We start from the raw sequence: 57,218 nt of genomic DNA, 5'->3' as shown, positions 1-57,218 counted from the left end.
AGGAATTTTTACTTAGCTGACCCGCAGTCGCTGCCAGAATCCCATGTATAGATATTAAAATATAGTTTTTCTTGAAAATTGTCAGAACTTTCCATTTGGCACAATACCATTTCCAGACGAAAAGCTGGGCAGGCAATGTCCTCCCTCACCATAGTGACTGCTGTGAACAAGCTGGTAGGATTATGCAAGTATGGTCGAGGGCAGTTAGGTTTAAACTAATCATTTTACTAATTCTGTTACTTATGCAACTAACAGGTTTAATTAATAGTCATCAATTATTTGCCAAAGTATAAAGTCTGAGCAGAAGCAGATAATCAGCACAAAGCATTGACAGTTGTATACTCCAGACAGCTATCCACCACGCATCTCAACGTTTCTACAACTATAAAGTAAGTACCCGTACTCGAGTATTCAAGTTAGCAAAATGCAAAGAACAGATATATGAAACCATTGCATTAGAAATATTGATGCTGGTATCAGTTGTTAGAAATGTATAAAGAACTGATTGTTAAAGGAGTGTTTTCTAAATAAATTGCTTAGGAAACTATGATAAGCAGTCTCAAGGTTTAACAAAAATTAAATACATTTAAATATAGTGACAGATAGCATATTTAATTTTCCTTGTGATGTGTTTAACGTCTCTCAAGATGACCATGTTATTGATCATGCAACACATTGTTACAATCTTGTATCAAATTGTAAAATGTTATAAAGCTTCTGCATAGGGCCTTGGGGGCCTTTGCCTGCATTAAAGGTGCCATACAAGTGAAGGTTGTTGTTGTAAAGTGCATTCTGAATGATTCACCGGTCACGGTAGCATAATGATTATGTTACTGGACTACTAACCCAGAGACCTGGGCCATTGTTCCCTCGAAACAACACAGGCTGTGCACAAGTTGGTCTCTTTAGGTTACCGTGGGTGCACAGGCCCGCAAAAAACTTTAGAAGGCCTGTGCATTTAATTAAATCATCTATGCACTGCAAAAAAACAATAGCATGTACATTGTCCTGGACTAATAATCCCGAGAAATGACTTCAAATCACACTTTGGCAGCTGGAGGATTTAAATTTAGTTAATTAGATAAATCTAGAATAAATAAGGTGGGAAATTTGCCATCCTTACTAGTCTGGCCAAAAGTGATTCCAGATCCTCAGCAATATGGTTGACTCTTAACTGCCCTCTGAAATGGCCTAGCAAGCCACCAGTTGTTGAGATGGTGATTCACCACCATCTTCACAAGAGCAATTAGGGATGGGCAATAAATGCTGCCCTTGCCAAGGATGCCCACATCACCCGAATGAATTAAAAAAAAATAAATTCAGGTAACAAATTCTGCTTTAACAGACCAAAGTGCACAGACATTTGCCCACTTTTATTTGTAATCTACTTACATGTGCTGATTACAGACCTATGTTTACAGCAATTTTTTTTTGAAGCTATAATCTATGTGCCCCAAAAATGAGCTTTACAGTCACAATTGTTCAAATATAGCCATGAAAAAATGGCTAAGAATTAATACTTGCATGGATTTTGCACTCATGAAGGATCTTTTTCCTGATCACAAGTCACCTAAACATTGCTATAATTGAATACTTTCCAGCTGAGGTAAGCCACGTGAACAGTATAGGGCATTGATGACCCTTGGGAAGGCAGAAATAGATCAGAAATGTGGCATCTGTCTAGCCGCATCTTGATAAAAATGTATTAGGATGCTTTCTGTCTAAAACAGTAGTTCAGTGCCTCTCTTATACAGATGGATTCCCAGCAACTAATTAGAGGCAATTGCAAAAATTAAAGACTAGAGTAACATTGACAATCATGTGCATTGAAGCCACAGTTACTGGAGAGATTCTAAAATCAGTAGCTAACATGTCACAATTCTCAATCATTGCCTTCTTAGAAAGCCTCAACCTTCTCAGGCACTACGTTTGCTATAGGAATGTGCATCCTCTCCCTAGGATAATGTGTTCTGAGGCTTTGGTCGCTGTGTACACATATCACTTATTCATCCCATTTCTCATATAACTGAAAGATAACAGCTGCAATAGCTGACACAAGGCGTAGTTCACTGGTTCATGCAGCGTTTCATGAATGCTTTGTCCTTTGAGCAATAGCTTACAACGAGCTGTTTGTATGCCAGTTGTACATGAGGAAGTTAGTTCATAGACTTCTTTAATTGGGTCCAATTGCACTAGTTAGTGGCCTTAATTGGAGTTTTGCCAATTGCTTCTTAAAAACATTTCCAGCAGCTGAAACACATAAAAAACTTTAAACCTTGGTGACCTGTCGACAGCAAACAACTGTTTGAATGCATGTGCCATTGCATTTTCCAAGTATCTTTAGGTCATCAGAAATATTTACAATAACAGAATTTCCTCCTCCCAACACCAACCACTTCCCAAATCAAAGTGTGTGTGAAAGTCACAGAGTAAAATCATAACAAAGCAGGAAAATAAATTACAAACAAATTGAAGAAAAAAAATGAAATGTTAAGAACTTAAGAACATAAGAAATAGGAGCAGGAGTAGGCCATTCAGACCCTCAAGCCTGCCCCACCATTCAATAATATCAAGGCTGATCTGCCCCAGGCCTCAACTCCTTTTTCATGCCAGTTCCTCATAGCCCTCAGCTCCTCGATATTTCAAAAATCTATCTGCCTCCTCTTTAAATACTCTCAGTGATCTAGCCTCCACAACTGTCTGGGGTAGAGAATTCCAGACATTCACTACCCTTTGAGAGAAGAAATTCCTTTGCAACTCAATTTTAAATGAGTGACTCCTTATCCTGCAACAATGTCCCCTAGTTCAAGATTCATTCCCCCACTAGTGGAAACATCTTCTCAACATCTACCCTCTAAAGCCCCTTCGGAATCTTGATGTTTCTGATAATTTGATTCACTTCAGGTTGCTAAATTTACCTTTCTCATTCCCAACCATTATTTCAGTCATTGACTGTATCTTCCATCTTGCCAGTCTCCCAGCTAAATTAGAAAATACTCAAGCTTTTCTGGTTAAGTGTAACACAAACCATAAAGTTATCCACCTGGGAAATGAGAAAATGGCCACCAAGAATAATGATGGTTTTAGAAATTTTCAGCAGTCCTTTTATGAGTTTCCAACCTGGCTGGCTACATCTTTGCTCAGCACCCGTCAACTCAACCATGACAAATGGCAGAACAAAGTCCTGCAGTGTTTGACATTTTATATCCTTTGTCAGCTAATTCCTGCGAGAAACAAGAATGCTGGTATATATGAGAGCATTGCCAGCTCCAGTACTTGAGCATGTAATCCTGGCTGACACTCCAAGGCAGTGCACATAGTGTGTAGTTAAGTGGTGCGTTTTTTCAGATGTCACGTAAACTGAAACCCTGCCTGCTTCTTCCAGTAATTCATGTGGATGTGCAAGGACTTGTGGTGTAATTTAAAGAAAAGCAAGCCATTGTGTTGTCCAATTTTCCAGGCTCAGTCAACAATAACAAAAGTACTCTTAACTGGTCACTCATTCCATATGGAATCTTATGGCTGTCATTCTTGTCTATTTAAAATTCTCGGGCTTGCTTTCAAATCCCTTGTCCCTCCCAATCTATTTAACCTTCTCCAGCCCTACAATCTTTAACAGTCTTTGTGCTCTTTCAGTTCTGATCTCTTGTGCATCCCTGTTTTTCTTCACCTCACTGTTGGCAACTGTAAGCTCTGGAATTCCTTCCCTAAACCTCCCCCACCCATCCTCACCACCCCCACCTGTCTCTCCTCCTTTGGGACATTTTGGCTATCTGTCCTAACATCTCTTTATGTGACTCAGTGCCAAATTTTTTGTTTGATAATGTTCATGAGAAGTACCTTGAGATGTTTTAATACATTAAAAATGCAGTGTAATTGCAAATTGTTGTTCGTGTTAACAGTCACTACATTTCAAGGGAATCAATTCGATACAAAAGGCTTTGAGATGTTTGATATGATAATCTACTATATAAATGAAAACCTACCTTTACATCTAATAATCCTTTAGCTATTTTGTTAATTTATGACCTTTGAGTTACCTTGATGTGAATCAATAACTTTAACCATCCAGAAAAAATCTTATTGGTTACTCAAAATTATTCTTCAACCAAGTGTAAAAATGCAAGCATTCCATCTTAGTTCCAAAGTACAGATTGGGTTAATTGCCACAAAACACAAAGATCACTATGGAAACTGGGCCTTCTGTTCCCAGAAAATGCATTTCAACATTACATTATGAGTTTCACCAGAATATTGAGCAGTAAATATCGGTAACAGCAAATAAGAAATGTGTACTCACAGTACAACAGGAGGTGAAAAGACAAATAAGTTTTTATTTAAATCATTGAGTAGGCAAGTATAACAGCCATTTTGCACTGATCAACGCAACTGATTCATTAATGTCCTTTAGGGAAGGAAACCCACTGTCTTCACCCGGTTTGGCCAGTTCCACACTGTTCATTCCACAAATGTTGATTGATTCTTAACTGCCTTAGCAAACTATTCAGTTGAATCTGTTGAAGAATGATATCAATCACCACCTTCTTGCAGTAATTAGGGAAGGCAATAAATGGCAACCACATCCCAAAAATGATTGAAGGAAAAAGTTATATGTTTTCATATCCTCCCTTTATTTTTCCCACTTTTCTTTCCTGTTGCTGTTTGGTTACTCCTTTCCTGCCTTTACCCCCCCACCCCACCCCATGTGTCCTATCTCTCACCACGCATGTCGTGAATCAATCCTCAGCTTGAAGGACAGAAAGATGGCCCTTTTCACATCTCCTCTGATAGCATTGTAAAGACAACAGTTAACGCAGGAATGATCTGGGAGAACTAGCCCCCTTTTTGTCCTTCCTCTTTTTCTGGAATGTATTTCACCTCCAATTAGTACTTGTCCTTAATTCGCATTCAGCAACTCGCTGTGGAAATTTACAATTGTGAATCTATTTTTTTTCAAATCTATGGCAGAGCACATTAAATAACTGCTATTAATTTATTGGGCAAATTCAGCAAACCCAGCCAATTGAGAACTGCATTCAAAGGAAAGCAGCCAGAGAATCAAAAATGCAAAGCTGTAATTCTCTCTGATCTGCAGTACTTTCAAGCACAGCTTCTCTGCTGAGAGTATGGGAGCACTGAATCTGTCCTTCATAATTAAGAACATTTGAAGGAAGGCCATTAACTTGGTGTGACAAATGTTGCATTATGAAGTGGTGGGATGCTGGTTTGAACCAATGTCAGCAAAAAGAGTTGTTTTATATCTCAACCATTGGGGAAGAAAGGAACACAGGCTAAATAATTCCCTTTGATGATGCGGGAGGTGGTGGGGGGGGGGAGAAGGAGGCAGGTATTGCTGTTGACAAAATCAATTCAGATACTTCTCAAAGCCCGATAGAGAGAATGGCTTCGCTCTTTGTATGTTTGTCAAGAGTTTCACATCATTCTGTATTTACAGGTGTGTTTTTGTGGCTTTACACAGGTTATATTCCTATAATACTTCACAACTGTACAACAGAATTTAAAAATGAGTGGTGAATATGTTACACTTGCCACAGGGCAAAAAATGCCATTAGTTGGATTGGGAACATGGAACAGTTCAGCTGGCCAGGTAGGAGCCTTAAAGTTGTTGCACACTTACTGGTCAATTGTTTGTTATTTAATACATTTAACTATTACAGTTTCCTTTTCAGTGGTTTATTTTCTTTTATACTTATCAAGTTGAAAGATATTCGCAATAAAACCAGTAACAGCACTCAAATCTGCAAAGTCAACTAAAGGATAGCTTAGATTCTAAGTAAAGTTCCCTCTGAGCCAATCTCAGACAAATATCTTCAGTGTAATGTTTTCCACATCCCAAAATAGCCCATCAGGTAGCTTTTCTGAGTGAGACTAATGCTAATTTGTGCATTTTGAGCAATTTTGCCACTAAGAACTGAAACCCATTTTATTTGGAATCCCTTTAGTCAACAAAAAGTAACTTCCCATCGGCCTAGGTTAGATTCAAACATTGTACCCAGAAGTGTCCAAACCTATTATACTGAACAGCCTAAATATTTTACAATAAAATATTACAATACACCAGAAATTAGATCTATTTGTTAATATAGACATTGTACCTTACAAACATTTGAAACTGTGTTATTTTGATTTCTGCAGGTGAAATCAGCAGTCAGTTATGCCCTTGGAATAGGATACCAGCACATAGACTGTGCTTTTGTCTACGGCAATGAACGTGAAATTGGGGAAGCTCTTCATGAAAAATTACAAGCCAGTAAAGTAAGGAAACTGGAATGTTTGCAGTCTTTTTGAAGTTATTAATAATGATGCCAACCCCTCCATATCATAAATCAGTAGACAAACTCTAAAAAATTAAGAGATTTGGTATAGAAGTCATGAATTACATTTTTTTCAGATATAAACCAATATAGATTGACAATTTATAAATATTATTAGGGGCTTGTTTAATCTCTAAAAGGTCATATGAAGCTACAGTTGGTCCTTCAGTTTATCTATGGTGTTAAAAACAGATCCAGGGGATGATACTCGAAGATTCTTGATTTCCATACACCCGTCTCTCTATTTAATTTTCGTCCTGCTTCTATTCCAAAACAAAGCTGCTTAACATTCACAAAAGGAAGGAAATAGAGTTTCATGCTTCTATTGGTTCAGGAGTTTTGATCATCTAGTAGTAAACTCCGCTTTGTTTCCCTAGAGTAATATTGCTCAAAGTCTCTCCCTTATCCTGTCAGCTGGTTTGTAGACTCAGATTTTCATGGACCCACGATTCTATTGCTGGGATGAAATAGTCAATTTTACAATGTAAACACAGGAAGCCAGATACAGATGTCACTCTCTTGGGAAAAGAACTGTAAAAATGGCAAATATAAAAGAACTTTTAGCTGTAAATCCCTACCTGATAAAATTGTGCATGTCTGTATCAGGTGGGATTGATTTAGGCCTTTTGACAATAGTTAAGAACAAACTGTGTTTTCTACTGTAGTCGTGGCCCTTGGCCATGGACGTTATTCACCTATTATCTAGAGTAAATGGATGCATCACTGGGTGTGCCAGTTAGCTATCTGCAGAAAGAAGTGCTCATGCTAAAATATATTTACTTCATAACATATTAGTAATCAACAGTAATCTTGTGTTCAGCAATAAATCACTGTTTATTACAAATATTCCAGATTTTTTTCATCATTAGTCATGAAAATTTCTTGTCACATCTTTACACTGTTTGTTCTCTAAATAGTAAACATAGGATTAAAAGAATTTTTCTTCTGTACATTGTACAGTGCACTATAGCAACAGTTTTCATGATAACAGCATATTCATTTTGGTAAGAAAATGTACTTCTACCTGGTGTGGCGCTAACCATACATACCAGATGCCATTTTAAACTTTGCTGACCTAGCAGCAATGGCAGTTGAAATTCTCTATTTTGCCTAATTGAACTTGGTAAGGGGAAATTCAGCCAGGGTTTTTACTCCTAGTCATCTGGTCCTGCTGGATGTTAGCTGAGGTTTGATTTGACCTTGGCTGTAATGGTGTCCCTGATCAAATAGTTTACTGAACCTCCAGCTTAGATTTCTCTCTTGGCTTATCACCGTTTTCAGGCAAATAGTCAGTAACTGGAAGGGGAAATTGGATCAGGGAGGCCAAGTACTGAATTATTATCTAAAAGACCTTTCAAATGCAATGCTGATCATAGTCAAAAGTCATTGCATGCAAGTTTTATTTAAATGGCTCTTTCATACTTTGTATGTCCTTCCCTTGCTCCATGTGGCTCATCTCTCTAACTGAATACTGGTGTAAGAAGCAGCCAGATTTCTTTGGTAAAAGCAAAATACTGCGGATGCTGGAAATCTGAATGAAAACAGAAAATGCTGGAAAAGCTCAGCAGGTCTGACAGCATCTGTGGAGATAGAAACAGAGTTAATGTTTCGAGTCTGTTATGACCGTTCTCAGAGCTCTGAAGATAGGTCATACAGACTCAAAACGTTAACTATGTTTCTCTCTCCACAGATGCTGTCAGACCTGCTGAGTTTTTCCAGCATTTTCCGATTTCTTTGGTGGTTGCTAAGAGCCAGAAGTGGATTTCAAGCTTGAAAATTCTGTTTTAGATTTTACTTTGCTGCTGGATACTTCTTAAAGATTTTCCCATTTCATTCTTCCTTAGCAGGTTGCTTCTAGTACTATGATGCTTTATTCGCCTTTAGACAAATTAGTACTGCACAGATTTCCCTTAAATATTCCACTTCACCTCTACTACAATGAGGAGGATGTGAAGGAGGATTGCAAGTTTTTAAAAAATATTTCAGTAGTTGTCTTATACCTTTCATGTTAAAATTTAATTCTTAGTACCAATTATGTGAAAAAGTTTGTACAGTGAAGTCACAAAGATGCCTTGGGTAGCATGGTTGTGAATTGACCTGCTGGTTTAATGTGCTACGTCACAGAGTGGTAAGATAAAGGCACACGTACAATCTCTACTCGTTTCTAATCTTCAACTTGTTAGTGGGGAGGGCACTAACCAGAGGACAGTTACTTCTGCAAAAGGAAAACAGTGTTTGGATATTTGTGTGTACTTCCTAGTGGTCTCAGGCACTGAAAAACAGTCATCAGCAAGGAGAAACTTAAAGACCTGGGTTGGAAAGGGAAGTTAAAAATGCCATGAACACAGAGGAGGAAAAGACACTGTCTATAGTACCGTTTGACACCAGCCTTAAATTTGAACCTGAATTCGAATGCCACATTGATAAAACAACTTATTTCATTTTTTTTCTTAAGAGGCTGTCGTTAAAAAGCAGGTTTCACCATTTTGCTCACAGTTCCTCTATGTTTTAACATTTGTCATGAATGTAAGGTTGAATGTTTTGAATGTAGATATTAAAAGAAGAAAATATCTCCCTGCGGTATAGAAAACATATCTGCTATTCGTATATCATGTAACTGGATCCTTCAGACAGCATGCTTCATACATTGCTGGACTGCTGGTCTGAGCCAGGTCTGGATCCACTTCTGGAGAAACCATATGACAGGCAATGCACTCATGACTGTTTTGACCTCGGTATGCAATGACGTTGGGCAGTGTCAGCTCTCAGGGTACTCGTATTGCTATGCAGTTTAATATTGCTGAGTGTGCATTGGAGTAACAGTTCATTTTCCACACTTTGAACGAACCTTCTTCCACTCCTTGCAGTTCAATGCAATTTGAAAGTGATTTATCTTCAGCAATTAGTCCTTTTAATTCTTGTTACTGTTAACATATTTAGGTTTATGAGGTACTAACCAGTGCATTGGAGTTTACTTTCATAATGCACTAGTCAATACCCAATCAGTACACAGCCTGGATCACTGCTCAGATCAATAGACACATGTGGTATCTGCTATAGTCTCAATTATATTTGTCTATAGCAATATAAAAACACTGCTGTATAAAGGTACTGCATCTTTAGTTTTGCAGTGAATATAATTGTCTGCTGCCTTTCCTTTAAACATGATGTGATTTGCCATATTTCACCTAGATTCTTGTGTGCACTGGTCACAAACCTCAATAGCATATGTATTTTTAAAACAGAGGAGGATAGAACACAAAAGAAAATGAAAATAAATATAGTTTGGTCTCCATTGCCTCAATGCTCTCAGCTATTATGTTGGCCTATATCTTGTTCAGAATGGGATGAACCACAGCCTATCTCCACATTCCTGATCTGAATCACTTCATGAGACTTTGACACTGGTTGATGCCACAATTCCCACTGTTCAGTATTGACCAGTCCCATTACAAAAGTCTGAACTCAACACCCAATAGAGTCTGACTGTTAAGCACTCCCCAGTACCAGGGATCCATTTATTAACAGTCAAATTTTTGAACACCTTTACATACCTTAATACGTTCCATCCCATGATCAATTTCACTTTTGAGATGGAGCAGTCCTTTCCTCAATGTGCTTGTTGAAAAATCCACAAATGGGTTCTTCACAACTGTCTACCTCAAGCCTCCTTCACCAGTCAATGTAAGATTGGCCTTTTCAGCAATCTCGGGCCTTAGCCATTTGCTCACTTGCAAACTTGATGCAGAAATAGAGCACACCAAAGCCATCCTGCAGCACAGTGGCTGTCCTGATCACATCATTGTTTGCTGCGTATCATGCAAACTCACAAATGGGCCAAATGTTGCCACTTTCTTACCTGAAAAGTGCCCAATCTAGGTGCCAGGCAAGGCAATGTATCTCAAAAATTTGAACAGCCAGTTTAAGGAAAACATTTTATGTTGCTACTATGCAGCAGCAATGCAAGTGGTATTTTCCACTAACAGGATGCTGCCATCAGTCCAAAAAGACATTCTGCCTACTTGTCAGAAAGATATTGGAAAATAGTTGTGTGTGTGTGTGTGACTTAATTGGATTAAAGACAGCTGGTCTGAAGGCTTTGATTTTACAAAAGATAAGCTAGGTTTGAAATTTTAAGTAGGTAAACATGGGAGAAGTTTGGTATGTAAGGTGTAAGAGGACTTTTGCATTTTTAAATAAAGCAGACTAGATTGTTTTCAAAAAAGGGGTGAAATGTGTCATCTAGTCAGGTGAAGTTCAGAAACTGTGTGTTTATTTTTCCCAAAGAAAATTGGTACTATGATAAATTTTTATGACCAGGGAGGTAAAGTCCAAAGACACAGTGAAACAATGGGAACTTGCATTCAAAGGGGAAAATATGTATAAAGGAGAGAGAGAGCTGTGTGTAAATGCAGGTATTTTTTGGTCTAACAAGTGTGAAATGCCTTCAGCATCTAAGCCTCAAGCTGCTATCTACAATGAACTAAAGTTAAGAAAACTCACAATAAGGTTCGGTGGTCTTATTACCACAGAATTCAAAGCACCAATCTCGAAACATACAAATTGCAAAAATAGTTTTGGCAGTTGTCTCAAGTTTCCCTTTGGGATTTGAACAACTCAGCATTTACCATCAGCTGTGCCATAACATTACCACACGATTGAGCAACATTGTGTCTGAATTTCAGTGCCAATGCGAAGCCAGTTACATAGGCTGTACATCCCAGTGATTGGCTAATTGAATCAAACAGCATGTTCCTTCAGTGGCTTGTAATAGGCAGAGTTCAGACCGCATTTTACCAGCCCCCACTTACAAAACCCAAAACAAAATGTTTACTGTTGGATGTGATTCCACGATTAGACAGCAATTGCTGAACAATTCTGAGTGCTAATAGCTACACTAACAGCCAGTTTAAAGTAATCAGTTGAGCTCATAATGTGGCTCATTTATGCTTGCAAGAAGTGACATACATTCATACACAGGGCCCTGTTTCCTGCAAGTAGAGGAATATGTTCAAGCCTTGTACCTTTTTTAAATTACCCAGGAGCTTGAGGAGCCTATGGTTCCCCGTTGCTTTAGCCATGGCAATGGCTTGGCCAATCAGGATCCACGTATCTTGCTCAGCTATTATGGATGATTTTAGTCACAGCCCTTCTGTGTTCTAAAGTTTCTGTTTAATTATTTAGACATGAGGACAAAAACAAAGCTGTGTAATTTTTTTCTAATGATGCCAAAAAGGGTTCTGCAAAAACAGAACAAACGAACAAAATATGGAGGGACTGGATAGCCAGGGAAATTCATCCTTTCCATAGCTGCACTTTGGGCCTGAAGCAGATATTTATTTCAAAATATTTACAAAGCCATTACATTAAGCAATCCTCGTTAAATATTAATCAGTTTATTGACTGTCAATGATACCCATTTATCCAATCTGTTCTGATAGTTGAGTCTCTTTTCCCCTCCATCGCACTATTCCCCCATTATTATGACCCCTTTCTTTTTGACTACCACTGAAAATGCTGTGCAAAGAAGATTACCGATCTGGTACTGTCTTCCTTCTTACTCATTGATGTATTCTAATCCTACTGAACCATTTCCTCAAGCCTTGCACATAGTAAACATATTTCATTGCACATTGCCAAAGCAAACTGCTGCTCTGCATACGCAATGAAGTATGTTTACCCATGTGTCAACATGACCCGGTATCACATTGATTGCATGCTTCTGATCAAAGTCACATTAAGGGCATCACTAGTCAGCTTCCCCCTGTATGTGGATTCATGCCTGACAAAAGTGCAAACAAACCGAATAAGGGTGATTATTTTTATTATTATCTCATTGTCCTTCTCTAGTCGATCAAGCGGAAGGATGTTTTCATTACATCCAAACTTTGGAACACAAAGCATCACCCAGATGATGTGGAACCAGCCTGCTGTAAGACGTTGGAGGACCTACAGCTGGACTACCTAGATTTGTATTTGATGCACTGGCCAGTGGCATTTGAGTATGTATTAATGCACCTATCTAACATTTTTCTTTTGCTCCAATTTATTAGGCCACTTCCATATGTTGTGTTGCTAAATTATAATAATTCAAACTACAATTGTCTTATCTTTTCTTAAGTAAGATAACAAAGCCTATTGGAAAAAACAAACCTCTGGGCAGTAACAATCCATATGGTTTGAGATTAGCAATTCATGGGAATATATGGAAATGATGCAATAATTAAGTCACAGGAGATGTTATAACATTTAGTGAATGTCACATCCCTGAAGCCTTCCAACACCCTGACAATGGTGAGTATCACCATTTTAGATTAAACATTAGACAAAACAGGGGTATAATGATCATCTATATATGGAAATAATTGAAATGGATAACATTGACAGCATTCTGGAAAGTGTAACCAAAATGCAGCAAAGATTAAGGCCTGAATTTTCATCACCAAGGGAGGTAGTGAGAGTCATGAAAATTTCCGACTCAACCCACCCGCCTCACAAGAAAGTGCCCGCAAGGCGGGATCTTCTTTGCCAGAGGGGAGAGGTGGGGTGTCCAAGGATGGGCTGGTGTTGGGCCAGTCAAGCCGGAAAGAGGTCAGAGGCAACCACAGGTGCTGCTGGGTGCCGAGCTGGGCTATTTAAAAGGCCTGTCTTGGTGCTCATAAAGGCCCTTGAACCCCCAGCCCCCTCAACCCCTCACCTTACAAACACTCCCCATGCTCCATCCATGCCACCTCATGACTCCCCATCTTTCCAGCATAAGGTCAAAAGTTGGGATGTTCGCTGATGATTGCACGATGTTCAGCACCATTCATGACTCCTCAAATACTGAAGCAGTCCATGTACAAATGCAGCAAGACCTGGACAATATCCAGACTTGGGCTGACAAGTGGCAAATAACATTTTCACCACACAAGTGCCGGGCAATGACCATCTTCAACAAGAGAGAATCTAACCATCGCCCTCTGATGTTCAATGGCATTACCATCAATGAATCCCCCAAAATCAACACCCTGGGGATTACCATTGGCCAAAACTAAACTGGACCAGCTATATAAATCCTGTGATGAGTAACTCACCTCCTGACTCCCTTAAGCCTATCCATCATCTACAAGGCAGAAGTCAGGAATGTGATGGAATACTCCCCAATTGCTTGGATGAGTGCGGCTCCCACAACACTCAAGAAACTTGACACCGTCCAGGAAAAAGCAGCCCGTTTAATGGCACCACATCCAGAAACATTCACTCCCTCCACCACCGCAGCATTGCAGCAGCAGTGTGTACCCTCTACTGGATGCACCAATGCTCCTTTGACAGCACCTTACAAACCCATGACTACTACCATCTGGAAGGACAAAGGCAGCAGATAGATGGGAATGCCACCACCTGGAAGTTCCCCTCCAAGTCACTCACCATCATGACTTGAAAATATATTGCTGTTCCTTCACATGTTGCTGTAATGTCTTCTAACTCCCTTTCTAACAGCACTGTGGGTGTATCTGCACCACATGGACTGCAGTGGTTCAAGGAGGCAGCTCACCACCACCTTCTCAAAGGGAACTAGGGATGGGCAATAAATGCTGGTCCAGCCAGCGAAGCCCACATCCTGTGAACGAATGAAAAAAATCCACTGCCTATAGCCCCTCATGCCCCTATGCCAAGCCCTGCCCTTCCACTCACCCCCTAACTTCCTTAATTCCCTCTATGCCTAGTTCTGCTGTTCCACCCACTCCCTATGGCCCTTCATACCCCCAATGCCAAGCTGTTCTCCCTGCTCACCACTTATGGCCCCTCATACCACAGTGCCAAACATACATAATGAGGCTTGGCTGGGAGCCCAGACAAAAGTAATGGATGTCTGGGCTGTCAGCCAAGCCTCATTATGTGTGTTTGCTGAGATCCCAGACACCCATTATTCTTGTCGAAACAGCTGTGCTCTAGGAAAAACATTGCTTGTTTGACAGCTCTGGCTCTGTGATTTCTGCAGTCGATTTACACAAAATTAAGTGGTTTCAGGGTCTGGATGGTTGACACTTTTATTGCCTTGTAGTGAAATGACTTTTTTTTTACATAGTGGAAAGTAATGAATTAATTACTTTTTGTAAAGCTTTTTTTTTTAACACACCCTACTGTCACTATAGGGTTCATTGGCATGGAAGTGCCTTAGTTTGACATGGGAGCGTGAGGGGCTGGGGTGGGTGGGTAGCGGCATAGCTTGGCACTGGGGGTATGAGATGCCATGGGGGTTGGTGGGAGCCTTATCTTAGCAGAGGTGACATGAGGAGGACCTTTTGAACTCACCTTTTAAAAGGTCCCCTCAAGCAGACTAGGGTTCATGACTCCTCTGAAGGGCCGTGAATCACAATTCTTTAAAAACCTGGTCCAGCTCCATGAAACTTGTGGAGAAGTAGGACATGCCTATCTCTGCAATGGAGCCTGCCAGGTTGGGAGTGCTGGGTGAAGGTTTTTGACAGGAACCAGCCTGCATCCTTTCAAGGCACTCCTGAGAATCAGACAGCCCATGGGACACACCTACTATTTTTAAAGAACTCCCAAATCATCCTAACTCAATGGAAATTCAACCCTAAGATTCTGTTTTATTTTCTCTCTTGCATTTTGAAACTAAGATATATGTTATATAATCATAGAATGGTTACAGCACAGAAGAAGACCATGCGGCCTATTGTGTCTGTGCAGACCCTCTGTAAGGGCTACTCAGCTATTCCAATTCCCCTGCCTTTCCCTCCAAATATTATCCAATTCCTTCAATTCCTTCCAAAGCTGCAATTGAACCTGCTTCCCAAAAGCTTGTCCACTGTATATACAAAAAGGCAGATTAATTTATCGGAATAAAATGCTACCTGCTTTCAAGGAGATTATTATTAGTCCCATGGAGACATACCTTGTCTGAGTGATCTCATTAAACTTCTCACAAAATCACAAAATAAAAGAGAAATACTGCAAATGCTGGAAATCTGAACTGAAAACAGGAAGTACTGGCTGCATCTGTGGAGAGAGAATCGGAGTTAACATTTCAAGTCCAATACGACTCTTCTTCTGTACTGTCTACCACACCCCCTTCCCCCACCTGACCCTTCTAATCTCCTCTGACTCCATCCTCCATTTCAATCTGGCCTCCGATCCCCTACTGTCTTCAGTTTCCTACCTGCCTTTGATGGTCCCCAGCGCCAATTTCCCCAATGTGCTTCTGGCCTCTGACCCCTGACCCCAGACTCCTCAATGTCACCTGGCCAGTTATCCCGATCCTCTACAATTCAGGACTCCAGTCTTTCTCCCTCAACCTCCCCAATCTGCTTAGTTCTAGACTCTGATCTACCGCTCCCTTTCCATTCTCCCCCACCACCACTGCAGGTTTTAGTTCTTAAGAGACTCAAAATTAGATCAGTCTTCCTTTAAAACTTGATTTGACCAATTTACTTTATATGGAATAATGCTGTGATGATCTGCCAACAACAACTTACATTTGTAAAGCACCTTAAATCTAATAAAATGATCCAAGATGCTTCACAGGAATGTGACAAAGCAAAATTTGACACCGACTTACATAAGGAAATATTTGGACCAGTCTTAGTCCAAAAGAGAGAGGTTTTAAGAAGCATATGCTATCAGATATCTGCAACACTGGCATCTCCCTGACAATGTGAACAATTGTTCATGTATGTCCTGTTCACAAAAAGCAGGACAAATCCAATCCGGCTAATTAACGCCCCATCAGTCTATTTTCACTCATCAGCAAAGTGCTGGAAAGTGTCATCGACAGTGCTATAATGTGGTATTTACTCAGAAATAACCTACGCACCAATGTTCAGTTTGGATTCTCTCAGAACCACTTGGCCCTAGACATCATTACAGCCTTGCTCCAAACATGGAGTACTGTGCACAGTGTTGGTCACCTCATTTAAGGAAGGACGTAAACGTGTTGGAAGCAGTTCAGAGAAGGTTTACCAAACTAATATGGAATGTGAGGCTTGTCTTCTGAGAAAAGGTTGGACAGACTAGGCTTGTATCCACTGGAGTTCAGAAGAGTAAGAGGCAACTTGATTGAAACATATAAGATCCTGAAGGGTCTTGACAGGGTTGATGTGGAGAGGATGTTTCCTCTTGTGGGAGAATCTAGGGGTCACTGTTTAAAAATAAGGAGACACCATTTAAAACAGAGATGAGGTGCAATTTTTTCTCTCAGACGATCATGGGTCTTTGGAACTTTCTTCCTGAAAAGGTATGGAAGCAGAGTCTTTGAATATTTTTAAGACAGTGGTGGATAGATTCTTGGTAAGCAAGTGGGTGATAGATTATTGGGGGTAGGTGGGATGCAGATTTGAGGTTATTATCATATCAGCCATGATCTTTTTAAATGGTGGACAGGCTTGAGGGGCCGTATGGCCTAACCTGCTCCTTGTTCATATGTCTGTGTGGACAAAAGAGCTGGATTCTAGAGGTAGGGTGAGAGTTTGCCTTTGCCATCAAGGTAGCATTTGACATCAAGGAGCCCTAGCAAAACTGAAGTCAATTTGAATCACAGAGAAAACTCTCCAATGGCTGGAATCAAACCTGGTGCAAAGGAAAACAGTTGTGGTTGTTGAAGACTAATCATCTCAGCTCCAGGACATCACTTCAGGAATTCCTCAGGGTAATGCCCTAGGCCCAACCATCTTCTGCTGCTCCATCAATGATCTTCCCTCCATCACATGGTCAGAAGTAGGGATGTTGGTTGATAATTGCAGTGTTCAGTCCCCTTAATAACTCTTCAAACGCTGAATTAGTCCATGCCCACATGCAGCAAGATCTGTAAAATGTTCAGGATTGAGCTGATAAGTGGTCAGCAATATTCATGCCACACAAGTGCTGGGCAATGACCACCTCCAACAAGAGAAAATCTAACCAGCTCTCTTGATAATCAATGGCACTACCATTGCTGAATCTCCCACCATCAAAATCCTGGAAGTTACCATTGACTAGAAACTTAATGGGCTTAACCGTGTAAAAGCTGTGGCTTCAAGAAGCAGTCAGTGGCTGGGAATTCCGCAGTGAGCAACTCCCAAAACCTATCTAAAAGGCACAAGTCAGGAGTGTGATGGAATACTCTCCACTTGGCTGCATGTAACCCCAACAACATTCAAGTAGCTCAACACCATCCAGGACAAAGTAGTCCGCATGATCAGCAACCCTTACACCACAGTAAACATTCACTCCCTCCACCACCAATGCAGTGTGCACCATTTACAAGATGCACCGCTGCAATTCATCAAGGCTCCTACCAAACCTGTGACCTCTACCACCTAGAAGAACAAGTTCAGCATGTGCATGAGAACACCACCACCTGATCGTTCCCCTAGTAAGGTAAGATGTCACGAGACATAGATTGCCCACATTCATAAGAAATTTTAAAGTAGTTTATTAAGAAACAATAAGCTCAATTGACAGAAAAAACACACTGACTGATGAGAGCGGTTTTGATGGCAGCCTTCCCTATTGTTCTCTGTCTTCTCCAGCTGACCGAGGGGGTTAGAAGTTTGGAGGGCTTCTTCTGCTGACAAGGACTGTCCCCTCAGCCCTTCCACCCCCGAGCACCTGTTAATATACTTTATTTCTAGGAGCTTGTAGTTTACCCTAAGTCAATCACTTGTTCAAGCCCATCTGGCCTATGACCAAAGGACAGGTATTCAAGGTGTCACCACCCCGCTGTTCATCACTTAGGTTCAAGGTCATCTTTCAGCTTATCTCATGCAGGATGCCATTTGTTAGCTCCTGTTAGACAACTTGTATTAGATAAGAGGCTTCTCCCTGGATTGCCACCTTGACATGATGGGAAGACCTGTGCGCTCCAACAACCCTTGAGCAATGCCATCAGGAATTACTTGCTCCTGGTAGGGCCATCCATGGCAGCAAAGTCGCGTTCAGGTGCCAGATAAAGACCAATCCATAAAGTCCTTAACAGCAGAAATAAGCAAAAGAAGATTATCTCTTGTATCTCACCAGCTACAAAGGCAGAAGAAGGCTGCAGCAGAAAGGTGGTCCTAGTCATCGTGGTTATTTACGTCACCAAAATCTGATCTCCAAAACATTAAGGTTGTGTGGACAATGATGGTGCCCCAAGGCCCCCGCATTAAACAAAGTCATATGCAGGCTTGTACCTGATAATGCAGAGCAGCAGCAGGGAAGGGTGCAGAGGAGATTTACCAGGATGCTGCCTGGACTGGAGGGTCTGAGCTATGAGAAAAGATTGGATAGGCTGGGGTTATTTTCCTTGGAACAGCAAAAGTTGAGAGGGCACCTGACAGAGGTGTATAAGATTATGAGGGACATGGATAGCATGGATGGGAAGGCACTTTATCCTTTAGTAGAGGGGTCAATATCCAGGGGACATAGATTTAAGGTAAGAGGTAGAGAGCTAAGAGAGGAGTTGAGGAGAAGTTTTTTCATCCAGAGGGTGATGGCAATCTGGAACTCACTGCCTGAAAGAGTGGTTGAGTCAGAAACTCCTGTAACATTTAAGAACATCTGGATATTCACTTGCATTGCCATAGCCTCCAGGGCTATGGACTAAACGCTGGAAAATGGGATTAGCGTAGTCAGATCTTTGTTGACTGGTGTGGACACGATGGGCTGAATGGCCTCCTTCTGTGCTGTAAATGTCTATGAGAATGAAAGAAGAGTATGCAAATCCTGCACTCCAGATCCCATTACCTTGTGGGATGTCTTGCCCATGTGCCCAAAGATCTGCGGGTCGAGAATTGGCCTGTTCAGTCACATGAAGACCAATGGCAGAAACGTGTGATCCTGAGTAGACATCATCCTCAAATCGAGGGAGAGCAGACAATGATAGATACAAAGGTACACAACATGCCACAATCCCTGCTATCAGTTAAACAATGTCTATAGTGTGTCGGTGCAGACTTGATTAGCTGAAGGGCCTCTTCTGCACTATGTGATTCTGTGATTCCGTAGTGGCCTCTATATGGCCTTCTTGGGAACATCGTTCTGCTTGGCCATTGTAGTAATTGAAGATATAGTCTTTCCTACTGCCTATCAGGGGTCACATGATTGCATTTGGAGACGCCGACCAATGAGCTCTAAGCGTGGGTAATCCAGGGGTATGGCTTTTCTAGTTGAGGTTCAAGCATGTAGCTTCTGAAAAGTTCTCTATAATAAAGTTGTTTGTTCCAAGTAGAAACCTGTCCGGTACACCAATCATTACATTATCTTTGTTTCACCTCAGTCTGTGGCTGCTGGGAGCTGTTTATGTGTCTTTTCCTGAGAGAGAGAAGAGAAACAGCTTTCTGTTAAGTGGGCTCATACTATTCCTACTAATTTTATAAGAATTCTATAATATTCTGAAATGTACCATTTCTTACAGCTCCCCGCTTTGAGAAGGATTTTTAAAAATTCATCCATGGGATGTGGGCATCACTGGCCAGGCCAGCATTTATTGCCAACCCCACATTGCCCTTGAAAAGGTGGTGGTGAGCTGCCTTCTTGAACAGCTGCAGTCTACGTGGTGTAGGTACACCCACGGTGCTGTTAGGGAAGGAGTTCGAGGATTTTAACCAAGCAACACTGAAGAAACGGTCATATATTCCCAAGTTAGGATGGTCTGCTGCCCTTGTCCTTCTTGATGGTGTTGAACTTGAGTGTTGTGGGAGCTGCACTAATCCAGGCAAGTGGAGAGCATTCCATCACACTCCTGACTTGTGCCTTGTGGATGATGGACAGGCTTTGGAGAGTCAGGAGGTGAGTTACTTGCCACAGGATTCCTAGCTTTTGACCTGCTCTTGTAGCCACAGTATTTATGTGGCTAGTCCAGTTCAATTTCTGGTCAGTGATAAACCCCAGTTTGTTGACAGTGAGGGATTCAGCGATAGTAATGACATTCAATGTCAAGGGGTGATGGTTTAATTCTTTTTTGTTGGAGATTGTCATTGCCTGGCATTTTTGTGGCCCGAATGTTACTTGCCACTTGTCAGCCCAAGCCTGGATATTGTCCAGGTCTTGCTATATTTGGGCATGGACTGCTTCAGTATCTGAGGAGTCACGAATGGTGCTGAACATTGTGCAATCATCTGTGAACATCCCCACTTCTGACCTTATGCTGAAAGGAAGGTCATTGATGAAGCAGCTGAAGATGGTTGGGCTGAGGACACTACCCTGAGGAACTCCTGCAGTGATGTCCTGGAAGTGAGATGATTGACCTCCAAAGACTACAACTATCTTCCTTTGTGCTAAGTATGACTCCAACCAATGGAGAGTTTCCCCCCTGATTCCCATTGATTCCAGTTTTGCTTGGGCTCCTTGATGCTACACTCAGTCAAATGCTGCCTTTATGTCAAGGGCAGTCACTCTCACCTCACCTCAGAGTTCAGCTCTTTTGTCCATGTTTGAACCAAGGCTGTAATGAGATCAGGAACTGAATGATCCTGGCGGAACCCAAATGTCAGTGAGCAGGTTATTTCTGAGCAAGTGCCGCTTGATAGCACTGTTGATGTCCCCTTCCATCACTTTACTGATGATTGAGAGTAGACTGACAGGGTTGTAATTGGTCAGGTTGGATTTGTCCTGCTTTTTGTGTGCAGGATATACCTGAGCAATTTTTCACATAGCCGGCGAGATGCCAGTGTCGTAGCTGTACTGGAACAGCTTGGCTAGGAGCATGGTAAGTCCTGGAGCACAAGTCTTCAGTACTATTGCCGGAATGTTGTCAGGTCCTATAGCTTTTGCACTATCCAGTGCCTTCAAACATTTCTTAATATCATGTGGAGTGAATCAAATTGATGGAAGACTGGCATCTGTGATGCTGGGGACCTCCAGAGGAGGCCGAGATGGATCATCCACTTGGCACTTCTGGCTGGAGATTGTAACAAATGCTTCAGCCTTATCTTTTGCACTGACGTGCTGGGTTCCTCCATGATTGACGATGGGGATATTTGTGCAGTGTCCTCCTCCTGTGAGTTGTTTAATTGTCCACCACCATTCACAACTGGAGGTGGCAGGACTGCAGAGCACAGATCTGATCAATTGGTTGTGGGATCGCTTAGCTCTGTCTATCACATGCTGCTTATGCTGTTTGGCGTGCAAGTAGTCCTGAATTGTACCTTGTTTTTTAGGTATGCTTGGTGCTGCTCCTGGCACGCCCTCCTGCACTCTTCATTGAACCAGGAGTGATCCCCTGGCTTGATGGGGGATATGACAGGCCATGAGGTTACAGATTGTGGTTGTGTACAATTCTACTGCTGGTGAAGGTCCACAGCGCCTCATGGATGCCCAGTCTTGAGTTGCTAAATCTGTTCAAAATCTATCCCATTTAGCACAGTTGTGGTGCCACACAACACAACAGAGGATATCTTCAATGTGAAGACAGTACTCTGTCTCCACAAGGTATGTGCTGTGGTCATCCTATTGATTATGTCATGGACAGATGAATCTGTAGCAGGCAGGTTGGTGAGGATGAGGTCAAGTATGGTTTTTCCCTCTTGTTGTTTCCCTTACCACCTGCCACAGACCCAGTCTAGCAGCTATGTCATTTAGGACTCAGCCAGCTCAGTCAGTAGTGGTGCTACCGAGCTGCTCCTTGTGATGGACATTGAAGTACCCCACCCAAAGTACATTCTGTGCCTTTGCCACCCTCAGTGTTTCCCCCACGTGGTGTTCAACATGGAGGAGTACTGACTCATCAGCTGAGGGGAGGTGGGATACATAGTAATCAACAGGAGGTTTCCCTGTCTATGTTTGACCTGATGTCAATGTTATAGATTCCCAAGGCAACTCATTCCTGACTGTATACCACTGTGCCGCCACCTCTGCTGGGTATGTCCTGCCCATAGGACCATGGGACCATGCACCATGACAATGGTGGTAAAAGCAAAATACTGCAGATGCTGGAAATCTGAAATAAAAACAGAGAATGTTGGAAAAACTCAGCAGTTCAGGCAGCATCTGTGGAGAGAGAAACAGAGTTAACATTTTGAGTCTGTATGACTCTTCTTCAGAATATGCCAGGCTGTTGCTTGACCAATCTGTGAGACAGCTCTTCCAATTTCAGCACTAGCCCCTAGATATTAGTCAGAAGCACTTTGCAAGGTGAGCAGGGCTGCGTTTGCCATTGTTGTTTCCAGTGCCTAAGTCGATGCCAAGTGGTCCGTCCAGTTTCATTCCTTCTAGGCTTCGTAGCAGTTTAATACAACTGAGTAACTTGCTAGGCCATTTCAGAGGACATTTAAGAGTCAACCACATTGCTGTGGGTCTGGAGTCATGTGTAGGCCAGACCAGGTGAGGGCAGCAGATTTCCTTCCCTAAAAGGCAATATGACAATGATTTCCTGGTCATCATTAGTCTTTTAATTCCAGATTTTTACTGAATTCAAATTCCAACATCTGCCATGTGGGATTCAAACCCGGGTCCCCATTACCCTGGGTCTCTGGATTACTAGTCCAGTGACAATACCACTACCCCACCATCTCTTCCAACATCCTTATTGACTTCTCTTAACTGATTTCTGGCTAACCTAGCTATTTCTAAGCTACAAGCTTGCTTCCCCAATTTCTTAATTGCATACCATAGATAACATACTGAAGCTCCTAGATCACTATTGATTTGGATTTGCACTCTCACCACCAACACCCCCCCTCCTTATCTTTTTGCAGGAGTGCTGCTAAACTACTAGAATATAAGTACATAACAAGTAAAGCAACAGACTATGCGGTGGACTTATAAGATTCTCCAGCTCTCTCTTCATCTGTATCCATCTTGTGGATAATTCTTATTCAGTATTATTTCTCCATAACCTTCAATTGTCCCAACCCAAATCCATTTTACTTTAATTTTACTTCTTCTGATCACTACCATCTTGATTGTCTTAAAGTCAGTTTCTCTATGCAGTGTGTATCAGTGCCTTGATCATTTAAAAATGTTTTCTCACTCTAATGGCAACATTAACTATTTCATGTCTCACAATTTGTCAAGTAATGGAGCATGTCTGGGCCATGCTCTTCAGTGCAAATTCACCATGCAATTCCACATGTTAGTTACTCAATGTGTAACTGCACACACACACTGGTGTCCCAATGTCATACCACACATGTTCCATCCAATACAAGCCATTCTTGACTTCCAGGTGATCTTGCCAAAAGATCAAGGAGATATCTGTCTCGGGATCTTTGTTTATCTCCCTCTGCGCGGTCCTGACATCTTGGGGACTGTGCGGACTATCATGAGTGTATATTCTTTAAAAAGTTCATTGGCAAAGATACAAACATTTCACTGAGAAAGCTATCAATTTACTAGTCTCGTCTACACTTACCTTTCACTAAAATGCACATCAGTACTAGCTTGATATATTCTGTTGAACTACATCCAAGGTGAGGTTAGACCAATTCAAATTTGGTGGTGTCTTTTTTCCTAGTTCTATCTCCTATCTTCAATCACTTCTTCATACAATTTTACACATGCAATGAGCCCTAGAAAATCTTTACTGTCCAACAATATTTTCATGATATCTTTCAAACATAAATAAAATATTCTCATTTGATTCCAGGCATTAACACATTTTGTTTGTTTGTTCTTCATTCTAGATAACATTTTATTTTCTCAAAAATAACCTGCTAAATTGTGACTGATATTTTTTTCATTTCAATTTCATCCCAATTCAAATAGCAGTGTTGTTGGGCTGACTGGTTTTGTTAATGCTCAATTTATTTTTCCCAAAAAGTAACTATTTTTTGATACCCAGGAACCACATAGACTGTTTTTCATTTGTTTAAATTGATTATCTCCTTAAATTTCAGATAAATTTCCCTCTGACTGCTTGATAAAGAAACTCTTATCAATTTATTTTATTAATCCCAATTTCAGAAACAATTATGCTCAGACTTGGTGGTTTTAAATTATGCTTTTATATCAGAGACAGAACTGCTTGCAATCAGTTTAGACGTAACTTCCATATCCCCCATTCTCAAGCACTTTGTCTCAGAAGATAGTAAATGGTCTGAATGTAAAGATCCATTCTTTGAAAGGCAAAATCTTTAGTCCAAATTGTCACCATGCTGAGGTGTTTAATGTCTGTAGATAAGTTTTTGAATTTGTGAAGGGTACTTTTTACATGCTCCAAGTTCCAGTCATCCTGACTGGGAAGTGTATCATCATTCCTTCACTGTTGCTCAGTCAAAATCCTGGAACTCCCTCCCTAACAGCACTGTGGGTGTACCTATGCCACATGGACTGCAGCAGTTCAAGATGGCAGCTCACCACCACCTGCTTAAGGCAATGAGGGATGGGAAATCTCTATCAATATTTAAAACTGAAAGAATTAACTTATAAAAGATCATTTTCAGTTCCAGCGAGGTTGTTTAAGACTTACCACGTGGTTAAAAAGATACTGACATTGGAATGGACAAACCCTAGAGTTTGCTGATGAGTTTATTTCATATCCATTAGATAAGTACAGGAACTAACAGCAAGCTATTAAATGTACTTGAATGGTCAGTCAGACAGTGAGATTCCAGCTTGCAGCTGACAGGGACATCTTCCTGATTTCTTCATTTAACTTCACGTGTGTCCCCAGAAGTTGTTCAACAACTTCCAGGTAAGTAATCGGGAAGTTAAATGAAGAAATCAGGAAGATGTCCTTGTCAGCTGCAAGCTGGAATCTCACTGTCTGACTGACCATTCAATTACATTTAATAGCTTGCTGTTAGTTCCTGTACTTATCTAATGCTGTTCACCTAATTGTATTTCCACTGCAAAATCTGGCCCCGTAGCACCCATTTTACACTATCATCCAAAGTCATGATTTTCCCTAGTATGTACAATAACTCTATCATACAGAGAAAGTATACAAAACAGCTAAATACAACACAAAGACATTGACACCTATTTCTGTTTTAAAAATTTTAGCACGGTTAAATATACTTTGTTCCAAACTGTCAGTATAATGTTTTGAAATAAATTCTCTCACCACTATCACTGTAAGCACACTAACTAGAAGCTTGGAACTGAAGAGAAGTAGGGAGGGGAGATGTGATGTCAACCCTACCTTAACATTTGTTATGCTAGTGTTGTATTATCAGTCAGGCAGCAGCAATGCTTGGAGATTGATTTAAGTGCAATTTTTAATGTAAAAATAATGCTTTTGCTTAAATTAGCAAAAAGATTTTGGAACATGTTTTCCACTCAACTGTGCACAATCACCACTAATTCAGGATTCATGCCAAAGCTAATAATGGAATAAGTTATTTGCACAAAGGAGGGGGATACAGACAGACCAAACTGTTCTCACAACACAGTTTCTGGTTCAGTTGCAAAGGTCTAAGATTAAAATGATTACCTGTCCTCTTGGTCTGAAAGCTGAGGAATGCTGGCTGCTGGGAGGAACCTAAAAGCAAGGAAAATCATTTACAGATTGGGGTGTAGGGGAAGGAAAAATGAGGGGTTGTAGCTCCATTCCAGTCAAACCCATGAGCTAAACTGAATCGTAAATGTATTTAAAGATTAAAGAAGCTCTGAGCTCCAATGTGCAGATGAACTCCGCCTCTTAATTATGTCTTATGTCCCTGCAGACGTGGTAATATTATGATTCCAAAGAATGATGATGGAACAGTGCGTTATGCTAATACTGATTACAAGGATACCTGGAAGGCCATGGAAAAACTACTGGAAAAGGGTTTGGTCAAGGCAATTGGCTTATCCAACTTCAACGCAAAGCAAATAGATGACATATTATCCATTGCAACTCACAGGCCTGTTGTTAACCAGGTTTGTGTCAATGACAATGTTTGCAGATTTTCCCTAGGTCTTAGAAACCTTTTGTTGTGAAACTGACTTAATGTTGGGCATACATTTATCATATTGTAAATTGCAATGTAGGTAGGAGTCAAACGATAACTGAAGAAGCACGCACAGAATGAAATAAACCATCACGCATATCGGATGCACGGGATTCATTCCAGTGCCCATCTTTGCAGCTTCACTAGGTTCCCTGCACTCAGGAAGCTTGTGGAGCCAAAATTAAGCTTGATAGCCCATATTCTTTTGTGTGCTACAAGCGACATTAGGATTCCACATTAATGTTCACAGCAAGCATGCACACTTTCAATGCAAAGCACATTGGTCATCATCTTTGTAAAGGGGTTAGCACATGCGTAGTTAATACCTACCAGCAGTAAATGTACAGGGTGTGGTAGATCCTGAAGTGTCTTTTGCAGACTTCAAGGCTTCTGCATAAACATGGACACACTAGTAGACATTCCCTTCGGAATACAGCATGACTGGGGGAATGAGCAGAGGCCACACAGAGCAGGACAAGCTACCAGAAGAGGGAGGAAGAGGAAGGGAGGTTGTAGACTACACAGCCTCTTTCTGTCCAAACTATACATAATGAGATAATTTAAATATGATTCCAGTAATGTCAACCTCATTTCCCCGTTCACCACAATCCTTACCTTTACGCCGTCACTCACCATCACATTGTCCTCTTGGTCACAATGCAAAAAATAAGAAACCACACAAAATACACACTCCAAACCAACTTCATAAATGAATTCATATCATTTTACATATAAACATAAACTAATCATTCTTGATTCCCTTAGTACCTGTCTTCCATGTCTCCTTGCCTGTCCCAATGCTGCTACACAGTGCTACTCCAGGCTGGTGGAAGGCTGCTCACTTTCAGTGGAGGAGAGTGCAGTTGGCCTCGGAGGACAATATTGAACTGCTGTAAGCCTAGAAGGCCCAACTTTGGACTTCACCATACTGACATAGGCACTATGAGTTTGCACTGACTGGCAGACAGACACCAGCAAGGGCACTGGCGGAGTGATAGTGGTGGGAGGACAAATGCTATCATCCTTAGAGAGGCTAGCAGGTTGTGTTCCATGAAGCCACTGCCATTCCCCTGGGGTTGCACCTCAGCAATCCAAGTAATCTGTTGGAGGACAGATTGCTGAACTGCTGTGTCACCCTGCAAGCCCCTCAGGACACTGGAATCTGCTGCCAGATGGCAGCAAGCTGACGATGCATGAGAGCGCTCAAGGCTTCCACTCAGGACTGATGGGTTGGGTGACTACTATTTGTGCTGCTATGGATGCTGCAATATTAGCTGTCAGATGCTGCATCATGCTTAGAGCCACAACTGCGTTGAAGGAGTTGACCACCTGGAAAGGATAGACTCCAAGTCCTATGCAAATTCCTGTGCCAAGCTATTGCCAGACTCCTCTATTCTCCTTGACATTGAACACAAGACTTTCTGACAATATATTTATAATATATAGGAATGACTTCGATCAGGGAAATGAATGTGCTATCGCCAAGTTTGTGAATTACACAAAAATAGGTGGGAAGAAGTGGTGAGGATGACACAAAGAGTCTACAGAGGGATATAGACAGGTTAAGTGATTGGGAAAAAATGTAGCAGATGGAATATAATGTGGGAAAATGTGAGGTTATGCACTTTGGCAGAAAGAGTAGAAGAGCTGAATATAATTTAAATGGAGAAAGACTGCAGAAAACTGCAATACAGAGGGATTTGGGAGTCCTCGTGCATGAATCTCAAAAAGCTAGCATACAAGTTTAGCAAGTAATAGGAAAGGCAAATGGAATGTTGGCCTTTATTTCAAAGGGAATGGAGGCTGGGTCATTAAGTATACTCAAGGCGGAGACAGACAGATTTTTAACCAGTAAGGAATCAAGGGTTGTGGAGGAAAGGCAGGAAAGTGGAATTGAGGATTATCAGATCAACCATGTTCTCATTGAATGGCTGAGCAGAATCGATGGGCCGAATGGCCTACTTCTGCTTCTGCGTCATATGGTCTGACTGCACCAATCATTTCATTGTGTATACCCATCAGTCCTCTTCTGTAGCCTGGCCCATCAATGATCTCATGTGCTCTCTGCATTCAAATCTGTCTGCAACTTCACCCTCTGACGAGTTGCCACCAGTCCTATCCTTGCCCCCTGTCCTGGCTACAGCCCAACTGTACTCTATGTCTAGTCTCATGCAGATCCCTCTTGTATGCTATCTGCTAACCATGAAGATGCACCTCCGGTCAGTATCCGAGCTGATGGCTGCACAATGTGATTCAAGAGACACTGTGTCTTCATCATTACTGTCTTCTTGGTGTTCCTCCACTGCCTGACCTGTTTGCAGTGTCTGGGTATCTGAAAGGGAAAAGGCACAATGTTAAAGTTGTGGTGAGGGTAGTGGTGGAAAGTAAGAGGCATGTGCTTACAGTATCTGCAGCTTGAAAATCAGAAGGCATTGTGGGATTTGAGAAGGAATATTAGGAATGAAGACACTCATCCTCAATAGATTCAGTCCCGTCCATTGCCATGGTCACAACGATTGAGCACCTCAGAATGGTCAGCACCATCTTCCCGATGGGGTTAGGACATGTAGGTGTGCCTTTCCCCTTGCGTTAGTTCTTGCTGCCTCTGATAATGCAACATCTTCTCCTGAAATAGAGGAAAGCATGTCTGTGAGAGTAGTGCAATGTCTTTTGTGTACTGTGGTTATCATAGTTGAATAGTTTTGGTGTGTGCAAGCCTGAGATATGGGTTGAAGCTTGCAGCTGTGCTAAGTCTATAAGGTCGAGGAGAAGCACATGAATGTGATTTAAGATTTCTGATTGTTAGAGTTTGTTGGTAGGTAAGTGATTGGGGTGTGTTAACTTGTGTAGTGGCCGAAGTCAGTTGTGTAGTTGGTAGGCTATGTAACTTGAAGATGCATTTACTGTCATTGACAATTTGTGTGAGGTCATAGAACTTCTTGCAGCTCTGCACCCAGATTCTTGCGACTAAGCTCCTGGCATGTGACTCTGAGGATATCTGCTCCCACTTTCTTCTCACCATGTGTCTGGCAGGTCTCCTGCCCCTTCCACCCCTGGGGACACAGGATAATTCTCCATTTCATCAACTCCACAAGACACCCATTGTAGCGCTGGAAAACATTGGTGCACCCTCTTTCCCATGGTCAACCATTGTTGTTTGTTGCACAGCGCTATTCCCAAATGACCTCCAGCAGACACAATGCATCTTCCCTTTAAGAGGTGCAGGTAGCTTTAAGTAATGCTAGCAAGTAATGATATTGGGCCAAAACTAGAAAATGCTGGAAAAATTCAGCAGTTCTAACGTTTTGAGTCCATATGACTCTCAGCTCTGAAGAAGAATCATATGGACTTAAAACATTAACTCTGTTTTTCTCTCCACAGACGCTGTTAGACCTGCTGAGTTTTTCCAGAATTTTCTGTTTTTGTTTCAGATTTCCAGCATCCACAGTATTTTGCTTTTATCTTAATGATATTGGGCCCCCTGTTACTGTGTGCAGCTAATGAAGAGTTTGGTTAGCATTGACCGCACATAGCAATCATTACAATGAGCTCTAACTTGAGTAAAAAACGCTGTGGAAGTATAAAGGAAAGATGGATAAATATTTGGTAAAAAATGTTATTATGAGGCAAAGAGAAAGTCAATGATCCATCTCGGCCTCCTCCAGAAAATCCCACCACAACAGAAACCAATACAATTCATTGCACATGATGTCAACAAATGGCTGAAGGCACTGGACACAGCAAAAGGTATGTGACCTTACAATATTCTGGCCATAGTATTGAAGATTTGTGCTCCGGAACTACCCCCTGGGCCCCTAGTCAAGCTGTTCCAGTACCACTAGAACACTGGCATCTAGCTGACAATGTGGGAAAATGCCCAGGTATGTCTTGTCCACAAAAAGCTGGACAAATCCAATCTATTGTAAGGTCACATACCTTTTGCTGTGTCCAGTGCCTTCAGCTATTTCTTGACATCATGTGCAATGAATTGTATTGGTTTCTGTTGTTGTCGGATTGTCTGGAGGAGGCCGAGATGGATCATTGACTTTCTCTTTGCCCCATAATAACATTTACCACTCCATTAGCCTACTCTCAACCATCAGCCAAATGATGGAAGGTGTTGTCAACAGTGCTATCTGGTGGCATCAATAATCCCTCACCGATACTCAGTTTGGGTTCCATCAGACCCAGACCACCATTTCAGACCTTATTACTGCTGTGGTCCAAAGATGGGTAAAAGAACTGAATTCCAAAGGTGAGTTAAGAAAGGCTGCCCTTGACATCAAGGCAGCATTTGACAAGTGTGGCATCACTGAAAATTAAAGTCAATGGGGGAAAACTCTGGGGTTGTGTTGTTGGAGGCCAATCACCTCAGCCCCAGTGCTTCATTGATTACTGTTCTTAGAATTTAGCATTTATAGTAGAAATCTAGCCCTAGGGAACATATAGTTAATAAGGAGTCAATAAGCAGTTATTAGATTTAAATTAATTTATTAAATAATTCTAGAAATGACAGTTGCTGGGGTGAAGTGCTTCACCCGTGGGATGTGGGAAATCTGTGATGCTTCAAGTGTCCCAGACAGCTACATCTGCAGGAAGTGTACCCAAATGCAGCTCCCCACAGACCGCATGGATCGGTTGAAGCAGCAGTTGGATGCACTTAGGAGCATTCAGGTGGCGGAAAGCATCATTGACAGGAGTTTTGGAGACGTGGTCACACCCAAGGTACAGACAAATAGATTGGTAACCGCTAGAAGGGGCAGGCAGTCAGTGCAGAAATCCCCTGTGGCTGTCCCCCTCTCTAAAAGGTATACCATTTTGGATACTGTTGGGGGGGGATGGCCTATCAGGGAAAACAACAGCAGTAGCCAGATCAGTGGCACCACAGCTGTCTCTGTTGTTCAGCAGGGGTGGGGCCAAAGCACAGAACAGCAATTGTCATAGGGGGCTCTATAGTCAGGGGCTCAGATAGGCGCTTCTGTGGTCGTGAAAGAGACACCAGGATGGTATGTTGCCTCCTGGTGCCAGGGTCCAGGATGTCTCTGATCGGATACGGGACATTCTGAAAGGGGAGGGAGAACAGCCAGAGGTCGTGGTACATGTTGGTACTAACGACATAGGCAGGAAGAGTGACGAGGTCCTGCAGCGGGAGTTCAGGGAGTTAGGTAGAAAGTTATAAAACAGGACCTCTAGGGTTGTAATCTCAGGATTACTCCTTGTGCCACATGCCAGTGAAGCTAGAAATAGGAAGATAGTGCAGCTAAACACGTGGCTGAACAGATGGTGTAGGAGGGAGGGTTTCCGATATCTGGATCATTGGGATCTCTTCTGGGGCAGGTGGGACCTGTACAAGAAGGACGGGTTGCATCTAAACTGGAGGGGCACCAATATCCAGGCTGCGAGGTTTGCTAGTGTCACTCGGAAGGGTTTAAACTAGTATGGCAGGGGGGTGGTAACCAGAGCAATAGGTCAGCAGGTGAAACAAGTGACTGGGAACCAGTGAATATGGCCATTAGGACTAAGAGGAAGGGCAGGCAGGGAGAAATTACTGAACACAGTGGGACTAGGGGTCTGAAATGCATTTGTTTCAATGCGAGAAGTATAACAGGCAAGGCAGATGAGCTTAGAGCTTGGATTAGTACTTGGAACTATGATGTTATTGCTATTACAGAGACTTGATTGAAGGATGGACAGGATTGGCAGATAAACGTTCCAGGATTTAGATGTTTCAGGCGTAATAGAGAGGGATGTAGAAGAAGTGAGGGAGTTGCACTGCTGGTTAAGGGGAATATCACAGCTGTACGACAGAAGGACACCTCGGTGGGCTCATACAGCGAGGCAATATGGGTAGAGCTCCGGAATAGAAAGGGTGCAGTCACAATGTTGGTTTACTATAGGCCTCCCAATTACTGGCAGGAGATTGAGGAACAGTTATATAGGCATATTTTGGAAAGATGTAAAAGCGGTAGGGTTGTTGTGGAAGGTGATTTTAACTTTCCCTATATTGACTGGGAATCACTTAGTGCTAGGGGTTTGGATGGTGCAGAATTTGTAAGGTGCATCCATGAGGGCTTCCTGAGACAATATGTAGATAGTTCAACTAGGGAAGGGGCAATACTGGACCTGGTATTAGGGAATGAACCCGGCCAGATGGTCGCAGTTTCAGTAAGGGAGCATTTCGGGAAAAGTGACCATAATTCAGTAAGTTTCAAGGTACTGGTGGATAAGGATAACAGGAGTCCTCGGGTTAAGGTGCTTAGTTGGGGGAAGGCTAATTATAACAATATTAGGCAGGAACTGAGGAATCTAGACTGGAGGCGAATGTTTGAGGGCAAATCAACAACTGATGTGGGGGGCTTTCAAACGTCAGTTGATAAGAATTCAGGACCGGCATGGTCCTACTAGGATGAAGGATAAGCATGGCAAGTTTCAGGAACCTTGGATAACAAAGGATATTGTGAGATTAGTCAAAAATAAAAGGAAAACGTTCGTAAGGGCTACAGGGCTGGGAACAGATGAAGCGTGTGGAGAATATAAAGAAAGTAGGAAGAAACTTAAGCGAGGAGTCAGGAGGGCTAAAAGGGATCATGAAAAGTCACTGGCAACCAGGATTAAGGAAAGTCCCAAGGCCTTTTATACATATGTAAAAAGCAAGAGAGGAGCCAGGGAAAGAGTGGGCCCACTCAGGGACAGAGGTGGGAATCTATGTGTGGAGCCAGAAAAAAATGGGAGAGATACTAAATGAATACTTATCATCAGTATTCATCAAAGAGAAGGACTTAGCGGTCAATTTGTCTAGGGAAGAGTGTGTAAATAGCCTGGATCATGTTGAGATCAAAAAAGAGGAGGTGTTAGGCGTCTTGAAGAATATTAAGGTGGATAAGTCCCCAGGGCCAGATGGGATCTACCCCACAGTACTGAGGGAGGCAAGGGAGGAGATTACTGGAGCCTTGACAGAAATCTTTGTATCCTCACTGGCTACGGGTGAGGTCCCAGAGGACTGGAGAATGGCCAATGTTGTTCCATTGTTTAAGAAGGGTAGCAGGGATAATCCAGGAAATTACAGGCTGGTGAGCCTTACGTCAGTGGTAGGGAAATTAATCGAGAAGATTCTTCGTGACAGGATTTTCTACCATTTGGAAGAAAATGGGTGTATTAGTGAGAGACAGCATGGTTTTGTGAAGGGGAGGTAGTGCCTCACTAACTTGATCGAGTTTTTCGAGGAAGTGACAAAGATAATCGACAATGGAAGGGCAGTGGATGTTATATACATGGATATCAGTAAGGCCTTTAACAAGGTTCCTCATGGCAGACTGGTACAGAAGGTAAAGTCGCACGGGATCAGAGGTGAGCTGGCAAGAAGGATACAGAATTGGCTAGGTCATAGAAGACAGAGGGTAGCAGTGGAAGGGTGCTTTTCTGAATGGAGAGCTGTGACTAGTAGAGTTCCACAGGGATCAGTGCTGGGACCTTTGCTGTTTGTAGTATACATAAATGATTTGGAGGAAAATGTAACTGGGCTAATTAGTAAGTTTGCAGATGACACTAAGGTTAGAGGAGTTGCAGATAATGAAGAGGATTGTCAAAGGATACAACGGGATATAGATCAGTTGGAGACTTGTGCAGAGAAATGGCAGATGGAGTTTAATCCGGACAAATGCGAGGTAATGCATTTTGGAAGGTCTAATATATGTAGGAATTATACAGTAAATGCCAGAACCCTTAAGTGCATTGATGGGCAGAGGGATCCGGGTGTACAGGTCCACAGGTCACGGAAAGTGGCAACGCAGGTGGATAAGATAGTCAGGAAGGCATATGACATGCTTGCCTTCATTGGCAGGGGTATTGAGTATAAAAGCTGGGAAGTCATGCTTGGTTAGGCCACACTTGGAATATTGCGTGCAATTCTGGTCACCACATTATCAGAAGGATATGGAGGCGTTAGAGAGGGTGCAGAGGAGGTTTACCAGGATGCTGCCTGGTCTGGAGGTTATTAGCTATGAGGAGAGGTAGGAGAAACTCAGATTGTTCTCACTAGAGCGACGGAGATTGAGGGGCAACTTGATAAAAGTTTACAAAATTATGAGTGGCATGGACAGAGTAGGTAGTCAGAAGCTTTTTCCCAGGGTGGAAGAATCAATTACTAGGGGACATAGATTTAAGGTGAGAGGAGAAAACTATAGAGGAAATTTGCGGGGCAAGTTTTATACGCAGAGGGTAGTGAGTGTCTGGAATTCGCTGCCAGAGGAGGTGGTGGAAGCAGGTACGATAGTGGTGTTTAAGAGGCAGCTTGACAAATACATGAATAGGATGGGAATAGAGGGATACGGACCCTGGATGTGCAAAATGTTTTAGTTGATGGGCATTATGATGGGCACAGGCTTGGAGGGCTGAAGGGCCTGTTTCTGTGCTGTACTTTTCTTTGTTCTTTGTTCTTTGTAAGTGTTCCTCAGAACTGTGTCCTGAACCCAACCATCTTCAGCTGCTTCACTAATGGCTTTCCCCATTATAAGATCAGAAAGAGAGATGTTCACTGATGTTTGCACAGTTAATTTGGCCCCAATTGTAACTCCTCAGATAACAAAGAGATCATGCTTGCAGTAAGACTTAAACATTTAGACTTGGACTGTTAAGTGGCAAATAACATTCAGGCTAAACAAGTGTCAGGCAATGATCATCTCCAACAAGATAGAATTTAACCATCTCCCCTTGATATTCAACAGCATTACGATAACCAAACCTCACCTTCAACATCCTGGGGGTCACCATTGACTAGGAACTTAACTGGACCAGCCACATAAATACTGTGGTTACAATAGCAGGTCAGAGGCTGGGTATTTTTTGATAAATGTATCACCTCCTGACTCCCCAAAGCTTTTCCATCATCTATCTACAAGGCACAAGCCAGGAGTGTGATGGAATATTCTCCATTTTTCTGGATGAATACAGCTCCAACAATATTTAAGTAGCTCAAAACCATCCTGGACTCCCTCCATCACTGGCACACCATTGCTGCAGTGCTTACCACCTAAAAGATATGCTGCAGCAACTGACCAAAGCTTCTTCTGAAACTCGCAACCTCTACCACCTAGAATGACAAGGGCAGCAGGTGCATAGAAACACCAATTTCTCCTCCAAGTCATATATCATCCTGACTTGGAAACGTCTCACCACTCCCCTGTTCTTGTATATAAACATGTTCAATGTTCACAAGTCAGTCCATAACCTACATTGCTCAAGAAAAGTGAGTTTGCAACTTCAGAATAAATCAGGACTAGTAAAATGTAAATGTAGACATTGTAAAATGAAAATGAGATGCTATGCCTTTCCTTATCATGAATTGAATATTTTTCTGTTTTCTATTGCAGATAGAATGTCACCCATACTTGATCCAAAAGCAGCTCGTGGATCATTGCACAAAACGAAAAATTATTGTTACAGCATACAGCCCCCTTGGGTCACCTGATCGTCCCTGGGCCAAACCTGATGACCCAAAGCTGTTGGAAGATCCAAGAATACTGAAAATTGCAGAAAAATATGGAAAATCCCCAGCTCAAGTTATTATAAGGTGAAGTTCCAGTTTGATATATAAAATATTAAATTTCATTGAAAAAATTACATTTATTTCCTACTTCATATTTTCTTTACATATGCACGAGATTATACTTTTACTAAGCTCAATATTTCTATAATTACCCTGTCGGTAATTCACACTGCTGTTAAATAATCCCATATTCCAAAGATGAGCATTGATAAAATAACATAATCTCCCTTCATCTCTAGTTTGACTTTCTCCTGGTGGATATTGACTGAATTTTCTACTTACATTCACTTCATTTTCTTAGGTTAAGTTGTTGAGCTGATAATTTCTTTATGTGACTATTTGTTATGACCTGGTAAAACAGTGAAGTAGATTTAATAGGAACTTTTAAAAGAGAATTGAATATATGCATATATTATACATACACACTTGAAAAGGTAATGTTTGCAGGGCAATGTGGAAGCTACAGAGGAACAGGACTAATTGGATAGCTCTTCACGGGCATAAAGGGCCAAGTGACCTTCTTCTGTGCTGTAAGATTCTAGACTTCTATAATATCAACCTATCAGGAATGTTTGTGTCCACATTTCCCAGTTATGACAACATCCAAGTCAAATTGTTTGAAAAAGAAGCTAGATCAATCAGAAGCCAAATCTTGCCATGTTCCCACACACCACCTGATAGTAGCAGATTTTAAACTGACTTTGGCCACATTGACGGAATGATACTTGGTGTGGGAAAATTGTCACCCGTCTCACCCTGCCTCCAAAAAGGAATGAAATAATTAAGAAGAATTTTTCCTTCCAAACCTGAGCATATGCGGACTTTGGGAATCACTTTCTTGCTTTGGCCATGGGTTGTGTTTATTGAGGCATTGTCCGTGATGCAGAGTACCCAGAAATTATTTTAATTTCTATATCTAAAATGATTTGGCTCTTTTCACAGAAAGTCTTAAGTAGGACACAATAGACTGAATTATTATTTTCCAGTCAGCCTAGGGTTCCAACTGTGATTAAATGTATTCCTGGAGGTTTCATCACATAACTTGCCCCCATGCCCCAGTCATTAGTCGGCCAACACATCCATTCTTGTGACATACTGCCTTCCTACACCATTTGGAAAGCAAAAAGACTCATTACCCAATTGAATGATGCTTGACTGTCAGTTGAACAGCACTTTTTCCCTCCATTTTCAATATTTTTATATTTGGTAGAGAAATGTTCAAAGAACATTTTTCTCCTGGATTGCACACAGCAGTGTCCTGGAGATTTATCTTCAATTCCTGGAAGTTCCAGGCCAATCCTGGAGGGTTGGCAACCCTAAGTCAGTTCCGTTTACAAAATGGAGCCATACTTCCAGTGTCCAGGGGTTTTGGTGAATTTTCATCAAGTCCAGCTCAGGAATTAATAAGTAATTAGCCCCAAGAAACATGTGCCAAACAGGATCTCTTAAAGATCACCATGCTTCAAATTTAAGCTCTGGTTCAGAAATTTCTTACAGTCTTCAGGTCTGGGCATTTCTCAGGCACCTTGGACTTTATGCTTCCATTGTTTACTTAGTAACAAATATAAAATTGCATGAGAAAAGACCTTTCAAGCCCATGAGTCAAGTCCTGATTTTCTAATTACTGTTACTATAATGCCAGTGTTAGCCATTTACTGAAAAAGAGTTAATGTCAAAATAACGCTGACTTCAACATCTGGGAAGTATGTTTCTCAAGACTGATCAATCATGAAGACTGCATAGTCAAGCATATCCTAAAGTAAGTAATTGAATGCCGGTATGCACCTAGTTAGTTGAGGAGCTTGTTCAACAGTTGACTTTTCACATCAACCTGGTGGAGTTGCTGATTTATAAACAAAAGTGAAGTCAACTCCACCTCTGCCATCGCAGGGACTTTTGTACATTTTTTAAAACTATGACAAACAAAAGGGGAGGTGGTGGTGTACTAGTATAGTCACTGGACTAGTAATCCAGAGACTCAGGGTAACGCTCTGGAGACCCAGGTACCAATCCCACCACAACAGATGGTGAATTCAATAAAAAATCCAGAATTAAAAGTCTAATGATGACCATGAAACCATTGTTGATTGTCATTTAAAACCCATCTGGTTCACTTTAGGGAAAGAAATTGGCCATCCTTACCTGATCTGGCCTACAAGTGACTCCAGACTCACAGTACTGTGTTTGACTTTTAAATGGCCTAGCAAACCACTCCGTTCTCAAGGGCAATTAAGGATAGGCAATAAATGCTGGCCTAGCCAGCAATGCCCCCCAGTCCCAAAAATGAATAAAAAAAGCCACTGATTCCATTATTCATTAAAACATCTATTACCATTATGTTGTATCAGTCTACACCCAAAAAGCAATAATAAGGGCTACACTTAGCGACACCATTATTCCCAGTCAGAGGTGATACGATTCAGTAATTTCCCTGGTGTCAGTAGATACTCCATTGAAATTATGTGTCAATAACTTATTTGCTTTAGACTAATGCAGGTTTAAGATTAACATTAGTTCTTGACTAGAATAGAAATCAGAAGAACATCCTTTCCTTCAGAGAAGTGGATATCTAGAACAGGTTTCAGATGAACCAATTGACCTTATGTCAATTAAGTCCATCAAAAAGTAGCTGGATAGATATCTGTTTTGGAAGCATGATTGGAGGTGACCAAAATAGATATAGACATAAGCTAAATATCTCCCTCCCATCACTATTCCATTCATCTTCATGGTTCAATACTGCAGTATACAAACCTAGTTGTGTCTTCTGGGAACATATGAATAAATTAAAAAGCATAAGACGACAAGAGGATATTTATCCTCATCCTTTCAAAATATGTATTTTCATGCATTATTTCCACATTTCTCCTCGAATATTTTGCCAATGTGTTTTGTTTTGACTCTTTTTTGGAAACATCTGTAGTTGAAGCAAAAGTAATTGAGAATGACATAATTTCAAATACTTTTAGTTATCATGTAACAGCATAACCACATTGTTTGAATTATGCTGTTTCCCCAAGTCATTCATTTGGGTAAGTAATAAGTACCTGCAGAGCATCATTCATTTTTAAAACAGATAAATTCTACATTGTATTATATCATAAAGAGAAAAAAATCTGAAGGGACACTGGTATGAAGTCATTATGTAGCATAGAATGGCCCAATTTTTACTTGATTTGTTGTCAATGGGGTCTTAATATAAATTTGGTTTCCTAAACAGCCTGTGAACACAGACAATTTGGCTGGCATCATTTTTAAGCTGCCTACCCTTGGGCATTCTAAGCATCTGCCTATAGGGCCCATTTTAATATGCAAATCAGGATTCTAGGATTTAGTTTGCCGTTTTTCAGTATTACTGCTCAGAAAGTGTCCCCTCTACAGGTCCCCCCAAGCAAAATGCACTTACCTAGCTGTCAGTTGGGGCAGCCTGATATTATCCAGGCCGGATCCAGTGAGCTGCCCTAGAATACCTATTTGCCACCCCAAAGTACAAGGCCAAAGCCTCAAAATGCTGACAGCACTTCACAATGAGTACAGGAAACTGTTGGCATGCTCAACCACTCGGTCACCGAAAAGTCAAATTAAATCCCAACCATTTTAGAACTAAGCATCAATGTACATTCAGTGTCCTTCAATGTTAACCTTAGGAGTGCACTCATCTCTTCATAGGTTGATGCCACTTTCTTTATATATGTTTAATAACACTCAATCACCCCTAGAGCACTAACACATCAGTGATCACCACTCACTAAACTGTTGACTTATAACCTTTCACAGCTTGAAAAGACAATTGAGTTAATTTTCCTAAGCTGGTTCAAACCTTGGTTCCAATGGGAACTAACTAAGTTTAACTTCATATTTCTTAAATACACTGATGGACAATAGAGATGTTCAGATTAATAATTTAAAATTCACTGCCACACATAAATGATTACATTAAAAATCTAATCTTATTTCTTTCATCTCTAGGTGGCAAGTGCAAAGAGAAATAGCGTGCATACCAAAGAGCGCTACACCCTCCAGGATTAAGGAAAATATTGAGGTAACACATAATAGGGGGAGGCGGTGGCATAGTGGCATTGTCGCTAGACTAATAATCTAGGGAACCAGTGTAATGCTCTTGTTCAAATCTTGCCAAGGCAGATGGTAGAATTTGAGTTCAATAAAAATCTGGAAATAAAAGTCTAATGATGACCATTGTCAATTGTTGTAAAAACCCATCTGGTAATGCCCTTTTGGGAAAGAAATCTGCTACTTGGTCTACATGTGACTCCAACCCACAGTAATGTGATTAACCCTTAACTGCCCCTCTGAACAAGGGCAACTAGGGATGGGCAATAAATGCTGGCCCAGCCAGTGATGCCCACATCCCATGAATGACTTGCATTTATATAGCCCCTTAACGTAGAATAACTTCCTGAAGCATAATCAAAACCTGGATGCCAAGATAAACAGGGAGTTTGGTAACCATAGATGTGGGTTTTAAGGAGATGGAGATGTAGAATGGTTTAGGAAAGAAATCCAAGACCTTGGATGCCTAGGCAGCTGAAGGCACAGCAGCCAATGATGTGCTGAAGGAAAGGAGAATGCAGAAAAGGGCACAGGAATTGAGGGTTCTGGAGAAGAAAATTGTAGGGCTAGAGGAAGTTAAAGAGATGGAGAGGGAGAGGCCATGAAGGAATGCGGATGAAAATTTTAAATTTTGAGGCTTTTGGGGGTTAGGCTAGCAGCCAGAGTAGGTCAACACGGAGAAGAGTGATTGATAAGAAATGGATAAGAACTTCGATATACGGGCAGCGGAATTTTGGATGAACTGAAGTTTATCATCCTGAGACAGTAGCTGGGGAAGGGAGTGGAATTGATGACAATGGTACAGAATTTGTGACAGGGGCGAAGATGATAGCTTCTGACTGCTCAAGGAAGATAGAGGAACTCACAACTTATACTAGACTGAATGTCAGAAAAATGGTCTCACAACACCAAGACAGTGGAAGGGTTGAGAGAATGTATATGATGTTCCCAAGGAGCAGCTTATAGATGAAGGAAGGAAAGGGGCCAAGTACAGATCTTTGAGAGACTCCAGAGATAATAGTGTGGGTGGGAAAGAAGCTATTAGTGTACATCCTCAGATTACAGTCAAATAGGTAAAAGTTCAACCAAGAGCAGTCCCATTAGACTGGACAGCAGAAGAGAAACGTTGGGGGCTGTAAGGAGGATAACATAAGGACATAGGCACATTGGAAATAGGAGCAGGGGTAGGCCATTCAGCTCCTCGAGCCTGCTGCACCGTTTAACTAGATGATGGCTGATCTTCTACCTCAAAGCCATTTTCCCGCGCTATCCCCATACCCCTTGATATCTTTGATATCTAGAAATCTATCAATCTCCCTCATGAATATTCTCAAATACTAAGCTTCCACAGCGATCTCAGGTAGACAATCCCAAAGATTCATCACCCTCTGAGTGAAGAAATTCCTCATCTCAGTCCTAAATGGCCTACTTGTTATTCTGAGTCTGTCTAGACAACCCCAGCCAGGGAAAACATCCTTCCTGCATTTACTCTGTCAAGCCCTGTAAGTATTTTGTATGCTTCAATGAGATCACCTCTCATTTTTCTAAACTCGAGAAATATAGGCACAGTCTCCTCAATCTCTCAGAGGATAATCCCACAATCCCAGGGATCAGTCTGGTGAAACTTCGTTGCACTCTCTCTATGGCATAAACATCCTTCCTTGGATAAGGAGACCAAAACTGTACACAATACTCCAGGTGTGGTCTCACCAAGGCTCTATATAATTGAGCAAGACTTATTTTCTCTCCTGTACTCAAATCTTCTTGCAATAAGGGCCAAACTGCCATTTTCCTTCCTAATTGCTTTCTGTACCTGCATGTTAGCTTTCAGTGACTGATGAACAAGGATACCCAGGCTTTTGGACATCAACACTTCCCAACCTCTCACCATTTAAGAAATACTCTGCATTCCCATTTTTCCTACCAAGGTGGATAACTTCACACTTTTCGACATTATATTCCATCTGCCATGTTCTTACCGACTCACTTTGCGTGTCTATATCTCCTTGAAGCCTCCTTGCATCCTCCTCACATCTCACATTCCCACCTAATTATCAGCAAACTTGGAATTATTACATTTGGTTGCCACATCCAAATCACTTTATAGATTTTGAACAGCTGTGGCCCCAGCCCAGTCATAGCCTGCCAACCTGAGAATGACCTGTTTATCCCTACTCTGTTTTCTGTCCATTAACCAATTTCCAATCCATGCCAGTATATTACTCTCAATCCCATGTGCTCTAATTTTGCCTACTAACCTCATGTGTGGGACCTCACTGAAAGCCTTCTGAAAATCTAAATACACCACATTGACTTGTTCTCCTTTATCTATTCTGCTAGTTAGATCCTCAAAAAACTCTAACCTGTTTGTCAAACATGATTTCCCTTTCATAAATCCATGTTGATTCTGCCCAATCTCACCATTATTTTCTAGGTGTCAGTTATCACATCCTTTATAATAGCTTCTATCATTTTCCCTACAACCGATATCAGGCTAATAAGTCTGTAATTCCCCATTTTCTCTTTCCCTCCTATCTTAAACAGTGGGGTTACATTTGCTACCTTCCAATCTGCAGGAAACTTTCTAGAATCTATAGAATTTTGGAAGATGACTACTAATGCATCCATTCTCTCAACAACCTCTACCAACACTCTGGGATGTAGATCATCAGATCCAGGAGATTTATTAACTTTCAGTCCCATTAATTTCTCCAATACTACTTTTTTCACTAATGCTCATTTCTTTCAGTTCCTCATTCTCACTAGTCCTTTGATTCTCTAGTATTCCTGGGAGGTTTTTTTATCTTCCCCTGTGAAGATGCAAAATATTTGTTTTGTTTCTCTGCTATTTCCTTATTTCCCATTATAAATTCTCTTATCTGCCTGAACTGGACCCAAATTTGTCTTTGCTAATCTTTACCCTTTTACATACCTAGAGAAGTTTTTACAGGCCATTTTTAGCTTCTTGCCAGTTTACTTACATATTCTATTTTCTCTTTCTTTATCAGTTTCTTCATCCTCCTTTGCTGAATTCTAAAATGCTCCCAAACCTCAAGCTTATTACTATTTTTGGCCACTTTTTATGTCTCTTCCTTTGATCTCATACAATCTTTAACTTCTCTTGTTAGCCACAGTTGGATCACCTTTCCTGCTGGGTTTTTGTGCCTCAAGGGAATGTATATTTGTAAGTGCTAGCCATTGCCTGTCTACCGTCATACTTTTTAATGTAGCTTCCCAATCTACCACAGCCAATTTTTCTCACATACCTTCGTTGTTTCCTTTGTTTGGATTTAAAACCCCAATTTTGAATTGAACTACATCACTTTCAAATTTAATGCAAAATTCTATCATATTATGGTCACTCTTCCCTAGATGCTCTTTTACAACAAGATTATTAATTATCCCTCTCTCAGTGCGCAATACTAGATATAAAATAGCCCATTCTCTAGTTGGTTTCTCAATAAACTGTTCTAGAAAACCATCTTTTATACATTCCAGGAATTTGTCCTCCACAGCATTAGTGTTTATTAGGCTTACCTAGTCTTTATGTAGACTGAAGTCCCCCTTGATTACTGTATTACCCTAGTTACAGGCACCTCTAATTTCCCTGCTCTACATTACCACTACTGTTTGGTGACCTACAAACAACTCCTACCAATGTTTGATGCCCATTACTGTTTCTTAGCTCTACCCAAACTGATTCTACATCTTGATCTTCTGATTTAAGACCCACTCTCACTACTTGACTGATCTCATCCTTTATTATCAGTGCTACCCCACCCTCTTTTTCTTTTCTTTTCTATCCTTCCTAAATACCCTTGAACATTCAGTTCCCAGTCTTGGTCACCCTGCAGCCATGTCTCTGTAATGGCAATTAGATCATATCTATTTACTTCCATTTGTACTGTTAATTCATCTACTTTGTTGTGAATGCTGTGTACATTCAGAAAGAGGGCCTTTAATTCTGTCTTTTTAATATTTTTGCAATCTGCTATTGAACTCTGAAGTTTATACACTGTGCCCCTTCCTGCCGCACTCAGATTATCAATTCCCTTATGGCTTACCTTGCTCGCTTGCCTTGTTCTCTCTCTTAATTTATCACATCTTTCCTCACTTGATCCCTCACCCACCATTTAGTTTAAAGCCCTCAGTACCACCTTAGTTATATGGCTTGCCAGAACACTGGTGCCAGCACAGTTTAGGTGAAGACCATCCCAACAATACAGCTCTCACTTTTCCCCAGTACTGGTGTCAGCGCCTCATGAATCAAAACCATTTCTCCCACAACAAACTTTAAGCCATGCATTTAACTCACCAATCTTATCTGACCTACTCCAATTTGCTCCTGGCTCAGGATTATTATCTTTGAGATTCTGTTTTTTGATTTAGCCCCTAGTTGCTCATAGTCTTTAAGCAGAACCTCTTTCCCACTTCTACCTATGTCAATGGTACCTACATGGGCCATGACACTTCAAGTTCCTCTGCAGGCTAGAACAGATTTCCCGAACTCTGGCACTGGGCAGGCAACACAGCCTTCTGGACTTAAGCTCTCAGCTGCAGAGAACTGTATCTGTCCCACTGACTATGCCATCCCCAACTGCAACTACATTCCTATTAACTCTCCCAGCTTGAATTGTTTCCTGTACCATGGTGCCATGGTCAGTTCACTCATCCACTCCTGCTTCCATCCAGAAAAGCTGTAAGAACCTGGAAACTATTGTGCAATGGCAAAGGTGGAGGCTCCTTTCAACTCCTTCATTCTCTATTCCCATACATACCTGACTCACAGTCACACTCTCCTATACCTGACCATAGACAAAATCAGACAACTCTATCCTAAGGGGTGTGACCGCCTCCTGGAACAAAGTGTCCAGGTAACTTAGCCCCTCCCTGATGTGTTGCATTATCTGCAACTCCGCCTCCAGCACAAAGACTTAGAGATGAAATTTCTCCAGCTGCAGACACTTACTGCATTCTGCAGCCGCCACACAATCTGCATTGCCATCTTTATAACATTTAATTAATTAATTATTTTACTGATTAAATTTTATTTAATGTCTCTAGACCTGCCTGTGCTAATATGCTTATTTTTCAATAAATGTTCTACTTACCGTGATTGAAATTCCCTAGTTAAGATAAATAGGAAATATTTACCAACCAAACTAATAAACTTTACTACTATTAGTAAACCTCACTGCTACTAATAAAACCTTACAGCTACTAAAATTACCTGAATTTTAAAGATTAATGAGAACAATGCTCACCAATCAATTACCTGATGTCCTGTGACTTCACACTTTGATTTTTCTCAGAAAGCGGTCAGTCCAGTCTGAAGCCACAGATTGAACTGGATTGGATAGCTCTGTAAGTTGCGATTGTCTGTCTCCAGTTCCTACCCTCTCTTGCTCTTTTATCTGCTGCTGTCTGTCTTCGGGTCCTTCTCTCATTCACTCTTTTAGGTGCTGCTGCCTGTCTCTGTGTCCTTCTCTCTTTCACTCCTTTAAGGAGGGATAATGCACCACACTCTTAGGGCAGAATTTTCCCATTGGCATGTGGGGACGGGCCCCGCATGTCCACGCATAAAATGACGCACGGTGATGTCGGGCAAGCATCCCAAAGTCACTGCATACCATCGCGATATTTTGTTGGGCGGGCATGCAATGGTCAGTGCTGCGCGGCCACCATTAAATAACAGGCCAATTAAGGCCCTTGCCTCACCAATTGACGCTGATTTTTCGGCGCCCATGCGATCTTCGGGTCGGCGCACGGGCACAACAAGCAGGCGGGTCGGGCACATTTGTATAAACCTCATCCACAGGCAGGATAAAAGGGCTCACTGGGTTGCTTGTGTGTTCTCTCAAGTATTGATTTTTCAAAGTTTTTGAAACTTGCCTGTGTGATCTGCAGTACTTCAAAACGCATACCAGCTGCTTTGTCTGGACTCTTAACCTTCAGGTCAGCACTCTGCAGTGAGGAATCCTCTTTGGACCTACAGGTTTCAGGAAACCTTCCCATTGCCTGGGAATGGAAGCTGAACTGTTCATTGGACTCACCTCCTTTGAGGAGGAAGGGAGGGCTAGAAGGGGGAGGAGACCAGCAGTGGACATTCAGCCTCCAGGGGAGCTGCATATGGGAGGACAGGTGTAGGCACAAGGAGCGCAGGACCAAGAGGTGGACCAAGGCGGAAGGGGCTGCAGAAGACGCCACTATCCTGCTGCCAGTGTATACAGGCGGCAAAGCAGCTACCTCAATATGTCTGAGGTGCAGTGCAGAAGGAGGCTCCATCTCTCAAGGGAGACAGTCAACTATATCTGTCAGATGATTGGGTTTGAGTTCTCTGCTAACTTTGTGGGTGGACACCCCATGCCAGTGGCTCCAAACTTTACAGCTGCCCTCAACTTCAATGCCTCTGGCTCCTTCTAGGGGTCGGCGGGTGATCTTTGTGGTATCTCCCAATCAGCAGAGCTCACTTGTGTCAGGTAGGTTACAGACACTGTTCAGACATGCATTGACCTTCATCTACTTCCGTTGGGACCAGGCAAGCCAGACACAGTGAACCAGAGGCTTTGCAGCGATTGCTGGCTTCCCCCGGTGCAATCGACTGCACATATGTGGCCATCAAGGCACCAGCAGGTGAGCCCGGTGCCTTCATCAATAGGAAGGGCTTCCACTCCATGAACGTACAGATAGTGTGTGATCACAGGATGCAGATTCTACAAGTGTGCAAGGTACCATGGCAGCTCCCATGACGCCTACATCCTCAGACACTTCCAGGTGCCGGGGTTCTTCAGTGCTCCAGCCCAGCTTGATGGATGGCTGCTGGTTGACATGGGCTATCCCCTCAGAAGGTGGCCTATGACACCTCACCACCAACAAAGAACAGAAGCTGAGCAGCAGTACAATAGGAACCACACCTCTACAAGGGCTGTGATGGAGAGAACCAGTCTTCTCAAGATGTACTTCCAATGCCTGGACTGCTCAGGGGGTGCACTCCAGTATCCCCCAGATCATGTGTCACTGATAGTGGTTGCACGCTGCACTCTCCACAATCTTGCGCTGGAAAGGGGCAACGCTGTGGACGAAGAAGATGTACATGCAGTGGCTGCAGCTGCACACGATGAGTCCAGCAGTGAGTCCGAGGATGAGCATGCACAGGGAAATGCTGAGGGGGTAGACGCTGACCAGGGCATACTGCAGGAAGGCAGGGACACCCGGGAGGCTTTAATCCAATGATCCTTCAGCTAGCGCACCACAGGTGGACCTCCAGGACAAACCTGGGCTGTAGGCTTCATACTCGATAACCTCCAGGTTAGGAACAGTAACTAAGGGCCTTGTTAACAATAAAGCTGAATGTCCCACAAAGCATTCTAAAATTTTTGGGAACAGTACACATGCAGAAGAAAAGAGGCACCCTCAGCCATGGTTACATGTCTGAATTTAATATCACAGGCAAAGAAACTTAATGGGAAGAATTTTCCCCCTGTCGGGTGTAGGGGAGTGGTGGGGAGTGGTTGGGGGGGGTTGGGGGGGCGGAGTGCAGGAGCGGGCACGTGCAGGTGTGCCTCCGATTGGCGCCCCAATTGGGAGTGTGCCCAGCGTGACGTCCGCCAGGAAGTGCTGTGCGCTCCCTGTGCTGCCTCAGGGAGATCGGCGCCAAATTTAAAAATGGTAAATGTCAGGGAAATTTTATTTTTGTACATGTCCTGTCATGTGACACTGTCACATGAGTTGGGCCATGTCCATCACTTTTAATCAAACTTTTGTTAAATTTTTAAAAGCTCTCATGAAACCTCATCCCGCCCGTGGATGAGGTTTCAGGGCTTTTTCTAACGTCCGCCAGGGCTCCCAGCCTGCCCGCTAACCCTAAGGTTGGACAGGCAAGTCTATTAATTACTTGAATTGGTTTTTAAATGGCCTCAATTGGCCGTTGACAGGTTGGCGGGCGCACAGCTGATTCAGCTACGCCCCACTGACCTGAAAGTTGAAATGACGTGGGGGTGACATCGGGAGTTCTGCCCAACATCATCCTGCGTCATTTTACACGTTGGCGAGTGGGCCCGCACCCCCCCACCCCCCCCCCCAACTCGCCAACCTGATATCCTGGCCATGAAACAAAATGGCGAGGGTGTCCAATTCAAAGCAAATCATAAAGACCTCATCTCAGGCCAACCCATGGTGTGCCTAGGGTGCCTTATATTTACGTTTCTGGGTGCTACCTCTTGGTGCTGCCCCTTTGCTGGGTATGGCATCTGAGACAGCCTGCTGACTCTGCTGTCCTGTTGGCCTCGATGACCTTGACTGTTGTCCTCTGGCCCATGGAGCCTGTGCTGCCCCTGCCTGGGAAGGAGCTGCCAGTTCCACAGCTGGCATCTCCCCAGTCGTCACAGCCTCACCAGATGCAACAGTCACTGGCAGAGGGGTGGAGGAGCTGCTGCCCTCATCCAGAGCACCCTGAGAGGAGTCCACAGAGACGACAGGCAGCTGCTGCGCTGACGTGAGGTCGCTTCGGACCTCCCTGCTCACCGTGGATGGATGTGCACCAAACTGGGAAACTTGGTGCCCACACCATCTCCCACACTGGCACTGACCAGCTGAGGTCAATGACAATGTGAGGGCTTGCTGGTCAGAGCGCATCCCCAGGAAGCCATGATGGATCTCCTGGAGGAGCCTCTCCACTAGAGTCACCGCTTTCTGCATGGAGGATGCATAGCGATCAGACATGTGTCTCATTGCTTCGGCGATCGTCCACGTAGACTCCTCCACCGTGGAGACCAAGCCAAGCATAGCCTCATGTATCTTCCCCAGAAGCTCCCACACACCCGGCCGCACTTCATGCCCTGCTGTGTCGTGGACGACTCCAGAGACACATCACCAGGCACCGACTGAGCATGTGCTTGGTCCCCTGCAGTCCGACTGCTGGCACCATGGGCACTCTCTGTCTCTGCCAGCTCCTCCAGTGTACCCTCACTGCTGTGCCCCAGGACAATAGCTGATGTTCTAACTCCCACCAAGGTGCTAGTACCTGCACTGGTGCCTACCTGGCAGAGATGGTATGAGCTGGTGAGACTTCAGAGCCCTCAGGTGCTCCTCCCCACCAGCCCTGCTCTGCTAATGCTGAAAGGAAGAACAAGGACATTGGATCAGTTAACGTGGAGACAATGACAAAGTGCATCCCTGTCCCCCGGATCATTATGCACTCTTCCTTCCATAAGCAATGGTCAAGCCATGTTGCAAATTTAAATCAATTAACATTCAGCATTGCCATGGCTGTTGGGAGAACAATTCTGACCTCACTGCTGGGCAAACATACCTGGCCGTGGCACTCCAGCCTCACCGACACCAGGGCACCTGGGCACATGGTGCCTCTCCAAATCCAGGGCCGCCTGCTCAAATCGGCTGAGAATGGCTAACTGCACTTGGCCGCCGCCAGTCCTCGCATGCTCTACCATGTTATGAGCATTCTTCTCCTGAAAATGAGAGAGCATTGATTTGTACAAATTGTACATGGACTCTCTTCGCACACGGCCCACCCCAACCAGAGTTGGAGCTTTCAAGTGAAGCAGCATTTCACTTGCATTTCCCCCAACTTAGTCTACTGCATTCGTTGCTCCCAATGTGGTCTCCTCTACATTGGAGAGACCAAACGTAAACTGGGCGACCGCTTTGCAGAACACCTGCGGTCTGTCCGCAAGAATGACCCAAACCTCCCTGTCGCTTGCCATTTTAACACTCCACCCTGCTCTCTTGCCCACATGTCTGTCCTTGGCTTGCTGCATTGTTCCAGTGAAGCCCAACGCAAACTGGAGGAACAGCACCTCATCTTCCGACTAGGGACTTTACAGCCTTCCGGACTGAATATTGAGTTCAACAACTTTAGGTCGTGAGCTCCCTCCCCCATCCCCACCCCCTTTCTGTTTCCCCCTTCCCTTTTTTTTCCAATAAATTATAAATATTTTCCTTTTCCCACCTATTTCCATTATATAAAAAAAAACCCCCACTAGAGCTATACCTTGAGTGCCCTACCATCCATTCTTAATTAGCACATTCGTTTAGATAATATCACCAACTTTAACTTTAACACCTATGTGTTCTATTGTACTATTGTCGTTGACATCTTTTGATGATCTGCTTCTATCACTGCTTGTTTGTCCCTACAACCACACCCCCCCCCCCACCTCTCTCTCTCTCTATCTCTCCGCCCCCCCACACACACACCTTAAACCAGCTTATATTTCAGCTCTTTCCTGGACTCGAACTCAAGTTCTGTCGAAGGGTCATGAGGACTCGAAACGTCAACTCTTTTCTTCTCCGCCGATGCTGCCAGACCTGCTGAGTTTTTCCAGGTAATTCTGTTTTGTTTTGGATTTCCAGTGACTCCTCACCCCGCTGCCGCCAAACACTCACACAAAGGCACAGAACTTATCTCTTCACCTCCCCCTCAGGCTGACCTCAGCATGGGCAACATCTGCTGGTCCACCCAGCAAAGGACACATGCTGTCAATGATTCAATGCAGTCACTATATTCAGACTTGCGGTGGGAGGGCAGCAGGGGGGAAAGCCGACCTGCTGTGTTAAGTGACCAATGCCAACATTGTCCTCACCCTTCCAGAGCGCAACAAGTCGTTGAACCGTTTATGACACTGGATCCAGGTGCACCGCACCATGTCATGGGAGCTCACCACCTCCACCACCTCCTCCCAGGCACATTTCATCATATGGTGGGGCCTCCGCCTCCCATCCTGGAGAACCAGCACCTCCTGCCGTGATGCACACTGGCCCCCCACTCTACCCTCCAGCCTGGCCTGCCCTGATGGCCTACCCTCCGGACTTGTGTCACCTCCATTGCCCCTCTGCAGAGCCCTTCGCCCAGCCTTCGTAAGCAGCCTTTCCAAGGCTGCCAGGCCATTCTTTATTCAGGCCACCGGGTCGCTGTTGGACCCGGTGAGCTGAGGGTGCCCACCACCGCCCGCCCACTCCTGCTATGCACGGGAGTCATGAGGTACACTGGGTGGGCCTTAATTGACCCACCCGGGTAAAATGGTGGCACGGACCTGATCGCGAGCAGCGATCAGGTCCATGCATGCTCCCGCGCCGCCCCCCTGACATCCAGAAAATTCTGCCCTTAGTCACAAATGATATTATTTATGACTTTGATTAGGATCATTGCAGTGCAAGAGTGGAGATACCCCAGTAAATGGAAATGTGCAGTGACTCAATTATTCAAATTCCATTGTATAGTTACAAAAGCTTTATATTAAGTAACAGCCACAAGAACAAACAATCCAATTCTTCAAATTGACTGACAGAATTACAAATTTACTAAACCTAATTAGGACACACATGGAGCCTTGAAATATATTTCTGCAAAAGAACAGTTGAGTGGCAAAAGTAGCTTATATAGTTCAATTAATTACACCAAAGTTTGTTTCAGGAACCTCACAGTATTGGGGCTGTGGAACTCCCCGAAGAGTCCTAGGAAGTAGAGTTTCTAGTAAACATTACACAAAACAACACATTTAAGCAGTGAGTTCAGAGTTGCATTCTAACCTCAAAGTTATGAGTCAAACAAACACTGTATCCTTCCATTAATTAGTTTGTGAATCATACTGAGACACTGGCTATTGTATATATGTTGAAGAATTGGGACTAGACATCTGACGCAGGAATGGAAAATTATAATAACAGGAATGGAGAGTTGTAAAAGGTGAAAATTGACTGAAATTCACCAATAAAAATTAATTCTTTGGATGTGATCATAAGCAAGGCAAGCATTTATTACCCATTTCCAGTTGCATTTGAGACAGTGGTAGTGGGTTGTTTTCTTGAAATTCTGCAGTGGTGAAGGTGCTCACACAATACTGTTAGATAGGGAGTGGTGGGACTTTGACCCAGTGACAAGATAAGTGATATATGTTGAAGACAGAGCAGCATGAGTCTTGAGGACGACTTGGTGGTCATGTTGTTCCCATGCACCAGGACTGAATCTGAGATCGACATAATACCTAGACTGTGCCAAACTATAGAGATCTATTTTGTAAAGTGGACACCGTGTAGTTATCACAACAAATCAATTGATTGGTTATTTACTTTTTAGCTATTGTTTTTTCTTTGGCAGTAAGCAGCCTACACATAACTGAAATAAGTTAAAAGTTTCCTTCAAAGTTTTGTGTATATCATTGCAGATACAATGTTAATTGAGATAATGTTGAACATAATGTTTATGTAATAGGAACATCTGAAGGCATATAGCATGCTTGCCTTCATCGGCAGGGGTATTGAGTATAAAAGCTGGGAAGTCATGCTGCAGCTGTATAGAACCTTGGTTAGGCCACACTTGGAATATTGCATGCAATTCTGGTTGCCACATTACTAGAAGGATGTGGAGCATTGGAGAGGGTGCAGAGGAGGTTTATCAGGATGCTGCCAGGTCTGGGGGTTATTAGCTATGATGAGAGATTGGAGAAACTCGGATTGTTCTCACTAGAGCGACGGAGATTGAGGGGTGACTTGATAGAAGTTTACAAAATTATGAGTGGCATGGACAGAGTAGATAGTCAGAAGCTTTTTCCAGGGTGGAAGGGTCAATTACTAGGGGACATAGATTTAAGGTGAGAGGAGAAAACTTTAGAGGAGATGTGTGGGGCAAGTTTTTTACGCAGAGGGTAGTGAGTGTCTGGAATTCGCTGCCAGAGGAGGTGGTGGAAGCAGGTACGATAGTGGTGTTTAAGAGGCAGCTTGACAAATACATGAATAGGATGGGAATAGAGGGATACAGACCCCGGAAGTGCAAAATGTTTTAGTTTGACAGGCAATATGATCGGCACAGGCTTGGAGGGCTGAAGGGCCAGTTCCTGTGCTGTACTTTTCTTTGTTCTTTGTTCTTTGAAAATATGTGTCTTACAAAACAGGTGTTCGATTTCATATTGTCTAAAGAAGATATGAAACAAATTGAATCATTTGACTGCAATGGAAGAATGATAGTGCCTACATTAGAAGTAAGTAAAAAAAAAACTTCGTAGCTATGCTGCTAACTGGGGTCGTGTATATAAGGAGCAAAGCAAGTGACAAGCTCAAGTGGACAGGACCATGTGAATCTCAGGACATTTTAACTTCTAGAACTCATTGTCACCCTCAAGATGTATCTCACCCAAAGATGATGAGAATAGCTTGGAAGTCAGTGGATAGGAATGGGATTTGGGGTGCCATGAGCCCCCACGGGAGCCCTGAAACACATTAACATAAGTTCTTCCTGGTTCACAAGGAAACCATTATAAATTTCTTAAAACTTACCTTGCTTGGATCTCTTTAGAAGTAAAAGTTGGCAGCGGTGTGAGTGAAATTGGGGGGTATAATTGGGACTTACTTGCTTCTCCTCCAAACCAAACTGGTTTTTGGGAACTCCTCAGAACCATAATGTTCTGTATCATGGTGTTGTATCCTTCCATGTGTTCCATGGTGCTACATACCTTTCTGTGTGTAGCATACGAGCGTACATACATGCAAACATATAAATTAGGAGCAGGAGTGGGCCTTTCGGCCCCTCAAGTCTCCGCTGCAGTTTGATAAGATCATAACTCATCTGCTGGTGGCCTCTACTTTCCTGTACCCCTATGCCCCGTGACTCCTTTGTCAATCTAAAATCTATCTAACTCAGCATTAAAAATATTTTTGACCCTGCCTCCACTGCTCTCTGTGGAAGAGAATTCCATAGACTAACAAATCTCTGAGAGAAAAAAAAATCCTCATCTCCATCTTAAATGGGAGACCCCTTATTTTTAAACTGTGTCCCCTAGTTCTAGTCTCTCTCTATGTACCATAGTGCTGTTTACATTTCTATGTGTACCATAGTATGGTGTACCCTTCCAAGTTTAGCATTGTGCTGTGCACCTTCCATCAGGGGGCCAAATGGCCTTCTCCTTCTCCTAGTTGTTGAGTGTTCTTGTATCATAGTGCCATATGTACCCTTCCACGTGTACCATAATGTTATGTATTCCCCCATGTACCATAGATCTGTATACCATTCCATGTGTACCACAGAGCTATGTATTCTTCACTAGACCATGATGCTATGCACGTTTCATGTGTAATACAGTGTTATGTATCATCCCATGTCTGAGAGGATAAGCAACTGACCTTTCAATCACTATAACTGGCTCCAGTACACCAGTCTCGGTGTTTTGCCATTTCCCTCCCTCCTCCTTACTTGGTTCCCAAGTGATATCATGGCAGAGAATACCCACTGCGGAAGATGCACTGAAATAGATGTGGAAACGCAGCACAACTTTTACCCAATTTGTAACCTGAAAATCAGTTTATTTGTGCATTCCAATGACCTGTGATGGAAAGAAAAGCAAAACAAACTGCAAATGTTAGAAATCTATGAAACACAAAATGTCAGGAAACATCAGTGGGCATCCCCCGAGAGAAGAGAAAAGTTAACATTTCAGCTTTTGATTGACCGGTTTCTAACCTGCTCCTGCGCAGAAATTTGCACATAGCTGAGCACCATTGAATAAATGTGAAACTTTCTAAAAATACTATAAGACCTGATTGACCTTTCTTTACTTTTGTAGAGAGATGGAATTAGAGTTTGGAGAGATTCAAGTCATCCAAACTTCCCTTTTAACGAGCCTTACTGAAGATCAATCTACAGCTTCAACAACATCAACAACATATTTTGGAAATTTTCCTTTGTAAATCAACTTTGAAATTAACTCCTTAAAAATTGAGGAACAATTAACAGAATAGAGAGAAATGATTTTAATGTGATGGACATAAACATTAAAAATATTGAAACTTACATAATCACTGGTTGGGTGAGGCATGCTTGACTTTAAAAATGGCAAATCTAACAAAAAACTCATAATTTCCAAACATTCAACAAATAAACATGACGTAATCATCAGCAACACTCTTGAGTACAGATTTGCAGTGGAGTTTACATGAACCACAATAAAGGCAGAGAACTTCCAACAACTTACACCGCTGGATTTCTGACTTCTTACCTGCCGCTGGATTCTCCACTCCCGCCTGCCGCAAAACCTGCCCGGAAAATTCCGCCCTATGACTTCACTTTCAGCAATTCTGTGGAAAACAGAGGAGTCATTCGAACATATGAACAAGGAGGAGGAGTGGGCCATTTGGACCTTTGACCCTGCACCACCTTTTATTTAGATCATTGATGATCTAATGGTAACCTCAAATCTGCATCCAGCCTATTCCCGGTAACCTATCACCCCCCTGCTTACCAAGAGTCTATCCACCTTTACCTTAAAAGTATTCGAAGACTCTGCTTCCACCGCCTTTTCAGGAAGAGAATTCCAAAGACTCACGACCCTCAGAGAAAAAAAATTGCCTCATCTCCATTTTAAATGGGCAACACCTTATTTTTAAACAGTGACCCCTAGTTCTAGATTCTCCCACAAAAGGAAACATCCTCCCCACATCCACCCTGTCAAGTTCCCTCAGGATCTTATATGTTTCAATTATATCACTTCTTACTCTTCTAAACTTCAGAGGACACAAGCCCAGTGTGTCCAACCTCTCTTCATAAAACATCCCGCCCATTCCAGGTATTAGTCTGGTAAGCCTTTTCTGAATTGCTTCCAACACATCTACATCCTTCCTTAAATAAGGTGACCAATATACTGTACACAGAACTCCAGATGTGGTCTCACTAGTGTATAACTGAAGCACAACCTCCCTACTTTTGTATTCAATTACCCTCACATAAATTATAACATTCTATTAGCTTTCCTAATTACTTGCTGTACCTGCATACTAGCCTTTTGCGATTCATGCACTAAGCCACCCAGATCATCTGCATCTCAGAGCTCTGCAATCTCTCACCATTTAGATAACATGCCTCTTTTATTCTTCCTGACAAAGTGGACAATTTCACATTTTTCTGCATTATACTCCATATGCCAGATCTTTGCCCACTCACTTAACCTATCTGTATCTTTTTGTAGCCCCCTTGTGTCCTCTTCACAACTTAATTTCCTACCTAACTTTGAGTCAACAGCAAATTTGGCAACCATACCATCAATCCCTTCATGCAAGTCATTTAAACACACTTTAAACAGTTGAGGTCCCAGCATTGATTCCTGTGGCACATCACTTGTTACATCTTTCCAACCTAAAAAAGACCCATTTATGTCTACTCTCTGCTTCCTGTTTGCCAGCCAATCTTCTATCTATGCCAATATGTTACCCCCCTAAACCATGAGCTTTTACTTTCCACAATAACGTTTGATGTGACACTTTTATCAAATGCCTTCTAAAATCTAAATACAGTACATCCACCTGTTCTCCTTTATCCACAGCACATGTTACTTCCTCAAAGAACTCCAATAAGTTGGTTAAACATGATTTCCCTTTCACAAAACCGCGTTGACTCTGCCTGATTACCTTGAACTTATCCAAGTGCCCTGCTATAGCTTCTTTAATAATAGCTTCTAACATTTTCCCTATGACAGATGTTAAGCTAACTGGCCTGTAGTTCCCCGCTTTCTGTCTCCCTCCCTTTTTGAATAATGGAGTTACATTTGTTATCTTCCAATCTAATGGAACCTTTCCTGAATGTAGGGATTTTCGGAAAATTAAAGCCAATACATCAACTATCTCACTAGCCACTTCTTTTAAGACCTTAGGATGAAGTTCATCAGGACCCGGGCGCTTGTCAGCCCGCAGCTCCAAAATTTTACTCAGTATCACTTCCCTGGGTGATTGTAATTTTCCTGAGTTCCTCCCTTCCATTTCCTGATTTATAGTTGCTTCTGGGATGTTATGTGTATCCTCTATGGTGAAGACTGATGCAAAATACCTGTTCAATACATTTGCCATTTCCTTGTTTCCCATTATCAATTCTCCAGCCAATAATGTTCGATTAGAAAACTGTTTACAGGCCAGTTTTTTTTTGTTTTTACGTTTTTTGCACATACTCAGCATAAGCTAAGTAAAAACAGACTACCAGCATATAAACAGACTGTAAACCTACTGCTGTCAAGTTACTGCATTATTTAATCTTTCAATGTTCCCAGTTTATCCTTCTTGGGAGTACATTTCGATTGACCTATCGTTGTTTCTAGATATGTGCTTCCAAATGATCCTTCTTAGTACATGCAGTGCATGCTGTAACTCGGCTAAGCGCCAACTAAATCTGCCAGAAACTTGACCTTTCTCGTGACACCAAGCAAATGTTGTTTAATCGTAATCAAACTTTTCTCAGTTTGCTGCCTATAATTTTATTTTGGATCTGCGTGTGAATGTAAACCTTCAAAAAAATGTGCACAAAGCACATGCCTGTAGTTAATCAATGCTGCTAAACTTATTTGGTAAATTCAAGGGATCACTTGACTGTACTGCCTGCGTGTAGCTCAGCTTTCGAGCTCTCTGGTTCTTGCAAAACTCTCCATCTGTATTTAAACAGTTCAC

General features: G+C 42.4%; 1 protein-coding gene across 2 annotated transcripts; it reads left to right on the top strand.

Moving 5' to 3' along the window:
* Positions 1 to 5,524: 5,524 nt before the first annotated feature.
* Positions 5,525 to 54,440, top strand: akr1a1a (aldo-keto reductase family 1, member A1a (aldehyde reductase)). Of its 2 annotated transcripts, none has more exons than XM_041190969.1 (8): positions 5,525 to 5,608; positions 6,157 to 6,276; positions 12,186 to 12,337; positions 25,901 to 26,096; positions 35,536 to 35,735; positions 39,681 to 39,753; positions 52,691 to 52,777; positions 54,356 to 54,440. In XM_041190969.1, exons 1-8 carry the CDS (start codon positions 5,525 to 5,527, stop codon positions 54,419 to 54,421), a joined length of 978 nt encoding a protein of 325 aa, XP_041046903.1. In that variant the 3' UTR covers positions 54,422 to 54,440. The 2 variants fall into 2 exon arrangements, with proteins under 2 accessions (XP_041046903.1, XP_041046911.1); XM_041190977.1 differs by having other exon boundaries at positions 52,691 to 52,781; positions 54,360 to 54,421.
* The last annotated feature ends 2,778 nt before the right edge of the window (positions 54,441 to 57,218 follow it).

Source organism: Carcharodon carcharias, chromosome 1 (assembly GCF_017639515.1).
Source record: "Carcharodon carcharias isolate sCarCar2 chromosome 1, sCarCar2.pri, whole genome shotgun sequence".
Taxonomy (NCBI): Eukaryota; Metazoa; Chordata; class Chondrichthyes; order Lamniformes; family Lamnidae; genus Carcharodon; species Carcharodon carcharias.
Note: the sequence above shows the minus strand (reverse complement) of the source record. Positions and strands in the feature narration are given on the sequence as shown.

Coding starts and splice junctions, on each gene's coding strand:
- akr1a1a (XM_041190969.1), top strand. CDS start 5,525: ATGAGTGGTGAATATGTTACACTTGCCACAGGGCAAAAAATGCCATTA. Junction 5,609..6,156: donor GGAACAGTTCAGCTGGCCAG/GTAGGAGCCTTA, acceptor TGATTTCTGCAG/GTGAAATCAGCAGTCAGTTA. Junction 12,338..25,900: donor CACTGGCCAGTGGCATTTGA/GTATGTATTAAT, acceptor ATGTCCCTGCAG/ACGTGGTAATATTATGATTC.